At 39.8% G+C, this 72,089-nt stretch overlaps 1 protein-coding gene across 2 annotated transcripts; it reads right to left on the reverse strand.

Annotated features, from left to right (window-relative positions):
- Window positions 1–8,082: 8,082 nt before the first annotated feature.
- On the reverse strand, window positions 8,083–51,152 carry LOC122666281. 2 transcript variants are annotated; one of them, XM_043862464.1, is made up of 7 exons: window positions 50,726–51,148; window positions 50,522–50,623; window positions 50,312–50,426; window positions 48,166–48,281; window positions 15,935–16,123; window positions 15,091–15,233; window positions 8,083–8,472 (listed from the first exon to the last, which is right to left on the reverse strand). In XM_043862464.1, the coding sequence occupies exons 1-7, from the start codon at window positions 50,845–50,847 to the stop codon at window positions 8,291–8,293; spliced, it is 969 nt and encodes a 322-aa protein (XP_043718399.1). In that variant the 5' UTR covers window positions 50,848–51,148; the 3' UTR covers window positions 8,083–8,290. The 2 variants fall into 2 exon arrangements, with proteins under 2 accessions (XP_043718399.1, XP_043718400.1); XM_043862465.1 differs by lacking the exon at window positions 15,935–16,123 and having other exon boundaries at window positions 50,726–51,152.
- Between the last annotated feature and the right edge of the window lie 20,937 nt (window positions 51,153–72,089).

Here is a 72,089-nt window from a genome sequence, read left to right on the forward strand (position 1 = left end):
CTTGACACACATAATATTTTGAACACCAGGATAGCAACTAATCCGCGAACGACTATGATTAAAATATCATTTCTGATAACTATGAATGAATATCTTCCATTCTTTTGATCAATGTCATCATCTAATAACTAATTTAATGCCACAATTGTTGACTGCATCACACAACATCTTCGAAATTGCTCTATTCACAAATCCATGGTCAGAATTATCTACCCATTGTAAATTGTAATTGCTCTCATATATGTACCCTACAAATCGTTATGGAGATTTCGTTGATTGTGAGGTTAGCTGTTCGCATCACCTGCATATCCATTAACCTACATAAAAGTAACCAATTAGTTTATTAAAAAAGAATACTACGATGGCATCACAATCTTTTAAGAGTATAAAACACTTACGAGATAAATGACATTTCGCCGCGTTATGTCCTGTACTTTCACAACACGAGCAATGGTAAGGACGTCTATTCCTCAATTTTTTCAAGGCCGACATCAACCGACTACTATTAGGTCTCCCTTTATTTAAAGAGGACTCCCTTGGACAATAGACGGGGGTGGTGTTCAGATCTGATGGAAGTACAATGGAACATTGTGATCCCAAATTGGTAGTGGAAACCCCACTGGTTGATTCGAAATTCAACAACTCATTAAGACATTGGCTCATATGCTAATGCGCCAAACCATATCTCTCTGTGGAAAGGGATTCTTCACTAGATATCCGGTTAGCAATGTCTTGAAGTAACCACATAGGCTGCAGGGTCTACTGCTGAGATGAGCCCCCACGATGTTCTCCAACACTAGTATTAGCAACTTTGGTCCATCTACGCAAAATGTAGGTTTAGGGAATCTCGGATCTGTCCGTTATTACATACACCTTCAGTATGTGCCTGCACAGTAACCCTAACTGCTTGAACTTCTTACAGCTACAACTGCTCATTTCACCATCTTCATTGTCAATCACATAGTTCAAGTCAATTTCTCGACTGCCATCCATTGAAAATACCCTATACCTTCTCTCGTGGGTATCAAATTCTATAATCTTATCCACAAGTCCAAAGCATGCACACCATTCTTTTAAGAAAACCCCAAACACCTTCGCTGTATAAACAAGCCTGGCTTGCTTCTCAATTTTATGCTCTGTATGCAAACATGGTAAGGAGGTCATGCATTTGATGTCTGCATTCGCTTCCTTTTCTCTTCTTTTCTTAACAGCCTTATCATATTGTGTAATAAATTCACAAATTGGAGTAGATGGACTGAAGAAGCCTTTGAAGTACGTATTCATTGACTCACCTCTCTGGGTTGTGCTCATACCAGAAAAAAATATGTCAGGAAAGTAACATGGAACCCAATGCTTCCTTTATTTGAACTATCTCCTCAACCATTTATGGTCTTGTAAATTAAATCTCTCAATCATTCCATCCCATTTTTGCTCAAACTCTGTAATTGTTTTCGAATCATGTATGCAACTATAATATGCGTTCTTCAGATCGGGGTATTTCTTGTATAAGGGCCCCATGTGACTGGTCCTATGCTTCTCCAAATGCCAACCACAGAGACGATGTACAGAAGATGAAAAAACATATCTAATTGCTCTCACTATAGCCGGGTCCTCATCGGTTAATATAGACTTTGGTTGGACATTGTCCATTGCTTTAAGCCACGACTGAAACAACCATATGAATGATTCCTTGGTTTCATTGGCTATTAACCCACAACCAAAGAGTGTGCATTGCATGTGATGATTAACACCCGTAAATGGAGCGAATAGAAACTTGTATTTATTTTTCTTGTGGGTTGTGTCAAACACAATCACATCTCCAAAATTTTTATATTGTTCCCTTGAACTACCATCCACCCAAAAAAGCCCTGTCAATCGCTGCTCCGCGTCCATACTGATTGCATAAAAAAATTGTACATCCGAAATTCCTTTGCTCTTCAAATAGTTCACCGCTAACTGACAATCTACACCTAAGGTTTTCCTACGCTTCATTCTGAAAATATTCCAGCAACGCTCCTCGCTGACACTACCATTCTAATCGCCACCGGCAAACTCCGATACAATTGAAATGATGTCGCTCTGTTTAATCCCACATTTATGCAATTTGCTAATTAGTTGCATTGTAGCATCTGTCATTTTCTAGTGTGACCGAAGTCTAAAAGATTGGCTAGGATCCACCAATGGGTGGTTGGGTTCTTTTTTCAAAAGATCAACCACCCACTTCCCATTCCTAGACTTGATCCTCATTACTACACCACAATTGCATTTTTTTGTTGCACGAGGTTTGTAATCCATTCCCTTTCTCCTCTTATCATTACACCATTTCTCACCTTGAGCGCTCCACCCTGAATTCCCGAACTGAAAATCCCATCTCTTTTTCATAAGCATTATAAAAGTTATATGCATCATCCTCGGATTCAAATTCCATGCCAAGACATGGTTCCAATACTGGGATTGAACTTGTAACGTTGCTATTGTCATCTTCATTCAACTTCGTTTCTTGGGGATCCTTAGTCTTCAATACCTCAACACCACCAACATCAACATTACACCCAGAAGATGCACTGCTATCATCGCTCCCATCACTATCCATAAAATCAGACCCTTGCTCTCCAGAACTGATAGACCAATCATCCATATCCTTTTCATCTTCTTCGGATGAACTGTCAATCCCCATCCTTTTCTTGCCGCGTACAACTGTCTCTCCAGTTGCATTTTGATCTCTTGAACTATTTCCCCTTTCCATTATTGACTCATGAGGGTCCAAAACATTATGTTCTGAGACCGGAAGCACTATGGATAATTCGCCTTCAGATAAACTACTACCTTCCATTTCAAACCCCCCTGTAAACAATGATTACTATGCACTTCTATGTATCACTATTTTGACCTTTAATCAACTCAAATGAATCATTACAGTATACACAATAGATTGAAGCTGTGACTTATATAAGCTAAATTGAGTTTTAAGCCATTTCAACGACTTTATTGAACCAAAAAAAATGGATGAGTTCTGGTATAAACGTCTAAAAATGGGAAGAAGAAAATCAACTGCTGGAATAAAGCTCAAAATCAACTGAGTTTTAAGCCATTTCAATCTGGTATAAACATCTAAAAATGGGAAGAAGAAAATCAACTGCCGGAATAAAGCTCAAAATGAATTGACGGAATGAAGTTCATTAATATGCCAAACTAGCTAGGAGCAAGGGTACAACATACTAACCTCTGCAAATGTGTTGATTGAAAACCTTGTCGGTGGTGAAGGATGTCAAAATGGATAGCAAAGGAAATGCCAATGGTCAAGAATCTAAGGTGCAGGGTTATAACAACGAAAATATGGACAACAAATCAGATGCCCAGTGGTCTGCGCCTACAAACAAGATGCCAGAGTAGAACAATCGGTAAAAATGAAGAAGAAAGGAGATGTCGGGTCCATGCGTGAAGGTGAATAATGAAAAACTACGGGAAGATGAGGTAAAACCCTCTTTTACCCTTTCGCGCCATCACGTTATATGACGTTTTACAATGTCGTTCAGTTCCACTAAACAACTTAAACGGTGTAATTGACCAATTTGACCTCGTATACAAAAAATGGGAACTACAAATCAACTGCCAGCCTGTCAAACTAACGCATAAATGCTCAAGGCATAATCGACGGCTCTAAACTAACCATTTTAAATGGAAGGCTAGATTTCAACAACGCCTTTCCAGCTTATTTCCACGCACGTTCCGCTACTGGTCACGATAATATTTCACTTTCAATTTATTTTGAAAAGCTTTTATACTCTTATTTTAAAAATCTTTTGAGAAAAAGACAAACGGCATTTAAAAAAAGAATATGTCAGGTTCTAAATAGATGATGTGTCATTCAGACACTCCCATCTCTAAAACTCTTAAGTCTGTAAATATTAAAGTTAATTTCGAAAAGCCCCCAACCCAAGGGTTTCTATCCGCTGGAACATCCTTGTGTCGTCGACTCCGGTAAGCGCTTCATTTCTTTCCTTAGTCCTTTCATTCATTAGGGTTTTCAGTCTCTCTGTAAAATTGCTTCCTTTACTGTCTTCTAGTTCAATAAATGTATTCTTGTTCTTCTGGTTAGTAAACGATTCCTTGATAATAATTGATACCATGGGGTGTTAGAATTTTTGGGGTTCTCCGCCGTTTGTGTTAGGGTTTCCTGAATGGGCCAGCTGGTCCTGTAGATTGTCTTTGCTATTGCTAGGGTTTCTTCTTTTTCTCCGCCATTGTGCATGTAATACCTCCACCTTAGTGCGTGTAATCCATACTTCTCCTCTCCTTCTCTGCTCCTTCCGCCATGATCCTTGGAACCGCCACCGGAGACGACGCCGACGACGATAACGATGAAACTGCCTGGAAAAGCACCCCCTGTCATGGATCATCACCACCCCACCTTCCACCATCCTTCACCGCCCTCTGTGCCCACCCTCCTTCCGCCCTGCTTCACCGCCCTCTATGCCCGCCCCCATTCCGCCTTGCTCCACTGCCCGCACCCCTTTCGCCCTGCTCCACCGTCCTTCATGCCTACTTTGGTTCTCCGTCCTTTGCGCCCACCCCCCCTTCTGCCATACACCTACCCTTCCCCTTCCCCTTCTCCCTCCCCCTCCCCTCCCCTGTAGCTCCCCGTTCTGCCCTATCCAGCCTCAGTTCTATGGTTGGTTATGGTTTATAGCTATTGTGCCGAAGGACTTCCAAACAAGGGAGATTTTTCATTTTTCTTTGTTTGTGTGTTTGCAGGTGATGCTGACCCAGGTGCTGGTGGCATCGAGACTATCATCGGCTCCGAAGCTCCAGTGGTCATTCAATCTTCACCATCCCTCTCCTGTCGCCAGATGAAACCCCACTCGCCGATCCAGCAGATGCTTGCAGATTTGTCTGAAAGTAGGTTATGACAACTTTTCTGGTGGCCTTCTTGTCGTCGGTCAAAGCTCCACTCGACGATCCGGCAAGTCCATTTGAAAGTAGGTTGTGGTAGCGTGTCGGCACGCGAGGGCAGTTTGGCGTTGGACTATTCGGCATGTATGGGGCCCCCTCTATTGGCACACATGTGCATGGGCTTAATTTTAGCTGTCTACAGCTTTTTTTTCTTTCTAGGGAAGTGGTTGTGGCCCATCCCCTAGTCTGAATGACTCAGTCAATGGCATGTCAGACCGGGTCAATTTCCACTCCTTGGTTTTGGATACTGTATATCCATACCTTGTGTTTATCATGCTCTCTGTCTGATTTATGTATCTTGATTTCTTTTGCTTGGCGCTGGGCGGGCATGAATGAATAACCTTCTTTCTACCAAAAAAAATAATAATAATACTAATCTTTTTGTAATGATGGTAGGTAGTAGGTTACCTTAAGGGTGTCAAAATGGAACCGAAACCGATTGTCGAAATCAGAACCGACCGTTTACGATCGAACCGAATTGCATTGTATAAAAATGACGCGATTCTGCTTTCATATGTTCTATTACCGGTTCGGTTCGATTCAAAATCAAAAAACCATTGGTTAACCGAATAGAAACCGGGTAGAAAACCGAGATTAGGAATATTCTTATTTGTTTAAGAATGGGGTTAAACACTCTAAAATATAAGGATTCCTTATTGAGATTTTTTTGAATTTCACTTTGAGCGCCAAATTCATGAAGGGACGGAAGGTTTTAGTACGAGCATGTCTTAGTGGACTTTGTTAATAAATTGAGTGGGGTATGGATAGGTGATGTCCTCAGGTTGGTTTCCCTTGTGATACTTTGTGGTCTTGAGTAATTACTTAAAATTATCATTGCAACAATCTTGTCTAAGCTTTGTCTAGAGCTAGATGTGTATAAAACAATAAATTTTACCCACATTACAAGGATATGAAAAATAAAATTAAAGGGTACAAAGGTGAAATTGGTATTACAAACCGTATGTAAACCGGATAACGAAAATCGAATAGAAACCTCTAAAACCGCACCATATATAAAACGATTCTGATTTGGGTCATTCTTATCTAGTGCAGTTTTGATTTCTATCTTGCAAAATGTGCATCGAATTGAAAGCACATTGTATAATCAAAACCACACCGATTGACACTCTTAGATTACCTGAATATGGCGGTAATATAGAAGGTTTAGGGATCTTGTAAAGGACGTATCCATTTGAGTTTTTTTTTTTTATTCTTATGTTTTCTCCTCATAAAAACAAAAAATGATTTGACACGTCAGCCAATAAAAGGTTGGACAAAACAATAGCTGGAGATTTTGATTGACAAATCTCTCTAGGACTCTCTCATTTCGCATGCATACATAGCCTACTTTTCTTCAGCAACCTGTCCTAGTATACTTCCCACCCCTTGTTATCCCATTAAAAACTTCCTCCCATTGACTACCACCTTCGGACTGACTTCCTCTCAAGAATGTCAATGTGAAGCTTGTAGACTTGTGGGATCAAGTCATGTATTCACCTATAACAATTAGTAGCCGACTGGATATATCACTACAATTTTAAAATTCGGATTGAAATTGGTTGAATCAATCAATTCGACTCGAAATGGGTCCTTATCAGTGTTTAATTTATGAATCGGGAATCGGATCATTGAATCAGCCGATTCATTTCGGTAATGGCCATGACCGATCCCACTTCCGACCAATCCAACACGGCTGATTCACACCCGAAACCCTAAAAAATTCCCTGTTTTTGGATCTATGAACTGATTCTAGAGTTCTTTAAGGCTGATTCCGATCCAATCCGGATCTGAATTGTCACTGTCTGATTCTGTCACCAATTCTGCATTTTAAAAACGTTGTTTCTAATCCAATTCTACACATACTAAACTAAGTCCGATTATATTAGGCCGAGTCAGGATGAGCCCAGTCGGAGCTGAGTCCAATTGTTTCTCGGCCGAATCTGATGCAATTCAAATCAGAATCGACGGAGAGACATCCGCACCTGTTTCTGAGTTTTTACATCATGTATATCACATATCTCCAAAAAATGGGAAAATTAACCAAAAGAATCAGAAATTAAGGGAGTGGCAAATAGCTAATATTTAATTTTTGTGCTGGCGTTTTATAAAACTTTTTTCCTTAATTTTTCTTTTCATTTTGAATATTTGATTGATATAAATTCCATGAAAGGTATCGGAACCATATTTGGTAGAATAAATAATCCTTAGCTTTATTGCAGGTGTTTTAAAAATCATGAACCTTATTGTGGATGGATAAATACCGACCCAGGTGTGGATGGATAAATGCAAGTAAAAACAAGTATAGAGTTGTTGAAATGAAAGATTTCATTAACCTTTCTACCCTTTAAAAAAAAAAAAAAAAAGATTTCATTAACCCGCTTGTTTCCACTTAGAAAAAAGGACATCATTTTACTAGGATAAAAGGAGCAAGCATAAGAGCAAATTTTGCCAGAAAATTTGCACTTGTCGAAGATTTAAACCTCTATTGGTTTGAAACCTTTTGACATAGGTTTATTTATGGAAGAAATTGAGTCCGAGTCAACATCCACGGATAAGCCCGGGTGTAGACACTATAGTTTGACACATTGGGAGATCGTCCCAGCAATGACGATCCAGGCCTGTGGTAGCCGAGTAGCAGAAATTACCACTTTGCCTCTGCCCTACTATTTGCATCCAGGCTGTCCCAAATAGAGCCAACACCCTTAAGATAACCTTATTTAACCCTTTTAAATCCCTTGCATGAACTCACCCAAATCCAGACTAAACTCGAACATTATGTAATATTTTTAGTAGCATCTTCAGAACTGGACTTCTATAATTATGTGGACTTTTTGGACACAGAAACAACAGATGAAAGAATGATCATTCGAGTTTACACAAGTTCACATAATTATATATGGAGAAAAGAGAGCGGGGGCGGGGGGGGATGATCAAGAATGATCGCATTATGCTGGCATACCTAGACATCAAGAATAAATTCTCCCCCGTCGCCTCCGTTTGTCCAATATAAGAAAACAAGTGAAAGTGTGGACGTAGCAGCATCTCCAAAAGTTGGGTGAGTGTAGAGGCGAAGCCATAAGGCAGCAAAGAAAACATACTGAATATTTAGTTTTCTGAGCCAATAGAAAATCAAGTATTTGGCTTCATTTCGTCAAACTACTGTACTCCAAAGTATGCTCAGAAAACATAAGACAATGGCCGTTTAGTAATAACAGTAACTCAAATCCCTGGGAGATTAATATATGCAGAACCCAACAAAGGATAAAGTACAATACATGAATATACAGTTTTTATTTATTTTTTATTTTTTAAGAGAGGGGAGAGTGTTCACCATTATTTATGCACTTAGAGACACTGATACTACAGATGAAAGCTTGATCTTGCGGACTTTATCAGAACCCTGGGGCTGAAATAAGACCTCTGTATGTGATTTCACTGTCACTTCTTTCCACTCAGAAGCTGAGGCCCCCTCAAGTTGATAATCACGGGGAGAGTACAAAACTTGTAGTTTTGAATTACCTGCAAGGGGTGGAAAATTGATTAGAAATGTTTCGTCAAGAAGACAAGATAAACCAAGTATTTGGAATCAAGGCTGTGTTTGTTTGGCAAGGAAATGGAAGAAAAGAAAATTAAGGTTGAGGAGTATTACAGAGAAAAGTGAAATTTTCTTTGGTGTTTGTTTTGGCAAGAGAATAAAGAAGATACTGGCATTGGATTTTCAATGTCTTGGGATTCTCAAAATTCTCACTTGCCACCCTTTGATATTTCCTCACCAAAACCATGAGATCTGTGAACAATTCTTGCAAGAAGAGTTTACTTTCCTTTTGTATGCCAACAAAAATTAGCTTTTATGTTCTTCCTATAATACTTTTTTCCATCTTTTTTATTATTCCATTAATTAACCAAAAAAACAAACATAAAGCCCTTTCTTAAGAGCATACGAAGGGGGCTAGGGAAATTCATATCAATCAGTCTTGATAGTAATTCAGAGAGTGCGATAAAGATCCAAAGGTTAATAGCCGAAACAAATCCTATTACAAGGCTTTGGAAAGCACATGGGGAAAAAGGCATTTAAATGAGATACAGAAGCACAAAAGGTGCTGAAGACCACGTAAGTGAGGCCAAGCTAAGAGTTTTGAATGAGACCTGAAAATGGAATTGAATCAGAGAACAAGGCATTTGAGTACAGTTTGACTACCCTAGGCAAACAGTAAGTGAAAAGAAAAGCTTTGCCATACTTGGGGAAAGAAGGAAATTTTTTATAAGTAACATAACATCGCATATTGGTTCATAATCCAGAAAATGGAGTTGGATCTGCTCCTTAAATCAGAAGAGAACATGGCATATGAGTACAGTTTTGACTACCCTAGCCAAATAGTAAGTGAAAAAGAAAAGCCTTTCCATACTTGGGGAACGAAGGAAATTTTTTAAAAGTAACATGACATCCCATATTGATTCAAAATCCAGAAATCATATTTTTCTGGTTGACTAGCATATCAACAAGATTGTGAAGACAGAAAAAACCAAATGAATGAAATGTCACTGTTCCAGTATGCAGATGTGAAGCTGTGAAGGAGACAGTCTCAAAGAAGTATCATGAGATCAAACTTACAAACCATTTGATGAGATTGTGAGAGCACAAAAAAACAAGTTTCCTTCATGATAGAGGTCAAGCAAGTAAACCTTATAAGGAGTAAAAAATTGGAGAATACAAAAGAAAAAACTCCACATCTTGCCAAGGAGAGATTATGATTTAATGGAGTGAATATCTATGTGCAACACTGTAACTACATAAGTACATGCAAGCCATAAATTGATACCCAGAGGCACCAGATATTCACTCTATTAAATCAGATCAATTATCCAGGAGGGCAGGAACAATTTAAGTATGTTGCCCTGTAAAATTAGCTCTTTGTGACAGAAGTGGGAATGCATTTCATTTTGTATATGGTCAATAACACTAAAAATGAAAAGAAACTGTCACGAGGCAGACAGACCAGCAAGTTTATGCAGCTGAATGTCGGGATCAGCATGTAGATGACAACACATCCATGTATAGACATAGCTACATAGTCAATAATCCAGACTCTTCACCAGAAGGGCCACACATGGGCTGGCAATGAAACCCATTTATCCACCTTACCATCCCCATCTTTGGATAGCAAGGATGGGGATTCTCTACCCATAAGCTCAATGAGGAGGGTAAGGGTACAATAAGCTTACCTGCCGGGTTAAAAGGAAAGGTAACAAGGGGGATATACTCAACCTCATTTACCTGTATAGGTAGGAGAAGTCACAAAATTCCACACATATAAGTAAAATATGTTCCCAAGCACCAACATAATAGCACAAATAGGCATATCCATAACCCGATAAAGCATCCCATCTAAGCACATAGCCAGTTGCTCATTTCCCCAATCCAAAGATAGGCATATCCTTAATAGCCCAAATATGTTATATATGTTCCCAAGAACAAACCTAAAAATCCAAATAGGCATAACCATACCAGATAACCCATCCCATCCAAGACCTTTGCCAGTTGCCCATTTCCCCACAGCCCAAATACCAGTGATGATGCTTTACCATTGATAATTATAGGTTGAAATATCATTAATTATGTTTTAACTGCCTTACCCATTTACCCACCAGGTAATAGGAATTTTAATCCATGCCCTATAGGATAAGAGTGAGGCCATTACCCAACCCGACCCTACCCTACCAATTTCCACCCTACACACCAAGGGTAACCCCTTGCCCTGCAAGCACAATAAAACAAAGAAAGCTACCCAATAATTTCAATGCTCGAACAAGTGTAGGAATAAATACAGGGAAGTCCAAATGACAATAAGGATTATAAGATCTGGTTGATGTCTGGACTGAAGTTCCAGCCCAATAGCTTTCCTGACTCCTTTCAATGTGCTACAATCAGTCATTCCTCCTATTGAACAAAGCCTTCCAGTAATTGTTTTCATCGGAGATGTTCTCCAATAAAAATTCATCTGTGCTAAAGTCACTTGAAACTCCAGATGTAAAAGGTGTACCCAGTGCAGGAGGCTTCCGCCACTGCGGGATCTAGGGAGGGTCATAATGTATGCAACCTTACCCCTATTTCGCAGAGAGGTGTTTCCCAACTCGAACCCGCGACCACTAGGTCGCAATGGAGCAACCTTACCGTTGCGCCGAGGTCCGCCCTCGTTGCACCGAAATTGCATTAGACAGTATTCTGAAATGGATGAATTTCTCCATATTTAGGTTTAGTTACATCTGGAGTACATTTGGTAAAATCCAACTGTAGGATCATCTTCCTTTGTAGACCTACGTTTGGTAAAATCCAATTGTAAGGCCATCCCTTTTGTAGACCTACATTTGGTAAAATCCAACTGTAGGACCCTGTATTAGAAATGGATGAATTTCTCCATTTTTAGGTTGAGTTACATCTAGAGTTTAGTTACATATAGAGGGCGGACCTCCGCGCAACGATAAGGTTTCTCCATTGCAACCTAGTGGTTATGGGTTCGAGTCTGGAACAGCCTCTCTACAAAGCAGAGGTAAGGCTGTGTACATTATGACCCTCCCCAGACCCCACAGTGGTGGGAGCCTCCTGCACTGGGTATGCCCAGTAGTTTTGGTGCAACATTAGGGCCCATTTTGATAGTACTTGGTTATAGAATTTTGTTTTAAATGTTTTTATTTGTAATGAGCTCAATTATAAGACCCAAATTTTAGGTCAATAAAGGTACACAATTAGTATTTTAATTTGGTAGTTCGTATTAGTAGTGGGACCCATTAGCTATTAATTAGGAGGTTAACTTGTTAAATAAAGTTTATCTTATTTGTGGGACCCAAATTGGAGGAGATAAGGTTAGTTTAAGTTAGCTTAGAACTCTTTCCAAAGCATCTATGTATGGAAGAGTTTCCTGTTTAGTTGGGTTTTTTATTTCTTTTGTTATCAAGTATTTGGTTAGTTAGGGACGACTCCAACAGTGGCCAATGATTGGCACACGCGAGAGAGAGAGAGAATCCAACTTTGATTTTCTTTTATTTTTACAACTTTTGATTAATGGATCTCTTGGCACACCCAAGTTCTCTCCAATATGCATCGACTTGGTATCAGAGCCAAACCTGGTGATAGATACCATGATCCTACACTTCACACCCCCTTGTTTTATATCCGCCAACAACTTCAAGTCATTCAAGAGAACTTGCGGAAGTTGAAATGAATCTTGAATAAGCTCGACAATAATGCAAGGAATTTAGGAACCAATTGCTAGTCACAACCGATCGTATGGAATCTTCCTTGGACAAACTGATCTCACTTGTTGAGCAATGCATGGATGATCCAGAAAACGAGTTGATCAAGGAAGCCTTTGACAATGAAGACCCTCAAGAGGAGCCCATGATTGGAATCGAAGATAAATTGATCAATGATCTGATCGAAGATCAAAAGTCTCCTATGTAAGATTATGTCCAAGAGGAGCGAATCATGATCGACCCTATAGAGATCGAACATGTAGATTTGTTCTTTCACAACAGACCTTCAATGTGAAAATTCCTATGGTCACTAAGTATGTCTCTGTTATTCAAGAGAAGCGTTGGATCGTCAAATCAAGACAATTGATCGCCGATGTCAATCGAGTGGTGATGATTCTCTCATTCTACAAAACTTGAGGGAATAATGCAGTTTTGGTGCAACATTAGGGCTCGTTTTAATAGTAATTGGTAATGGGATTTTGTTTTAAATGTTGTATTCGTAATGGACTTAATTATACGGCCCAAATTTTAAGTCAATAGTGATACTCGAAATTAGTATTTTAATTCGATAGTTAGTATTAGTAGTGGGGCCCATTAGCTATTATTTAGGAAGTTATCTTATTAGATAAAGTTTTTATCTTATTAGATAAAGTTTATCTTATTTGTGGGACCAAATTTGAGAGGAAAAGATTAGTTTTGAGTTAGCTTAGGACCCATTCCAAAGTATATACGTGTGGAACAGTTTCCTGTTCAGTTGGCCCTTTTATATCTTCTGTCATGAAGTATTTGGTTGGTTAGGGACTCCCCCAAAAGTGGCCAACAATTGGAGAGAGAGAGAGAGAGAGAGTGTGTGTGTGTGTGTGTGTCTGTCCTCAATTTTCTTTTATTGTTACAGCTAATGCATGTAATGCTTAGCCCACACGACTTCATTAATGGACTGACTTAGTTTGTTTTGAAAGTGAGATTGTTGCCTCTCTTTTCTCTCCTCCCCCTCTCCCCTCTTTCTTTCCCTTGTTTTCTCTCTCCTCTCTCTTCTTCATACCTTGCGGCATATGTACCAGAAGGGTTATTTCTTTCTCTTATGCCCATCACTGACAGATCATTCTCTCCGATCTGCATCACTATCACACTAGCAATTAAAAAGTTTGACTCGCCAACACAAATAATATAATTATAATTACGTCTAATGGTGTATTACATATAAATATTTATTCAAGAACTGCAGAAGACCAAAGTAATGAATTCCCAATTACAATTGCGTCACATCAAGGATCAGCTCTAAGCCCTTATTTGTTTGCACTCATCATGGATGATTTAACCAGGCACATCCAAGATGAGTTCCCTTCGTGTATGCTTTTCACTAATGATATTATTTTGATAGACGAGACAGTGGAAGGGATTAACTCGAACCTGGAGTTATGGAGATCATATTTGGAATCAAGAGGTTTTAAGATAAGCAGAACAAAGACAGAATACATGATATGTAACTTCAGTCAAACCAGGAGAGGCGATGAAGCGGTGAAACTCGAGGAGCGAGAGCTACCACAAAATGAATGCTTTAGATACCTGGGGTCAACCATTAACAAAGAGGGTGACATAGAGGATGATGTTTCTCACAAAATTAAAGTAGGATGGATGAAATGGAGAGGTGCATCAGGAGTTTTACGTGACAAACGCATGCCTATTAAGCTTAAGGGAAAATTCTACAGGACAGTAATAAGACCAGCGATGATTTATGGGGCGTATTGTTGGGCCGTTAAGAAAAGTATTATAGATAAGATGAGTGTAGCAGAGATGAGGACGTTGAGGAGGATGTGTGGCAAGACCAGGAGAGATAGAGTAAGGAATGATTGTATTAGAACCGAATTGGGAGTTGCACCAATCCAGGACAAACTCCGAGAGAGCCGCTTGAAGTGGTATGGACATGTCCAACGGAGACCCATGGATGCACCAGTAAGGAAGAGTGACCAGATTCAGTTTGAAGGAGCTAAAAGATATAGGGGCAGGCCTAAAATGACTATTGGGGAAGTGGTAAGAAAGGATATGCATGTGGTAGGGCTCGATCCTACTATGACCGCGGATAAAGTTGTGTGGAGGACGAGGACCTATGTAGCCGACCCCTTGAAGGAGGATGTTCCTGGGATGCTGCTTTGACTACTGCTTAGACTTTTTCCCCCTAGTAATTTTATTTTAACTTTTTTAATTCTTTTTACTCCTTAATTTTATTACTTTTTTACTCCCTTCTACTTGTATTACTTCTATGTCATGACCTCTTCGGATCCATGTAGCCGACCCCATTTAGTTGGGATAAGGTTATGGTTGTTGTTTGTTGTATTTATTCAAGAAGAAAAAATCCAGACAAATATATAACACCTACAACTCAAGAGAAATGAAAACAAGAAAAATTTAAAGCATAATAAGTAAAAATTTAAGTGCTAGCATGAATTCAACGCAAGTAGAAAATGCCCTTCTTTGTTAGCTTTTAACTATTCACGATGGTATCAAAGCATGCACACTCCTTGCTTAGCAACAGTGTTTCATCCATCTGTGGATGGAAGTCCTGCCATTGACTACATACAGTAAAAAATTGTTCAATCCTATACAATGCCTTTCAGCTAGACAATTAAATTAATATTCTTGGTAGTTGAAATTTGTTTACCGTTCTCTAAAATGGATGATTAGGATTATCAATTGGATTTGACTTTCAAGCTGGGCCATCCTAAATATAGACATCTGATTTGGATAGGCCAGATTGATAAATAGTACAGCCATCTTCAAGGTATCGTTCTAGTGCTTCTTGTATTATTCATATAGCTATTCCTTCCATGAGATATATGCCTCATTGTCCTTTACTATCTAAAGGCAAATGAAAGGCTTTTTAATTACCTAAACCAAACATAGCTGACTTCTGGATAATTAGCCGACTAACTTTCGATCTCTTGATGTATTTCAGAGCTTGCATATCCTCTTGCTTTCCTTTGAACTGTAGAAATTCCCCAAGAAGGTTTTTATTATCTTTAAGCACCATCCTGCACAGTAATTGGAAATAAGTTCAATACTCTACCTATATAAGACAATTAATCAATGAAGCAAAGAAATGACAGAAAATACAATCCAAGCCCACAATTAGAGCTCATGTTACTTATATCAAATTGATTTTTATTTTCATTACTGATGAAAGGGATCAACATGGGGGGATAGTGAGTGGACAATGTCCCCTTTTTTTAATGGGGCACAAACCCGATTGGGAGAGAGGAGAAAGATGGCATTTAAATTCAAGATGCTCTCCACTTAATAGGGGGAGGAGAGAGAGATGGTCATTTCACATACATACTTTATTCTTTTAAGTTGGGGTATCTCCATTCACTTAAAGAAGGATAACTCCCTACTTCTTCCTCTTTTGCGATGTAGGAATACTGAACTAGGGAAAATAGGAGAAACACCATGCAATCTTTCTACCCGATATTCGACACAATTAGATGAATTAGAAATCTCTCAGCTATAAGCTCTAGCATACATCTGTTTCTCTGAAGGGGGTCAGCCAACACAATTTTGATGCAGAAAATATCTAAGAATAAGGATTATTTAATTAGATTCTACTCTTTGTGCACCAGAAGTAGCACATTATGGTTACCATCCAAACGGTATAAAATTACTTTCAGTAGAGATATCAAATATGCACATACGATAAGAACATATAAGTATGTTGAAGGCTTAGACAAGGACAAACCTATCCCACATTGGAGCAGTGCTAAGAATGAAATGAAGCTTCTCATTTATCCCATCTTGCGTCTCTTTCTTTCCTCCACGAAATGCATCCTTAATCCAACCGGAGAACATATTTCTTGGCTCTGGTTTAAGCTGTATCCATTGGTCAAACGGAATAACCTCTGATGAAAAATTTGTTGAATGAATCATCCTGTAACACAATAGCAAAATAGCTTAAGTTTCACAGAAGATGTACCAGATGTCACAGAGATGCAGTTAAGATTATCCAATTCGGCCTAAAAAAACTTTATTTTGGCCCATGGATGGGTTATATGGGCCTTGGGCTTTTTATTTTTTGATTTATTGATGTAGCGGGCCTCCTTTATAAGCCCATATTTGAGGTCTTAATTCTGTACACGGGATTTAATATATAGATGAGATTGTGTGGGTCCTATTTGCTATTTAGTTAGGTTAGTCTAGAAAGAGTCTTTTTTAGTTTAGTATTTGATGTCTTATTGTTAGTTAGTAGTTTATGTTTGTTTGGAGTCTTCTATAGCGAGTAGTAGTTAGTTATTGTTTAGGTAACTCGCGGGTTAGTTGTTTATTTGATTTAGAAGTCCTAAATTCAGTTTATTTAGTGAGCGAGCCTTGGCGCAACGGCTAAGTTGTGCTATTGCAACCTATTGGTTGCGGGTTCAAAACTTGGGAACAGCCTCTCCTGTGTAGTCACAGTGGAGGAAACAACCTGTTGATCATTCCTCTACTAGTTCTACCCCTGGAGGGTCAGCTGCTTCTGCCTCAGCTCTACAGGTTTCGTCTGGACCTTCTACTGCTCCCACTTGGATCATTAGCTCCGGAGCTTCCGACCACATGACTGGTATGTCACAGTATTATGATGCCTATTCCATTTGCTCTAGTCGGGACAAGGTAAAGGTTGCTAATGGTTCCCTTTCTTCTGTCACTGGTAAGGGTAATGTGAGGGTTACTCCCTCTATTTCTCGAGTCTGTTCTTCATGTCCCTAATTTTGCTACTAACTTATTATCAGTGAGTCACCTAACCAAATCCTTAAATTGTTGTGTCACTTTCTTTCCTTCCTATTGTCTTTTTCAGGATTTGGAGACAAAGAGGGTTATTGGCAGTGGGACTGAGAAAGGAGGACTCTACCTTCTTGAACCACGGTTACCGGATCTATCTACTGTTGCGGCTTATGTTTGTGGTCGGAGTAACCGTAGTACCTTAGAGTCTGTTATGCTTTGGCATTAACGTTCGAGTCATCTCTATTTTGCTGTTATGAGGAGACAGTTACCTCATTTGTTTACTTCTTTGCCTTCTTCTTATGTATTTCAGTGTGAATCATGTATTTATGCTAAACATTGTCGCACATCTTATCCTTATCATGGTAATAGATCCACTGTTCCTTTTTCTCTTGTTCATTCTGATGTTTGGGGGCCTTCTTCCACTACTTCTTTGTCTGGATTTCGTTATTTTGTTTCATTTGTTGATGACTATTCTAGGTCCACTTTGACTATTTTGTTGAAACAAAAAAGTGATGTTTGTGATGCTTTCAAGAATTTTTATCAATTTATCAATACTCAATATGGTATTAGAATTCAAATTGTTAGATCTGATAAGGGGGGTGAGTACATGTATGGGGGGCTCCAACAGTTCTTTACTGATAATGGAATTATTCATCAACTTGCATGTGTTGACACCCCTCAAAAAAATGGGGTAGCTGAGAGAAAAAACCGCCACTTGTTGAAAATCACCAAAAGCCTTCTCTTTGGTATGCATGTGCCTAAGACTTTTTGGTCGGATGCACTTCTTACTACTGCCTTCCTTATTAACCGGATGCCATCTCCACTCCTTGGCTCCAAATCTTCCCTGGCTCTTCTTTCTCCTCAATCCTTAGTCTTCTCATTACCTCCAAAACTCTTTGGTTGTGTTTGTTATGTTCATGTCAACAAATCAGCTCGCACCAAGCTTGATCCCAAAGCTCTTAAGTGCATCTTCTTGGGCTACTCTGATTCAACCAAAGGGTATAAGCACTACCATCCTCCTTCCTGAAGGCGACTTCTCTCAAAAGATGTCACCTTCTTTAAGTCTATTCCTTACTTTTCTTCCCCTCAACATCCTCTTCAGGGGGAGAGCAACACTAGATGTGAACAGGATGCTGATGTCATTCCTTTTCTACCTCCCTTGCCTACCTCCACTTCCCCATTCCTATTTGATATTGGAAAATACAAAGAAATGGATGGTGTTGATGATGTTGATGTTGATGTTGATGTTAATGGTGTTATTGTTATTGATGCTAGTAGTGGTGGTGATGCTAGCAGGAAAAAAGAACATAAGGGAAGATTCAAAGATGTTGTATTCAAAAGAGGTGAATGCTTGAAGGGACAAGGAAAGCAGCCCTGCCAAAACCCCTCTTTGGATCCACATCCTCAATCTCATCCTCCCCAGTTAGGTAACACTTCTCTTGAATTATATCTTCCCATTGCTATGAGAAAAGGGAAGAGAGTCTGTACTAATCCCATAGCCCAGTTTTTCTCCTGTGATTCTATATCTCCTACAGGTATTGCTTTTTCCACTTCCCTTGAGTCTTCTTCCAATCCCAAAAATGTCACAGAGGCCTTATCCGATCCAAAATGGATGCAAGCAATGTCTGAGGAAATGGTGGCTCAGGAGAAGAACAATACTTGGACACTGGTTGATCTTCCTAGGGGGAGGATTCCAATTAAATGCAGATGAGTTTATACCATCAAGTATAGATCCGATGGTACAGTGGAAAGATATAAAGCTCGGCTAGTTGCAAAAGGGCACAGTCAAGTGTATGGTATTGACTACCAAGAGACCTTTGCCCCTGTAGCCAAGCATAACTCAATCAGGGTTCTTCTTTCAGTAGCAGCCAATAAAGATTGGCCAATGTACCAATTGGATGTGAAGAATGCATTTCTTCATGAAGATTTAGCAGAAGCAGAAGAAGTGTACATGCAGCCTCCATCTGATTTTAAGTGTCCCTCAGCTAAAGGGAAAGTGTGTCTCTTGAGAAAGCTCTCTATGGCCTCAAGCAGTCTCCTAAGGCCTGGTTTGAGAGATTTAGACAAACCATCCTGAAGAATTGATACTACCAGAGTCAAGCTGATCACACTTTGTTTATCAAGAGAGGAAATGGTACAATTACAACTCTCATTGTCTATGTTGTTGACATTGTAGTAACTGGAAATGATGTTGCTGAGATAAACAGATTGAAATCTTATCGGGCTAAACAGATTGAGATCAAAGACCTTGGACTCTTGAAATACTTCTTGGGATGGAAGTATCTAGATCAAGGAAAGGAATCAACATATGCCAGAGAAAATTTGTCTAGGACCTTCTAAAAGAGACAGGAATGTTGGGGTGTAAACCAGCAACCTCTCCAATTGATCTGAATCATAAGCTTGGTGATGAATGTGGTTCTTCTCTCATAGATGCAAGCAAGTATCAAAGATTAGTTGGGAAACTAATCTCTCTCTTCTTGACTCGACCAGACATCACTTATGCAGTTGGGGTGGTACGTCAGTTCATGCATGCTCCCAGGAATAGACATCTGGATGCAGTGTATCGCATCATTAGGTACTTGAAATCCTGCCCAGGAAAGGTCTTCTATTTGCCAAGCATGACCATTTGTGGATAAAAGGTTACACAGATGTTGATTGGGCTGGTTCAGTCTCTGACAGGAGATCTACTTCTGGGTACTGCACTTTTGTGGGTGGTAATCTAGTTACCTGGAGGAGCAAGAAACAACCAGTTGTAGCTAGATCTAGCGCGGAAGCAGAGTTTAAAGCCATGGCTCATGGAGTGTGTGAACTTATATGGCTGAAGAGACTACTTCAAGACTTGAGTTTTGGCACTGAAGGACCAATAAGACTCTATTGTGACAACAAAACTACTATAAGTATTGCCCACAATCCGGTTCAACATGATCGAACCAAACATATTGAGGTTGATCGATACTTCATCAAAGAGAAGCTGGATTTTGGTTGCATTTGTACTCCTTTTGTGAAGACAGGTAATCAAGTAGCAGATATTTTCACCAAGGGTCTCATTCCTGGTCTATTTAGTACCTTATTGTGCAAGCAAGGAATGTATAACATTTATTCTCCAGCTTGAGGGGGAGTGTTAAGAGTTATGTATTAGGGGTACTTTAGTCCATGTCTTTATTATAAGTCACTAGAGTTGTAATTTCTTTTATTTCTGTTTATATCTTTTACCTCCCTAGGGAGGCCTTTGTAATTTCCTAAAGTGAATAAGTAATGAAGTAAATAGGTGCTAGGAGAACTCTCTCCTAACATACGATTCTCTCAATCTATCTATCTTCTTCTTCCTCTCTTCCCTTCTCTCCTTCTCCTCCTTGTTGTAAATCTCTCCTCTCTTACTAGAATCGATCCATCTTTAAATCTTAACTCATATTTCCTCTTCTATCCCTTTTAGCCCTTCGACCCTCTCTTCTGACCCATCTCGCTTGGCCAGTCCTTCTTTGGTCTCTTCCCCTATGCCCCATCTCTCTCCTCCCGCCCCTATTCAGCCACCTATTGCCCCTCGCTCCCCCTTTTGTGTTTACGTTCCGGCGCGACACAAGTTCCCCTCCTTATCCTAAGAAACAGCCCTACATAGACTACGGTGTGCCTTGCATCGAGAAGTTTTGCCTCTTAGTATGGATATCAGAGGTTATGCCCTCTATCATAGAATTTTGGATCCCACTGTTGGGTAGTGCGATTTGGTCATTTTTAGGTTTTATTTCCTTTTTGTGGTCAGGTTTTCCCCCTTCTAGTAGGTTTTGTTAGGTTGGGGTTCTGTTTTGGTAGGGCCTTGTAATTGGCTTGTTGATGCAGGTCCCAGTACACGAAAGAAGAAGAAGAGCAGCCTTTGAGTTTCGTTGGAGCCTTTATTTTACATATTTAGTTTTCTTTCTTATGTTAGGGGTAAAACAGTCTTTTTATTTATTTAAGTGTTGCTTAGTTTTCCCTCCACGATTTTAGAGGGATAGGTTGTTTTATTTATTTGTTAAAACTTGTATTCCTAGTTAGAGTACAAGTGTGTTAATTGTACTTAGAGTTCAGATTAGGCATCACTAGTCCTAGTCTGATTAGGATTGAGTCTAGGATTTAGAACTAGGATTCCTAGTTCAAATCCACATATTTGTGTAAGGCCTTTGGCCATCTTTTTTATTATAAATAGACAGATCGTGGGAGGCTCCCCCACAACTTTTTAGCTTAAAAAAATCTCTGTTTCAGATCTGAGTTGCTGCCTTCGAGCTGCTGCTTCTGCTTTTCTGCGAGCTGCATCCTTGTGGACTCAAGGTGGTGAAGGGTGGGTTCTCCTGCAACTCCTTGCACTGTGAAGGTCAGGAGGTCTCTTCAAAATATCAAACTGCTACTTCTGTTCTGCAATTCAGACCTGCAACACTTCTCCTGCAAACCCTAGTTCTTCTTTAAACCCTAAAGCTCCTAAACTTTGCCCAGCCCTAACCAGCCAACCAAATCATCCCAAACTTCAACTGAACCTTCTTCCCCGCCTCTGTGACACTCGGCCAGAATCCCTTGACCTGTTTTCCCCCTAGAAACCCTAGTTCCCTTCATTCCTAAAACCCAAAACCCTAACCCTAATAATTCTGAAATTTTATTTTCTATCCAAACCTAACCAAAACCTATACCAATCGACTCCTAAAAACCTGCATACCATTACCCAATAAAGCCCTAACTCAAACTCCAATTCCTAAACCTAACTTAACCCTAATTTTGCCCTAATCAACCTAATCTGCCCCATTCGGCCAACCCTATTACACAACCTGGTCCTAAGTGAGACTTATTCCACCTAGGCTACATTACTTGTGCTTATTGTTCTCTCCCCCCCCCCCCTTTTTCTTTCCTTCGGTAAATGAATTTTTTATTCATCCAAAAAAAGAAATTTCTTTAGGGGGAAAAAAAAGAAAGAAAAGATACACCTAGAAACAAAAACAATAACAATATAAACAATTTACAGTCGGGCTTTCTTATAGAAAGGGCATTAATGTTATAATGCTCAAATTGGCCATACAACAATTACATCGTTCAAGTTTGAATTATTTGCAGTGGGACCCAAACTTTGACTAAAATCTATTAACCCTACAAACAAAACGCAGGAAGACTTTTTGGATCCAAAATTTTCATTTACAAAGTTTTCAAGTTCTACATCTTCACATTGACAGTTGAAGAAACACACAGATGAAAAGAATATAGATCACTACTTGCTTATTTACCAAAGAATCAGTAGTTACAGAAGTCACACCTTTGATATTTTATTTTAATTTCAACATACTCGAAGATATACTACAACAACAACCATAACCCTATCCCAACTAAATGGGGTCGGCTACATTGATCCGATAGAGGCTATAAGAAGTAAAAGGAAGTAAGAGGAGTAAAGGAAAGTAAAAAAAAAAAAATAAGTAAAGGAAGCAGTCCAAGCAGTAGTTGAAGCAGCATCCCAGGAACATTCCCCTACAATGGGTCGGCTACACAAGTCTTTGTCCTCCAAACAACTCTATCTGTGGTCATACTAGGATCAAGCCCTACCACATGCATATCCTTTCTTACTACTTCTCCAATAGTCAATTTAGGCCTGCCCCTACCTCTTTTAGCTCCGTCGAACTGAATTTGGTCACTCTTCCTTACCGGTGCATCCATAGGTCTCCGTTGTACATGACCATACCACCTCAAGCGGCTCTCACGGAGCTTTTCCTGGATTGGTGCAACTCCTAGTTCTGTTCTAATACAACCATTCCTTACTCTATCTCTCATGGTCTTGCCACACATCCTTCTCAGCATCCTCATCTCCGCTACACTCATCTTATCAATATTACTCTTCTTAACTGCCCAACATTCCGCCCCATAAGTCATGGCCAGTCTTATTACTGTTCTGTAGAATTTACCCTTAAGCTTAACAGGCATGCGTTTGTCACATAATACTCCCAAAGCACCTTTCCACTTCAGCCATCCTACTTTAATTCTGTGGGAAACATCATCCTCTATATCGCCCTCTTGGTTAATGATTGATCCCAAGTATCTAAAGCATCCGCTTTGTAGTAGCTTTCGCTCCTCAAGTTTCACCACTTCATCACCTCTCCTGGTTTGACTGAAGTTACACATCATATATTCTGTCTTTGTCCTGCTTAACTTAAAACCTCGTGATTCCAAGCTTGATCTCCATAACTCCAACTTTGCATTAATCCCTTCCACTGTCTCATCTATCAAAACAATATCATCAACGAAAAGCATACACCAAGGGACCTCATCTTGGATGTGTCTAATTAAATCATCCATGACAAGTGCAAACAAATAAGGGCTTAGAGCTGATCCTTGGTGTAACCCAATGGTAATAGGGAATTCACTACTTTGGCCCTCTGCAGTTCTGACACTTGTCACCACGCCCTCATACATGTCCTTAATTATATCCACATAGTTTCTTGAGCTCCTTCTCTTCCCTAGGACATGCCAAATGAGCTCTCTAGGGACTCTATCATAGGCCTTTTCTAGGTTGATAAAGATCAAATGAAGGTTCTTTTGTACGCTCTAAATATTTCCATAAGCCTCCTTAAAAGGTAAATAGCTTCTATCGTGGATCTCCCTGGCATAAAACCAAATTGGTTCTCCGATATATCCGTTTCTCTTCTTAGGTGGGCTTCAATGATTTTTTCCCAAATTGGTTCTCCAATTGACTCGAAGATATACTAGATATTACAAATACATAAAGATGAGTTTTACCTCTCTCAAAAAGAAAAAAAAAAATTGAATGGATAACGGATCCACGTGAAAGATAGCTCAATAAGAAAGGAGCAAAGAAAACAAAATAGCTAGACACTTCAATACATCCTTCACTGTAAATCTAGGACTCATAACATGCAACAATTGCATGTTAACCCCCACACCAAATGGAAAAAGAAAAGACCTCAAGGGATCCTTAGGCACCAAAAAGATGAAAAAGAAACCCCAAGTGATCAGCCCCAAAAAACAAAAACTGATGTAGGACAAAACATGAAGAAAAAAGGCCAAAACACTGTTCACGTGAACAGTGTCACAGGCGAGGGGTGTAAATGAATGGCCGAAATCCGTTTCCGAATCCATGTCCGTATCCGTTTAGCACTATCCAAATCCGTCCGAAAGCTAAACGGATGCGGATATGGATAGGCTATAGCTATCCAAAAAGCTATATTTACATGTAAACGGATAAAATATCCGATCTGTATCTGTGTCCGTATCCGTTTAGCACTATCCGAATCCGTCCGAAAGCCATGGTACAAGATTTCGCGATATATCAACGATATATCGGAATATTTCGAGCCTACCGAGGCGAAATGGTAGCTCGAAATGAAAAAGTATCAAAACTCGACGATATTTCATGAGATTTCGACGATATTTCGTGAGTCCACAAATATCGTCGAAATACTGTTTTTTGACTTAAAGTGTCACGCGACACTTGTTTTAAATGCCATATTTCGCAAGTCTCAGTCAATATATCGACCGAGACCTGCTGAAAGCTCAAAGTTCTTTATTTTTTGCTCTTCTTCCTCTCTTTCAAGCATCATCCAAGCCTTGTTGAAGCTCATTTTTTACGGATTGTCGCCGGAAACACGTCGGAGCCTCATCTAAGGACATCCTCCAAGGGTTTTTCACTATTTAAGGTAAATCCCTTTTCTTTAAAACTAACCAACCTCACGGTGGATATGGATATGGATATGGATATGGGCAGTTTAGTGGAGTAGGGGACTATGACTCCCAGTCCCAGTCCCAGGGACATACTGGATCATCTTTTGTGGATGACATCTTTGCATACCCTAGCTACCAACCTCACCAGCCATACATGTTGCCAGTGCCAGTGCCAGCGCCAAGTCCGCTGACATCATATCATACTGGATCATCTTCTTCCCGGGCTGGACCGATTGGTAACCCTGTCCCTAACCCATATCCTAGGATAGGTTACCTTCAGTATGTTGATGACTCCATTTACATGGCAATTTTGGATGACTACACTCATTTCTTCTCCCAAACTATACCGTGGTCCACATATGTCCTTCAAACAGAGAGCAATGGACGTCGACTCCAGCGAAGCATGAGTGGGGTCAATCCAGGAAGGCATAGCAATTATTACTAGGATTAGTTTTAAACTTTTATACTTGTATGCCAGTTGTGACTTGTGAGTCTTGTGAGTCTTGTGAGTCTTGCACTCTTGTAAGTTATAAGTTGTAACTTGTAAGTTGTGATTTGTGAACTTGTGACTTTGTGTATTGAGTTATTAACTATTGAGTCTTTAACTATTATGGAGTTTATGAGTTATGATTTATGACTTATGTCTTATGAGTTTTCATTAGTTTGTTTAAATTTCTTTTACGTCTTTTACTGCCTAATCAATGTCTATTTAACTATTTATACATTAGGGTCGGCGACCGTCTACTGTCAATCAAGGGTGCAACCCAAAACACCACTTTGAGTTCTTTTATTTTGCAATATGAAGGTTTAAATGTGTTTATTTAGCTTAAATAAGGGTGTCCATGAAGTATCAGCCCTTTATATGGCCAAAAACCCACCGAGATGGACTGCCAAAATATGACAGAAAAAATGCAGTATTTCGGCGAAATTTCGGGATATTTCGGATATCTCGGTAGGCCCGACATACCGATATATCGCGAAATCTTATACTATGCCAAAAGCTAATCAGATGCGAATGGGGATATAGCACTATCCGAGCCGAATCCGATCCGTTTACATCCCTAGTCACAGCCCCTTATTTTGCCTTGGTGTGAATGCTACTAGAAGATCTTGTGGGGTCCAAGACCAGATCATGTGAAGACTTTATTAGAAGATTAAATTTTGTCTATATGTGGGGGAATTAGGAGTTTAGTTAGTTTCTATTTTTAGAATTATTCTCTTAGATATTTTGTGGTTGTCTATTAAGCAATCTTAGCTCTTTAGTTTCTAATTCCAGATTTTGAAAGTAGGCTTAGCTTTTATTTAGAAGTTACTATTTTCCTTAACTATTTTTAGTTTGTTTCCATTTCTTGCAAGTTTCTAATTTTCTCTTACTTGTAAGGCAAGCATAGCTGTCCATAAATATGTAATACCCTTAGGAGCCCCCCAACCAACGATTAATGACTTGATTTGAAATTGCTGATGCCAGTTTTATTGTCCCAACTGTATGGATGAAGGGCTGAGACAGCCTAGTTGGTGAGAGCCGAAACCCGAAGGGCTGAGAGAGCCATCTCCTTATCCCCCTTTTTCTATTTCTCCTACCTTTCATTTTCCTATTCTCTTCTTTTCATTGCCTTCTACACCCAATCGAGCCACTCCCTGCTGTGATTTGTGATTGCAACTATTGTAATCAACTGCTGCTGAAGTCCAGAAGATATTCTCCAATCAAGCCCTTGACTGCTGTTGCTGATCATCACCAGAGAAGGATCAAAGCACACTCCTGCAGACCTGTTTTCTGTCCTGCTGCCTGCAAAAATCGAACCAGCTTTTCTCTAAAGCCTGAGCGCTGATCCAGTAGAATCTTGGAGGGCTGAATCAACCCCACAAGAGGCCCACTCAATCCCAATTCTAGCCCAGTCTGCTGGCTAGTTTGGCCTACAGGGCTTAACTTTCTAATTTGGTGTTGCTTCCATATCTCCCACTTCCTCCATCTTGATTGAAACTTTCAGCAATGTTTCTCTGCCATACAAGCAGCTTTCGATCCAAGTTTGGTTGCTTTCTGGCTGGTTTGGTTTGATTTACTAAACCTTCTAATTCTGCCCTTGTTTCTAATTTGGTTTTGTGGGGTTATTTGGGAGTAATTTTCTAGTCTTACATTATTTGATATCAAAGCCTAGCCTATCACTTCTAGGGTTGATGTTAATGCAAGGAAGATGAAGTCAAAAGTTCCTTCCTTTGCTGGGCAGAGGTATCTAGTCTTTTTCTTTGATTATCTGTGAGCCACCAACCAAATCCTTAAATTGTTGTGTTACTTTTTTTTCCATCTCATTGTGTTTTTCAAGATTCGGAGACAAAGAAGAATATTGGCAGAGGATGTGAGGAAAAGGGACTCTTACCTTCTTGATCCAGGAACATGCCCCCTACCTATTGCTCCATTCTACGGATGTGGACGTAGTGACAATAGTACCGTTGACTCTGTAATGTTGAGGCATCAAAGTTTGGGCCACCCTTCCTTTAGTGTTATGAGACAAAAAGTACCACATTTGTTTTCTTCCATTCCTTCTTCCCATGTATTTCAGTGTGAACAATGTCTATTTGCTAAACATTGTCGTTCTTCTTATCCTTACAATGGCAATAAATCCATCTTTCCCTTTCATATTGTACATATTGATGTTTGGGAACCCTCTCCTACTACTTCTTTACTTGGCTATCGCTACGTTGTTTCATTTGTTGATGATTTTTCCCACACTACTTTGACTATTCTGATGAAGTATAAGAGTAATAAGAGTAATGTCTATGATGCCTTTAAAAAATTTTATTAGAAGATTCTTACTCAATTTGACACTCGAATCAAAATTGTTCGTTCTGATAAAGGGGAAAGTACATGTTTGGTGGCCCCCAAACCTTCTTTACTAACAATGGCATTATCCATCAGCTAGCGTGTGTTGACACACCCCAACAAAATGGGGTAGTTAAGGAAAAATCACCATTTATTAGAGCTCACTCGGAGTCTTCTATTTGGTATGCATGTTCCTAAAACTTTTTGGTCTGATGCCCTTCTTACTGCTTCCTTTCTCATCAACCACGTGCTTACAAAGCTTCTTGGTTTCAAATCTCCTTTGGAAACCGTGTCTCCTCAGGCTTCTGCTTTCTTTCTTCCTCCCAAGGTTTTTAAATGTGTTTGTTATGTTCATGTTAACAAATCCTCTTGGACTAAACTTGACCCCAAGGCTCTCAAATGCCTCTTTCTTAGGTATTCTTCTAATACCAAAGGCTACAAGTGTTATCATCCCTCCTTCCGTCGACGTCTCATCTTTAAAGATGTCACCTTCCTTGAATCCATACCCTTCTTTGCTCCTCATCAACATCCTCTTCAGAGGAAGAATTGTGGGAGTGAAAAGGTTGCTGATGATATTCCCTTTCTTTCTCCCCTACCTATTTCTTCTTTTATGCTCGACATTGGGAAACACAAAAAAGTGGATGTTGTTGACATTGATACTCATTCAGGTGTTGATGATAACAATGAAAAAGAGTTAGTTGTGTACAAAAGAGGTGAATGCTTGAAGGGAAAGATATAGAAGACCTACCAAGAATCCTCTTTGGATCCACATCCTGAGCTCCACCATCCTCAGTCAAGTGACAACCCTTCCCTTCCTTCTGATTTAGACCTTCATATTGCTATTAAAAAAGAAAAGAGAGTTTGTACTAATCCTATAACCTAATTTGTTTCCTATTATGTTCTCTCACCTATGGGTCTTGCCTTTACTATTGCCCTCTCTTCTGGTTCCATTCCTAAGAATGTCACTGAAGCTATGTCTGATCCAAAGTGGAAGCAAGCCATGTCAGAAAAAATGATGGCTCTTGAAAAAAATGGTACTTGGACATTGGTAGATCTTCCCAGGGGGAGAGTTCCAGTTGGATGCAAGTGGGTCTACACAATCAAGTATCGGTCTGATGGTGCAGTTGAGAGGTACAAGGCAAGGTTGGTTGCCAAAGGGTATGGTAAAGTATATGGAATTGATTACCAAGAGACATTTTCTCCTATGGCCAAACACAACTCGATCAGAGTCCTCCTATCAGTGGCAGCCAATAGGAACTAACCCTTGTATCAGTTGGATGTGAAAAATGCCTTCCTCCATGGTGACCTGGGAGAGGAAGTATATATGCAACCTCCACCTGGTTTAAAGTTTCCCTCTGCTGAAGGGAAAGTTTGCCTCCTAAAAAAGGCACTTTATGGTCTCAAGCAGTCTCCTAACGCGTGGTTTAAGCGATTTAGACAGACCATCCAAAGGAATGGGCATTCCCAGAGTCGGGCTGATCACACTTTGTGTATCTGGCGAGGTAATGGCACTGTCACAACACTTAATGTTTATGTTGATGACATTGTGGTAACTAGTAATGATCAAGCTGAGATAAGCAGATTGAAGTCATACTTGGTCCAACAGTTTGAGATTAAAGATCATAGACTGTTGAAGTACTTCTTGGGATTTGAAGTGTCAAGATCAAAGGAAGGAATCAATATTTGCCAAAAAAAATTTGTGCTGGACTTGTTGAAAGAAACAGGAATGTTGTGTTGCAAACCAACAAACTCTCCTCAAGGTTCGAGAACTCGCGAGATCTCGCCGAGATCTCGCCGAGTTTCTCGGTTTTGGGCAAAACCGAGTCGAGTTCCTAGTCGGTACTCAAAAGTGCACTTTCTCGACCGAGATCTCGCCGAGATCTCGATGATATCTCGAAGGTGAAAATCAAGTTTTTTTAAGTACAAAAAAAACGATATCTCGGCGAGATCTCGGCGATATCTCGGTTGGGCCCAAATGTGCTATTTACTTGTATTCAGCCCAATTTTCACCCAAAAACCCATTTCCAACATAAGAGAGAGCAGGAACAGAAGTTCTTAGGCTCTAAACCAAGGGGAAAAACACCTCTCCTTCAAATTTCTTTTTCTTTCTTTCGATTGTTGGATGGAATGCACTGTTTGGAGTTAGATTGAAGTGCCAAAATGAAGATTCAAGTGCCAATTTGGAGCATCATCACCTATTTGCAAGATTTCAAAGGTGTTTTCTATTTCTTCCCCAAATCTATTTTTTCCAAAAAAAATTTTTGTAATCTTTGTTAGATTCATGTGGTTTTAATATATGTTGAACATCTTTGCCCGATCTATCACTTCATGGAGTCGGATTTTTTTCAGTTAATAAATTATTTATTATAATTTCTGAAAAAATAAATGATTTATTTGAAAAAGAAAATGAAAAAAATAGGATGAATAGTGATTGTTTGAAAATGATTTTGATATATGTTAAACTACTTGGGATGCTCTACAGCCCCATGGATTAATTTTTATTTTCACCCATTAAAAAAATTATTTTATTTTTCAGATTTAATAAATATATTATAAAAATTAAAAATATATATATAATATTAAGGAAAAATACTTATTGCTTATGGAAAATTATGTACAACATATGTACATAATATTCAACTTCAAATGGTGTCAAATTCATCATTACATTATATTTTTCTTATACTTTAAGGTATAAATAGTTTTAAAAAAATTCAAAATATTATTTTTAATTAACAAATAAATACTAGGGTTAGGGGATAAATAAGAGATAGTTATTTCATAGTTCTAGTAGCTTGACATTACGTTTAAGAGTTATGAATAGCATACTTTAAGTCTTGAATACCTTACTTTAAGTGATCCATGGTTATTAATACATGCTTTTTTATGTAATGAGTGTAAAACATAAGACATTTTGTATACAATGTACGATATAGCATGGCAACATGGAGTTCCCATGTCCTGAGACAAAAAGAAGTCCAAATGCAATTATTGTGGGAAGTTGCTATCCTGGAGGAGCCACCAGGTTAAAGCAACACTTATGCAGTACAGGCAAGGATGTTTCATCATGCCCAAATGTTCCTATCCAAGTGAAAGTGGCAATGACACAACATTTGAAAGGAGGAAGATTAAAAAAATCTGAGAGGAAAAGAATGCAACAAGAGTTTAATGAGGCAATACTAGAGAGGGCTGGTGCGAGAGGTTTGTGGCGAAGATGATACTCGACATTGGGCCTCCACCTGGTGAGTTTCAATCAAAGGCTGAATGGAGAATTTACCACAGACTTTGGTGAGAGTAGACAAAGTTTTCATTTTGATAATATAAGAGCATATGAGCAAGCAAGAGGAGCTGGTGGATCTGGCTCAGCTGCACCAGTGCAAGAAGATGAGAGGAGGAGAAGCACTGGGACAAGAAATATACCACGACCCCAAACCCGACCACGAGTACAAGGTCCAGAACCCATTTTTGAGCGGGATCCCACCACTTTTAGGCAACAAGATGCCTACCACCAACCATCCCACAAGTATTTGGTGGTAAACAAGAGAAAGCACGAAAAGTCTTCACAAATTCATGTTTTACCATGGCATTCCAGCCAATGTAGCACAAGGAACATACTATAATGCATTCCTTGACGCTGCAGGGAGGGCTGGTGCAGGATGGAAGGGACCTTCACCATTTGAATTATACAATGTATATTTGCCTCAGGAGGTAGAGGAGCTAAAAGAATACATTGATGGTTTGAAGCCAATGTGGGAGACATATGGGGTTACTCTTATGGCTGATGGACTGACTGGACCTACTAGGCTGTCCATCATAAATTTCATGGTGAGTTGCAATGGAAAGACTATATTCTTGAAGTCTATCGATGAATCAAAGCATATAAAGGATGCATCATACTTGTATAAGGAGTTGAAGCAAGTGGTGGAGGAGGTAGGACCAAGGAACGTTATCCAAATTGTGACGAATAACGGTTCCAACTATAAAAAGGCTGGAGAGAAGTTGATGAATAAGAAGAGTAAGAGGATCCGGCTCTTTTGGACCCCATGTGCAGCCCATTCTATTGATTTAATGAAGGACATGGGGAAAAAGACTTTGGTGGCGGGTGTGGTAAATAGGGCAAGACAAGTGACAACTTTTGTGTACAACCATTCTTATGCTTTAGCCTTAATGAGGGAGAAATGCAATGGAGATTTAGTGAGGCCTGGTGTCACTCGATTTGCCACCAATTACATTGCATTGAAGAGCTTTCGAGTAAGGCGATAGGTCTAAGGTGTATGTTTGCAAGTCATGAATGGTTTGGTTGGCAAGGTTCTAAGTCGAAGAAGCAAAGGTAGCACAATGACCATTGCAAATGATGGATTTTGGAAGGACTTGGGGAAAGTGGTTGGCATATTAGAGCCGGTGGTGCGATCGAGGATGGTTGATACAGAGAAGAAGCCTACTTTGGGCCACATTTATGCCGCCATCCAAAAATGAAGGAAATGGTTAGAGCTGCTATAACTCGAAGTGCAAAGTCCTACACTAACATCATTGATGAGCGGTGGGAGAAGTACTTGAGTCATCCATCGCATAAGGCTGGTGAGTTCAACATACTTTATACTTTAAATGTTATAACTTTTTTACATTTACATATTCAAAACCCTAAAGGCATTAAAGCGATTAAGTCGCTAACAAATCATATTTGTGGTGTTTACTTTACCAAAGATACTATTTGAATCCAAAGTATCACTACTCCCATGATCTTGGGCTAGACATAGAATTGTTAGAGGCAGTTCAGCTTACTCGGAAGTTGGAGCCCCATCCAAAGACACAAGTGCTTGCAACGATGAGGTGAGAGTATGGGACTTTGGCACTTTGGTTTTATGAATGTAATTACTAAATAGGAAATACTAATGCCTCATATTGAAAATAGATCAAATACTTGAGAGAGGCCTCAGAAGTTTCGGTCGACTAGGCTGCGGTGGAGGGTAGACAAAAGTCGACCCTGGTAGGTGGCATGATATTACATTTATGAATTATACTTTTATCTCTTTAGAATGTACATATTCTTACTATTCTATATTTGCAATGCAGCCGATGGTGGGTGCTTTATGGTACAAGTTCACCCAACCGAGGAAGGTAGCGTGAGAGTGCTCTCACAAACTTGTTCATCCTCCGGATGTAAGCGCAATCGGAGTACATTCTCATTGATACATTCAAAGAGGCGGAATAGGTTGGGTAGCGAACGACGGGCAGCTTGTGTATGTGCACTACAATATGAGATTAAGGATGAGGCACATACGTGAAGGAATTGAGGCCAATGATAAAGAACCCATTGAATCTTCCAACATTTTTCAAGAGGACTCGATGACGATGAGGATCCCCTATTCCGGTGGGTGAGGGATCGTGGTACACTGATATGGATCAATCTAGGGGTAGGCCCGACCCCACAGCGTCTCTGTAACGCTCGATGTTGATGAATATATGTCGACGCAAGAGGGCGTGCACATGCGAGTCACCGAAACCTTTTGAGCTCTTAGGAAATCCTGCGATGATGATGATGGTGGTGGTGATGAACCTGGTGATGCTAGTGATGGTGATGGTGATGGTGATGGTGATGGTGATGGTGGTGGAAGCCGCTGCGCCGCTAGTAGCATGGAGCGTGGCGGTTATTATGATGATCGTCTGAGGGGATGCACGAGCAAGACGAGCAAGAAGTCGAACGCAAGAGGACCCTGTGCGTTTACCTGGTGAGTCTCGTTACGCATGCCACTCAAGATCAAGACCATGGTGGCTACCCTAAAACATACAAAAGTAAAGAAGGGTCGCAAACACTCACATCCTCATATGCTCAGGGAGGAGGACAACAAGCATAGCATGAACACCATGCTTACAAGTTTTTGAAGCATGAGTATAGATACTACTAGTGAGCATCGTCCATGGCAATCATCTCAAGATCATCATGGCTATGACTATGGCCAGCAGAGCACCGGCTCCGATTATAGTGCCTATGGTCGAGATGGGCAACAAGAAATGAGTATGACAACAAAAGCTCTAGGTCGTGTTGGATATACATTCCTAGTCCCAAACCATCATACATGCCTCAAACTCAATACGACAAGAGTAAAGTGGATCTTACACCTCATACCAACAAACAGCCCTCCCATGTACCCTAAGATAGGGAGATTGGTATATGTTGATCGAAGACTTATATGGAAGTTGTGTCACACTATTTGCAACACTATAGCAATTCCATGACATGGGAATTCTATGTGGATCGATATAGGGATGAATTTCTTGTTCAATCTCATTTTATGTAACAAATTAAGTGAACATTGATGTAATGTACATTTTATTTGAATGTTTTGATTGATGTGTGCTAATTAGAATGTTTTGATTGCTAATTTGCTATGTTTTACTAAATTATATATAGATTATGTTGTTTTAGTACGACTCGTCCGCTACCAACCTATGGTCCAAAGTGAAACTCATATTTGGACTTGTTTTTTAAAACGGGCATGCCATTGTGTTTAAATGGCCCGAAATAGGCTGGATACCAAGTTTCGGACCCAAAATATGTGTACAACCCACCGAGTTAGGAGTCCGAGTCCAAAAAAAAAAAATGCATCAACTCGCCGAGATCTCGGCGAGATCTCGGCTCGACTCGGTTTCTGGCCTGGCCGAGATGCCACCGAGACCCGAGTTCTCGAACCTTGACTCTCCTATTGATCAAAATCACAAACTAGGAGAAGATTGTGGACCTCACCTTATAGATGCAAGAAAGTATCAGAGATTGATTGGAAAACAAATTTACCTCTCTTTGACTCGTCCGAACATTACTTAGCAGTTGGAGTGGTGAGCCAATTTATACATGCCCCCAAGAGTGGGTACATGGATGTTGTATATCGCATCATCTGATACTTGAAGTCTTCTCTAAGAAAAGGTCTTCTCTATTCTAGGCACAACCATTTGATGATAGAAGGCTACACTAATGTCGATTGGGTTGGTTCAGTTTCAGACAAACGATCTACATCAAGTTATTGTACATTTGTGGGTGGTAATTTATTCAGTGGAGGAGCAAAAGCAACTGTGGTGGCCAGATCTAGTGCGAGGCTGAGTTTAGGGCTATGACTCATGGAGTTTGTGAACTCCTATGGTTAAAGAGGCTAGTCCAAGAGTTGGGGTTCGATATTGAAGCACCCATGAGGCTTTATTGTGATAACAAGGCTGGATCTAATGCGTTATAGTGAAGCACCTACTTGGATGTTGTATATCGCATCATCAGATACTTGAAGTCTTCTCCAGGAAAAGGTCTTCCCTATGCTAAGCACAACCATTTGAGGATAGAAGGCACACTGATGCTGATTGGGCTGATTCAATTTCAGAGAGACGATCTACATCAAATTATTGTACATTTGTGGATGGTAATTTAAGTCACTTAGAGGAGCAAGAAGCAACCTGTGGTGGCCAGATCTAGTGCAGAAGCTAGGTTTAAGGCTATAGCTCATGGAATTTGTGAACTCCTATGGTTGAAGAGGTTAGACCAAGAGTTGGGGTTCGATACTGAAGCACCTATGAGGCTTTATTATGATAACAAGGCTGCCATAAGCATAGCTCACAATCCTATGCAACATGACAGAACAAAGCACATTGAAGTAGACCAACATTTCATCAAGGAAAAGATAGAATCTGATTACATTTGCACCCCTTCTGTGAAAACTTGATGATCAACTGGCGGACATCTTCACCAAAGGACTTACTTCTCTGATTCTCTCCAGTTTGGTACCCTAGTATGCAAGCTGGGAATGCATGAGTGCATGATAGAACAAAGCACATTGAAGTAGACCAGCACTTCATCAAGGAAAAGATACTCTGGTTACATTTGCATCCCTTCTGTGAAGACTGATGATCAACTGGCGGACATTTTCACCAAAGGATTGACTTCTCTGATTCTCTCCAGTTTGGTACCCTAGTATGCAAGCTGGGAATGCATGACATTTATTCTTCAGCTTGAGGGGGAGTTTTAGAGTTTATGTAATAGGGGTACTTTAGGAACTAGTCTGTTGACTAGTGGCCATATATTGTAATTTTTCTTTTTACCTTTTACCTCCCTAGGGAGGTGTATGTAATTCCTTTCATATTATTAGTGAAGTAATATAGGTGTGTTGGAGACAATACTCCAACACACAACATTGCAGCATTTTCTCTTCTTTCCTTCTTCTTCTCCAACCTCCTACTTCCATCTTTTCCCTTGTTCCCTTGCACTCTTTAACCTCCAACTCATACCCACTACCAACGATTTGAACAATTTGTTAAGCTTCTGCTCGCTGATTTCTGTGAGATTCAGAACTCCTTTGTTCTGAGATGCAGTGAAGCCTTTGGTGAGATGCCAAGATAGCTTGATGGGATGCATAGTTGGACTGGTGAGATGCTAGTCAAGGTCTACGTGTGAAGCCTAGTTCATATTCTTCCATCTTCTATCTTCTTGACTTCTTGTTTTTCATTCCATCAAGATTAGTTCTTTGTTTTCTCTCCATTCCTACACAGGTTAGTTCTCTATTTTCTGTTTTTTGCTTTTTGTTAACTAACTTCTATCAGTCTTCTTCTCAGTTTTCCAGTCAGAAACTAGTGTTGATAGTGCCATGTTCTTCCCCCCATTGATTCTACTACCTGTTGGCAGCACACAACCAACTCTAGAGTCCTGCGGCAGTAACTTACATGCCTTAGTTTCTATTTTTCTAATTTCCTTCTAGTTTCTATTTCCTTCTTCTTACTTTGTTTAGTTTCTATTTTTTCTATTTTCCTTCTAGTTTCTATTTCTATTCCTTCTTCTTACTTTGTTTCCTTGCCTCTTATTCCCCATTTTCTATTTTTGTTTTCACTTGCGATTCTTCACCTCTGTTGCAGGAAATTATACCCTACAGTCCTACTTGTGGGTTGGGTTCAATACTTCATGTTTTAGTGACTCTAGCTGATCATTTGGTACCAAAGCTATGGAAGGATAGCAGAGCCACCATGTTGACGGACGATATTGAGGGTTGCAAAATTCTACCCTCGATTGAAGAATGATCGAGTGGATCTTATTCAGCATCACTACAAAACTTGTGAACAAGGTTTTTTTTTTTTATGACGGGGAGAGTTGATGCAGTTCAGAAGAACAGGAAGGTCAGAAGCAAACCAGGCCATTGGACTGGACCAATATGTTTAATTTTGAGTGTCCAATGGGTTATATAGACCATGGGCTTAGCATTTTTGGGTTTACTGTTGTAATGGGTCAATTCAAAAAACCCAAATATGAAGGATTTAAGGCCTATACAGTATTAGTGTTAGTTTCTATTTTAGTTGAGTTGTATACTTTATTTTAGTACTGTTTCTAGAAAAGTTGGATAGATATGCTACAATACCAGCCATTGTTTATTTTGTTAAAGTCCTAGAAAAGTTTTTATTTTGAAGAAACACTTAAGTTGTTCTGGATTCTCCCTACCAAACATAGGGGGTTTCCTATTTTGCTTATTTTCATGAAGTTATAAATAAAGAGTAGGGGATCATACCAACTACCAATGATTTGAACAATTGTTAAGCTTATGCTTGCTGATTTCTGTGAGATTCAAAACTCCTTTGTCATGAGATGCCAAGGTTGCTCGATGGGATGCCAAGTTGGACTGTTGAGATGCTAGTCAAGTTCTAGGTGAGAAGCCTAGTTCAAATTCTTCTATCTTCTAGTTTTTCATTACATCAAGGTCAGTCCTGTGTTTTCTCTCCACTCCTACGCAGGTTAGTTCTCAATTTTCTGTTTTTGCTTGTTGTTGCTAACTAATATCAGACTTCATCTCAGTTTTCCAGATCAGGAACAAGTGTTGATACTGCATGTTCTTCCCATTGATCCTACTACCTGTTGGCAGCACACAACCAACTTCAGAGTCCTGTGTCAGAAACTTACATGCCCTAGTTTCTATTTCTATTCCTTCTTCTTAATTTGTTTCCTTAGCTGCTAATTTCACTCCCCACTTTCTATTTTTGTTGTCACTTATTATTCTTCACTTTGTAGCTTGAAATTATACCCTACAGTCCTACTTGTGTGTTGGGTTTAGTTAATTGCTGTTTTAGTGAGTAGCCCTGTCACACCCTACCCAATCCACGGCATAATGTTAGACGCTAGGATTGGTTTTGTTTGGTACAGATTTGAACTTTTATGGTTCAGAATATAGTTCAATTAATTGGGTGACCAGGTTCAATGAACCAGTGCAGCTTTATCCAATCTAATTGATTAGGACTTTATTCTCTTTCTTTATTTAATATTCATTCATATAACAAATTAGGATGAGTCCAGTCAAATGTCGATATTTTAGTGGTTACTTATTTCAGTTATTGGGTCTATTTAGGAAACCCAACCATTGTTTGCCAAGAAAGGAAGTTTCCTTTATTGTTTGGTTTTCTTTATTATTTCTTTAAGTGTTATTTTTGGTTAGTTAACGATTCTCCAAAACAGCTTATGCATGGGGAAATTTTATAGTTTATCTTTTCATTTATTTATTTCCTTTTTTTAGATAAAGTTTGATTCTATAAATTATAGAGTAAATTACTCAGACCTCCCCTACTTTTCAATCTTGACTTCACTTAACTCCAGTCCATTAACGGTGTTAGTAAAAAATCTGCTGTGACCAAAATGCCCTTACTAATAAAGACCAACATCATCGCCCTTTCCCTTTCTTCTTCCTCTTCTTCTTCCTCCTCCTCCAAACCCACCTGCCCCCACCCCTCTGCAACCCCATCCACGCAGGTCACAACCTCCATTCTCTTATTTTTCGTCTTTCTTTCCTGAAACCTCACCCACCCTCACCCCCCTGCAACCCCGCAATCTAAACCCTAACCAACACATGAAGACATCCACCTTGTCATGTAGCAAAACAAAGGGACTGCTGTACCCAGTGAGAAATAGGGCTTGAAGTCAAAATCAAAATCACAGAACAGCTAAATCTGCTAACAAAATCAAAGATTGAAAAAACCTGAACCAACAAACAAACAAAAATTCAACTTTTTAAACCAACAAAAAAACAAAATCAAAGATTGAAAAAACCTAACTGCTCACCATGAACCTACATTGTTCCTAGAAACTCTTCCCATCTGCGTTGGGGCTGGTTTCCGCATAGAACACTCATCAAACTCAGCTTGAAGAAACATGAAAATGAGGGAGACCAAGAATGACTCATCACTCAAGATTGGGCAATTTAGCTTCAAACTGTGATGGATGGAGAAGCCCCTAAAATTCTCTTCTGACTTTAGAGGTCCAGTTGGTTACAAGTACCCAAATAAAAATCATCTATAGTTGATTGAATCTAGTCATGAAACAGCTAAGAATTTTCCACCTTTCATAATCTCCATTCCATGGGTACATTCACACCATGGCGAATACTTCTTTGTAATTGTGCATGCTGTATATGGTTATTGGTGAGAGTTTCCCATTTTAAAGGAGGATGCTGAGGAAATGGGAAGTCTTTTCGGTGGGTGATGCAGGAGCAGGACAACTAACCTAATTCAACCCACTAAGAAAGACTCAGGGAAATGGGTTGATAAAATAAGTTATATGGTTGGGTTGGCAGAGTGTTTGCGAAATAGGGTAGAAAAGGTGTAATATGTGATGAATGAAATCTCATGGATTTCTCGTAACTCTTTGGAGGTGCAATAGGATAAATGAAAAGCAGTGATCAGAACAGAGCAAGGTAATGAAATGGGTTGGAACAAGAGCTTTCTGGTAGGATTTATGAGTATGTTCAAGCAGAGATCCTCTCCAAATCCTAACGAAGCCAAGGTGATTAGGTGGGAGATAGACAGTGATTCCTTTTTATTTTTATTTTTTGTAGATTTTTTATGTATTAAGGTTTTTTTTTCCCCTTGATTTCTGGTTACCCAAAACATGAAATTACACTGAAGCTGAGAAGGATTCAAACTTGTATAAATGAAAGGGCTCCAAACATCATCTTGTGGGACTCTGATTTAGTTTTCAAACTTGTATAAATGGTCACAGCATCTAACGTAGAGCTCAGAAGCTTGTGCAGATGCATCATAGGTTTGAGAACTTGAACAAAGTGCCGAAAAACGGAAGCCACACAATTTGCGGCCTGCGTGGATGGGGTTGCAGAGGGGTGGGAGCAGGTGGGTTTGCAGGAGGAAGAAGAAGAGGAAGAAAAGAGGAACAAGAAGAAGGGTGTAAGGGCAATAGGGTAACTTCCTAAAGGGAAAATAGGTATAATTGTCAGGTTTCTTAGGTTTTTCAAATTTATCCATTAACTAGCGTTAAAATACTAACAGACTGGCGCTAAGTGAACCCAAGTTTGAAAAGTAGGGGAGGTCTGAGTAATTGTTAGAAACGCAAGGGAGGTTCCCTGAATTGTCAGAAAGGTCAGGGGAGGTCTGAGTAATTTTCTCTAAATTAAATGTAAGGATATTCCAGCCATCCACGATTTGATAATGGATTGAATTAGTTATTTGAAAGAGATTGTTCTCTCTCCCCTCTCTCTTCCCCCTTGATTTGGGGTTTGTCTCTCTCCTGTCTCCTCTTCCCTATCTTATTGTTGAATAATGTAAACCAGAATACCGTGGGGGTATTCTGGTCTTTTGGGTACTTTATTTTTATGTTTTATATCTGTTTATGTACTGCCTAGCTGTATCGGCTAGGCAGGGGTATTTTAGTCATGTAATTTTATGTTTCAGCATTATAAATAAAGGTGCCTGGGTGATCACATTCGGTCATTCAAGCTTTCTCAATTCTGTTTTTGATATTCTGGTTCTGAACATGGTATCAGAGCTAGGGTTTTAAGACCTACTCGATTGTCAAAAAACCCTTTCCTCTCTTCTATCGATTCCCCTCTTCTATCCCTTTCTTCGATTTCTTCTCTCTCTCTTCTTCCTCTTTCTTTGGTCCATTCAACTCTTCTAGGGCAGCACCCATGAGGTGATCCAACTATGGTTCGAGTGCTGCCCTCCATCTCACCTCAATTTTAAAACCCTAATTCAGATCGATAGCTGCTGTCATTATCCATCTCTGCGATTTAGGATTGCTTCAGCTTTTGTGGAGATCGATTTCATAACAGTTGGGAGATCGATTGTTTTCTTTGGAGCATCACTGCAGGCCTACAGACAGCATCTATCCTCTCTGATTTCACATTGATTGAAGACCTCCAAGCTGCAGCCTATTTCCCCTTCTTATCGATCTCAACTGTCAGGGTTTTACAAAACCCTGACACTTTATCGACTTGGTTATTCTAGGCTGCTGTTTGGGAAGATTTTTTGAGGGATTATTCCCTGGTTACCTTGCTGCAGCCGACACTGTTTCAACACCAAATTCCTGCTGTTTTTTGAAGATCAGAATTTTGTCCAATTCCAGATCGACTTCTGCAGAATTTTGGAAAATCAGTTTTTTTTTTTTTTTTTTCTCAAGGATCGAACTCTGCCTTGCTGACTTATGAGTGACTCAGAGGTTACATCAGCTACTTCTGGAGGAGCCAGACCAGGAATGATTTCCTGCCCTATGCTGCCGCCATCAAACTTGATGGTACCAATTATCTGATTTGGGCCAGATCATTATCCTTGACTGTGGCTGGCAGGGGACTCACTGGCCACCTTACTGGTACCACCAAACAGCCCCCTCCCGCACTAAATGGGCTGCCAATGATGCAATGGTGATGTCTTTTGTTCTGAATTCTATGACCACTGACCTCTCTAGTCAATACCTCCTCCTTGACACTGCTACTCAGATATGGACTGCTGCCAAGGGTACTTATGGTCGTTCAGGGAGTGGTGCTCAGGTTTATGAGATCCGGAAGACTCTTCAAAACACTACTCAGAAAGAGATGATAGTCACTAAGTACAATGCTGCCCTCAAGTGCTTATGGCAGCAACTGGATCACAATGCTTGATGCCAGCCTACCACTGCTGCAGATGTTACAGCCTACCACACCTATGTGGATCAGTTTCGGGTATATGACTTCCTGGCTGGACTTAATGATGATTATGACCCTATTTGGGTGCAGGTTCTTGGTCGGATTCCTTTTCCCACTTTGGAGGAAACTTTTTCATTTGTTCACAATGAAGAGACAAGGAGGGCTGCTATGATGATTACTCCTAAGGTTGACAGATCAGCTTTACAGACTACTGGTTCCATCACTACTGACACTTCTGCTGATAATGTTGCTGCTACTGCTGCTACTAAAGAGCCTGTGAAGTGTGATCATTGCCACAAACCATATCACACTAAGGCTCAGTGTTGGAAACTTCATGGGAAACCTGTTGATTTTGAGAGCAAACGTGGTCATGCTAAATCTAAAAACAAGGCCAATCACACTGAAAGTGTAACTCTAGCTCCCACTACTGACATTGGTTTCTCCCAAGAAGATCTTCAAGCTCTTCGGCGTCTGTTGAACACATCTGCTGCCCCCACTACATCTGCTGCCAATTCAGGTTCTTTCATTGCCCGTACAGGTATTTCCTTTGCTGGTCATTGTGCATCAGTAGTTTCAACTCCTTGGATCATAGACTCTGGAGCTACTGATCAAATGACAGGTTCCTCCAATCTTTTTAATACATACTTCCCTGCTTCTGGTAAGGACAAAATAAAAATTGCTGATGGGTCCCTCTCCTCCATATCTGGGAAGGGCTCCATTGGTTGTTCCCCTTCCTTGACTTTATCTTCTATGTTACATATTCCCAAGTTTACTACTAACCTTCTCTCCATTAGTAGTATCATTAAATCTTTAAACTGCAAAGTGACATTCTTTCCTACTCATTGTGTTTTTCAGGAACTGGACTCGGGGAAGACGATTGGATCAGGTAAAGTGCATGGCGGATTGTACCTGCTTGATGGAGATCCTGCATCTACACAAGCTTTACCTTCTAGGCTTTGTTCCCCAGCATCTTTCTCTTCTGAATTACACATATGGCATTCTAGACTAGGACATCCACCTTTAGGTACCTTATCTACTTTATTTCCTGCATTAGGCAAAACTTGTAATAAAGAAGACTTTTTTTGTGAGCCTTGTGTCTTGGCCAAACAGACACATTCCAATTATCCTATTTCTAATAAAAGGTCATCTTCTTTATTTCATGTTGTTCATTCTGATGTGTGGGGTCCTAGTAGAAAAGTTGCTCTTTCAGGTCATCGGTGGTATGTCACCTTTATTGATTGCTATTCTAGGTTTACTTGGGTTTATCTCATGCACAACAAAAGTGAGGTTTTCTCATGTTTTCAGCACTTACATCAGCTGGTTCAAACTCAATTTCATACCACTATTCAAATTTTACGGAGTGATAATGGGCGAGAGTATATGGAAGGTCAGTTCCAAAAATACCTGGCTGCCCATGGGATCCTCCATCAAACCAGCTGTGTTGATACTCCAGCCCAAAATGGTGTGGCTGAGAGGAAGAACCGCCACCTCTTAGAGGTAGCTCGTGCCCTTTTGTTTGCCCGGAACGTCCCCTCAGTTTATTGGGGGGTTGCTGTCCTCACTGCAGCCTATTTAATTAATAGGCTGCCCAGTCGGGTCCTTAACGCTAGACCCCCTGTTGAGCTACTACTTGGCTCTTCCTCCTTTGTTGTTCCTCCTAAAGTGTTTGGCTGTGTCTGCTATGCCCGGGATACCAGGTCCCCGGGCAAACTTGAACCCCGTAGTCTTCGGGGCATTTTCTTGGGTTACTCTACTACTCAGAAGGGGTATAAATGCTATCACCCTCCATCTCGCCGGACTTTTGTCAGCATGGATGTTGTGTTTCATGAGAATGTCTCCCACTATGTGTCCCCACCTCTTCAGGGGGAGAATGTTAGCGAAGATGTGTCGACTGTTGAGCATCCTCCTCCCCTCCAGTCTGTTTATAATGAGTCTGTTCAGCCTACTTCTAGTCCTTTCCCCAAGTCAGGGGGAGCAGAGCACTCCAGCCCAGACTCCTGTCCAGAAGACCATTAGTGAGTTTCAGGGGATAATTGATGCTAGCACTATGAAGACCTATGGAAGGAAACATAAGCAGGTTCAATCCACTGTTGCTCCCGTACCCATCCAATTGCCGAACCTGGATCCAGAACCTGCCTCTCCATCTGGTAATGTTCCTTCTCCTGATTTGCCTATTGCCCTTCGCAAAGGTGTCAGGACTTGCACTCAGCATCCTATATCTCATGTTGTCTCTTATGACTCCCTTTCCCCATCATTTCGTGCTTTTGTTACTTCTCTTTCTTCTGTTCATGTTCCTAATAATTGGCAGGAAGCTTTATCAGATGGAAAGTGGAAGGCAGCCATGATGGATGAAATGGAAGCCTTGAAAAAAAATAACACATGGGAGCTTGTGGTTCTTTCACCTGGGAAGAAAACCGTTGGATGTAAATGGGTGTTTGTGGTGAAATAGAAGGTGGATGGCACCATGGATAGATATAAGGCACAGCTCGTTGCCAAGGGTTTTACTCAGACATATGGCATAGACTACCAGGAGACCTTTGCATCTGTTGCAAAGTTGAATACAGGCCGCGTGTTGTTATCATGTGCAGTCAACCTTGGTTGGGAGTTGCAACAGCTAGATGTTAAAAATGCCTTCCTAAATGGAGCACTGGAAGAGGAGGTATACATGGACATTCCACCAGGGTTCTCTTGTGACAGAAATAGAGGAAAAGTGTGCAGGCTGAAGCGTGCATTGTATGGGCTGAAATAGTCACCCCGGGCTTGGTTTGGTCGATTCCACAAGGCCATGATTTCTGTGGGCTATAAGCAGAATAATGCTGATCACACACTCTTCATCAAGAGGATTGGTGAAAAACTCACTGTTCTTATAGTCTACGTTGATGATATAGTGGTTACTGGCAATGATGGTGATGAGATCAGACAGTTGAAGACCTTCCTTAGCCAGGAAGTTGAGATTAAAGATCTAGGCAAATTAAGATACTTTCTTGGGATTGAAGTGGCCAGATCTATAAAAGGCATATTTCTCTCCCAAAGAAAGTATGTCCTAGACTTGTTGGCTGAAACCAGTTTGCTAGGCTGCCACCCTTCAGACACTCCTATGGATCCTACTGTTCGACTCAAGGAAAATGGTGGTGAGCCTGTTGATAAAGGCCGGTACCAAAGACTTGTAGGGAAGCTGATTTACCTTTCACACACTCGTCCAGACATTGTTGTTGCTGTGAGTGCAGTGAGTCAATTTATGCATGATCCCTACACTTCTCATATGGAGGCTGTTCTTCGTATTCTACATTATTTGAAGTCAGTTCCTGGAAAAGGCATTCTTTTGTCTTCACATGGTCACCTACGGGTAGAAGCATACACCGATGCTGATTGGGCTAGTTCTACAGATCGGAAGTCTATTTCTGGGTATTGTTCTTTTGTAGGTAGAAATCTTGTTACCTGGCGTAGCAAGAAGCAGAATGTAGTTGCTCGTTCTAGTGCCGAAGCTGAATTCAGAACTATGGCACAAGGAATTTGTGAGTTTTTTTTTTGGGTGAATAAAGAATATAATTACTAAAGAAAAAGAAGAGGGCCCCCAAAGGGAAAATACAAGAGCCCAAGGCTATGAGAGCATTAGCTAACAGGAGCTAGAAGAGAGAGAAACATTAGAGAGACCCCAGGAGACAACAATAAGCATGTTCCTTGGGGTGTCCTTACAAAAAGAGGGAGGGGCAGACAGCAACTTTGAGGAGATTTCACAGGAAATGGAATCCCAAATCTGCTGAAAGGTACGCGATTTGGAGGTCCATTTCCTAATATTCCTCTCCATCTAAATGTGACTAAGAGCAACACAGAAAGCCATCTTTCCCACAGAATCACACAAAGAAGTTCCTCCATAGGTCATGTCAACCCAAATCCATTCTCTAGAGAAACTGAGAATCCTTCTTTGGGCAGGCCAACATTTGGAGAGGATGCCTTTCCATATGGCCTTGGAGACAGGACAATCAAAGAACAGATGAGCCAAGTCTTCCCAGTTGCTCCAACAAAGGCAGTAAGAACTGGACACCTGGATGTGCCGCCTGCGAAGGAAGGCTTGCGTAGGAAGACATTCAGTGAAGACCCTCCAAGCAGTGAAGCAGTGCCTAGGGATGTGATGCCTGAACCACAGAAGCTTCCTCCAAATAGCCATCGGACCTTTCTGCCAGATAAAGTTCCAAGCTCCTTTAGAGGAGAATGTAGTAGAGCTGTTTGCATTCCAAGAGACACTATCTCCCCTAGATGTCAACCTTCTGCTGATAGACTGAAGCTCACCCCAGATAAGAGCTAACTGCAGAGAGGAGGTTGGGGGGGGAGCCCAACCATCAAGATGGAGAATATCAACCACCCGAGCCTTCCTATGAAGACCCGAAGCATAAATAACCCTAGGGGTGACAAGGTGGAGTAATATTCTTTTAGGGTGCCAATTGTCCAGCCAAAGAGAGGTGGAGAGCCCATCACCTATGTGATTGTGGATGTGACTTTGAACAAGATGACGAGCTTCCAGGATCTTGCGCCAAACCTAAGAAGCCTCAGAGGAGACATTAATAGTCCAAATAGAGTCTTGCCGGAGGAGTCTCGAGTAAACCCAGTCAACCCCAATGCTCTTTTTCTTAGAGGCTATCTTCCAAATGAGCTTGATAATACCAGCCCGGTTGGCTTCTTTGATCCTTCTGATACCCAGACCACCCTCCTTTTTTGGGAGGCAGACTGAAGCCCATTTGAGAGGGTGGAGAAACCTAGGCATGTCAGAGCCTTACCAGAGGTAAGCAGCTAACAAGGATTCCAGGGACTTGATGGGTGCTTGCGGCAACCCATAGATGCTGGACCATTAGATGTAGGAAGCTTCTAGGACAGATCTGATGAGGACCAGTCTACCAGCATAGGAAAGGAGCTTGGCTTTCCATAACTGAAGCCTTTTCCTGATGAGATCCAACATGGGAGTGCAGTGATGAGCAGAGAGCCTAACTGGGATCAAAGGGAGACCCAGATACTTGACTGGCAGATGGCCTTCAAGGAACCCTGAGCTGTCTAGAAACTCCCTTTTGTCCAATTCTGGAATACCAGCAAAGAAGATGAGGGATTTGTTAGGATTGATGCGGAGCCCTGAAATGGCATGGAATTGACGAAGACAAAGCAATATACACTCGAGCGAGGCTATAGAGGCTTTGGAGAAAATCATCAAGTCATCTGCAAAAGCAAGGTGGGTAAGCTTTAAAGCTTTGCACTTGGGCATAGGTGTAATGAGCTGCTGATCAGTACAGGACTGCAAATGTCTAGAGAGGACTTCCAGAGCCAAGGTGAACAAGTATGGAGATAAAGGGCACCCCTGCCGAATGCCTACAGTAGCACCAAAGTAACCTGTCGGGCTGCCATTGAGGAGAACAGAGAACTTGGGAGAGGAGATGCAGTGACTAATCCAGTTGACAAAAGGCATAGGGAACCCCATCTTGAGCATAACTTGAGAAATGAAATCCCATCTGAGGAATTTGTGAGTTACTTTGGCTTAAAGGGCTACTATAGGATTTGGGTCTTCCTATTCGCCTTCCTATAATGCTGTACTATGATAACAAAGCTGCAATCAGCATAGCACACAACCTGGTACAGCATGACCGTACCAAACATGTTGAGGTGGATAGGCATTTCATCAAGGAGAAATTAGAGGATGGGCAGATTTGTATTCCCTTTGTGACTTCTTCTAATCAGCTTGCTGATGTCTTCACCAAGGGTCTGCCTGGAAAGTTATTTCACCCTAATCTAATCAAGTTGGGCATGATCGACATATTTGCTCCAACTTGAGGGGGAGTGTTGAATAATGTAAACCAGAATACCGTGGGGGTATTCTGGTCTTTTGGGTACTTTATTTTTATGTTTTATATCTGTTTATGTACTGCCTAGCTGTATCGGCTAGGCAGGGGTATTTTAGTCATGTAATTTTATGTTTCAGCATTATAAATAAAGGTGCCTAGGTGATCAAATTCGATCATTCAAGCTTTCTCAATTCTGGTTTTGATATTCTGGTTCTGAACACTTATCTTTCTATTCCCCCAACGATTGTCTTTTTTTCATCCTTGCGACACTATTGCTAACATATCTGAAAACCACCACCAGCAGATCATCTTCCATTGACTTGATCTGCATCACGACACCTAATTAAAATACTGGACAATAGTACTTACTCTTCCCCATTCACCCCTTCCTTTACCTATAAATCTAGTAGATCAAGCTTCACCAAACATCTCCTTACAGTATTCCAGTTAACTGTCACCTTCAAAAGCCATTGTCCTAGCAAAAGAGGACATCAAACAATTCAATACCTGAAGTGCTAGCTGTGCTAGCCTCCAACCGAATTTAAGTATTTAACAGTTTTGACTTGATTTTGATCTCTTGCTTCTTACTTCTTTAAGTAGCTATTTGCAAATTCTCATCCAAAAATGCATATGGCCTAATTTTTAGATCATATTGTAAACATGCCCGACAATCTCCTCTTCATCAACACCAAAATCAGATACATCCTTGACTACATCCATTTCCGGTTCCTCGTACTTTTGGAGTATAAAATCCTCTTTTATTAAACAGAAACTTTAACCAATTTCCGATTATAGAATCAAATTCCACAGGGATTGAATATATGTATTTATCCACGAAATTGGTTATTAAAACTAATTGTAGTTAATATTTACAGATATATTACTGATTTTGGCAGGGTTCACGAGAGATCCTACCCAAACTGATGGTCACAAACATAGAGGATAAAAAGGAAGTTGTTATACAAACCTGAAGTTTGGATTTGGGAGTATGACTCTGCCAGACAAATATCCTTCAGGGAAGGTTACTCCCCTTTGCTCCAAGTATGCTTCAAGAATTGAAATTTGTCTTTTAGTTTCTGCAACCTGAAGTACAGAAATTGCAACTGCAGTTAAAGTTCAAATATTTGAAAAGAACAAAAGAAAAAGAAGAATCTCTTGTTTGAAAAGAAAAGGAAAAGGCTTACATAAAAAGTAGAGAAGCAACACAAATATACATTTTAAAAAAAATAAAAAAACCTTCACCTTAGACCAGGCTAACTTGTTCTCACTCCTATTCACATGCCAAACGAGATGGTCAAGGCATGTGCCAAGAAATGAATCTTTCAAAGGGTATGGGAGGGGTGTTTCCATTCCTATTTTGCTTCTGCCTTCTATTGCTGCTGTTTTCATGCAATCTTCTCATTTGTCTTTTACTTCAGCTACTTTTATGTGATTTAAGCATTCAATTTTCAAGTTAATGTCTAAATCCTATTATCTTGTATCTGAAAAGCTTCTTTTTTCTTATAGATTTGGTTCTGAAAAGCTATTACTAAATTAAACAACTTCTATACTTCTAGTTGAGGCCATTATCCATAGGGTTTTAGGGTTCTCTAAACCTCTTCCACATCAGCCACCCATACCCCCAGCCCTAACCCTTACTATCATTCTACATTCAGAACATAACATGACGGCCCTAATAAAGATCCCAGTATGAGAACAAAGAGAATATGTGAAAGAGGATAGCCACACATAATCCCCAAAAATGCTAGACACTCTTTACCCAGAACCTTGACTGTGATTGAACAAGAATCGATTGAAATACTTAATAATTTATAAATGCTCGAATATTTTCGTTGTTTTTTTAATATAATATTTAATATTCAACTGACAAAAGAAGATGAATTTAATAAGGCCCCATTTGGTTAGTTGAGAACTAAAGTATAATAAAATTCCATTCGTAAAAGTAAAATGAGATAAGTGAACATAAGTGAGTGAAAATAGCCAAATGTGGAAGAAAAACATTACATTTCACACTGAAAATCAGTCCATGTGTTAGGTTATAATGCTGCAGCACTACTCTTGTGAACTTTTTTCAATTCAAACTTTCTATAAGCTTAGGTTCCCAACATGTTTCATATACCACCTTACATCAACTTTACTTCCAACAGAACCCACCACTAAAGATTTTCTTTTGTAGTTACTTTTTCATTTCACTTTACTTCACTTACAAATGGATATTTCATCGTACTTCACATTACTTGCTGTTATCTTTTTGTAGTTCAGTGGACTCATCAATCAAAGGTGAACCAATATTTTGGCAGAGTTGCTAACAAAAAGAGATATTTTCAGATAGTAGTGAATGGATAGAAGTTGTATTATGAGCCTATTCTCACAGGTGTAATCCCCGCAGTTATTGTTCTACAGTAGTCATCCCTCCACCCCCACCTTTGCACTTCCCTTTATTTCATTACTAATAAAACAGAGGTAAAAAGTAATGTTCCCTATAGGAACAACTGAAAATGCACAACTATCAATATAACAAACCATAACCCTTCTTCAAACTGCTTCCTTCATACCTAATTGAAAGTTTATGAATTTGCAAGTCAACTAAAAATTCAATTTTTAACTCAATGTAATAAGTTTCATCACTAGATTGAACTTTATTGTATCAATTCAATTAGAGTTAGACATAATTTTGGGGTTACATTTACAAAGTTGATTAGTGTTTCTTGTCATCCAACCACATTAATTTAGAGTTATTAGAAGTAGTATTCAGAAGTCCGGAATGAGACAGATACAAGATGAATCAGGCACCTGCAGTATCAGAAGTTGCTTCTACCACCAAAACAATCAACGGCATTAAATTTTCTTGAATTTATCAGCTCAATAGATGGGTGATTAACTCAAATATGCAATTCATTTTGTTTTTGTGATTGGTAACTGGGGTCACAAATAGTAGCATAGCAGGTGAGAAAGGGTTACACAACCAGGCCTACGGTACAAGCAAAATTAAATGTGTATCCTTACTTATCTATTTATATATTAGTTGAGTGATACCATTACACAGTGAATTGGTGTTACAGACTATGCTGAATCTATCAGAAAATCAGGGAAGAACCGAAATTGAGACTTACAGGATCAGGATACCTCTCTGTTTTGCGGGTGCGATCACCTGTGCAAACCCAGGTTCCATCGGCATCAATTCCCACAAAGCCCGAGTAATTCTTGACTGAGATCACTACCACCTCCCTGCAAACAATAGAAATTATACTAACTCAAATACCCATAAAAAAAGGTACTAATTTCAACACAGTATTCAACCAGGAGAGGAAAAAAAAACCAACCTTTTAGTGACAAGAACCATATCGATATTTTGACGAGTACCCGAATCGGCATCTGGAATTCTAAGACCGAGATATACCTTCCCACCATAGACCTTCTCAAGTCTATAGAAAGCCAAAGCAACTAACATTACAGAAAAAACTCAAATACGAAAAATTCTCGCATTTCATAAAGACACCAGCATCAAATTCAGAATATAGACTGACCTATTGGCAACGATGAACTTGGCATCCGTGTCTGAGGACTCGATTTCGTAGGTGTCATCGTCGTAGAAAAACCGTTTGATCAACCGGTAGAACACTAACCCACAAAGAATCTGTATCCACATGGTCTTGTCGAATTGCAGGGAATGCCTGAAAAAAGAGCGTGGAATAATTGTAGATGTAACCAAGGTAGAGAGTAGAGGAATGAACCAACGTAATCTACTTTTGTCCGCTCTGAGTGTTTCCTCTTTATCTTCTTTAAGCGCTACAGTGGCATTATATGCCCTTGAAGCTTTTGTGCCTTTCGTTCGTTAAGAACTTTGACACTGAGATACCCATGTTGGCCACACGGTTCAATTCCTTAACATCGAAGTACCCGAGCGAGTTGACTGACCCATCAGCCACCATGCGAGAAGATCAGAGGAAAGAAGTAAAGATGCTACATTGCAACGGCTGAGGGGCTGGTGACATTTCGAATCGTTCTTTTTTGTATCATTTTTATTTTGTATTTTAAAATATATATATATATATATATATATATATATATATATATATATATATATATATATATATTTACAAATGTTTGGTATCATTTATGAATTCTATATTTATTTAAAATAAATCAAAATAATAAAAACAACATAATAGAGTCAAGACTTTTGTTTTTGAGGTGAATAATAAAATCAAGACTTTTATAGCTAAAAATCATTTTTTGATTATTTTTGCGGATATTGTAATGAGCATGTGCTCATAAGTCCAAAAATTGAGAGGTAAAATAGTAAATTTGTTTTGGGGATGTTAGGGTTGAGGAGGGGGGACCCAGATCTCTCCAACGCGCATCTGATGGCTGAAAACACCCAAGCACGCACCTGATTGCCTTCAGCTGTCGGATGCACGCTAGAGAAGATCTTTTTCAAGGGAAGGATAGGGATGTAAACAGATCGGATTCGGCTCGGATAGTGCTATATCCGCATCAGCATCCGTATCCGATTAGCTTTCAAACGGATTTGGATAGTGCTAAACGGATACGGACACGGATACGGATCAAATATTTTATCCGTTTACATGTAAATATAGCTTTTCGGATAGCTATAGCCTATCCGTATCCGTATCCGTATCCGTTTAGCTTTCGGACGGATTCGGATAGTGCTAAACAGATACGGACATGGACATGGAAATGGATTTTGGCTATTCATTTACATCCCTAGGGAAGGGGAGGAAGTTTCATCTTTTAAGTTGGTTCTTAACATAGTTCATTTTCAAAGTACTTTTTTTTTAAAGAGGGTGGGGGCTGGTTATCTAGGCCGTCGAGTAGCTGCTTCACCGAGGAAATTGAAAATATACCAGTGAGGTGGGTGTGGAGTCTTCTACAACGTTGATCCCCACCCATGTCATCCATGGTAGGTGGTGAGAAGTCTAAATGACAGTAAAAAATGAGGAAATCAAGAAAGAGTTTCATCTATGGTGCCATGGCTCTACTGATGGTGAACATTGAGAGAAGAGAGAGTTAAGAACAAGTGTGAGGCTTGAGGATTTCTTGACACTCCAAATATTACCATTGTAGTTTTTGTTTTCTCCCAAATCACTTGAAAAGCTTTTCTTGTTTTGTTAATTGGTTGTGAGAGGAAGTTCTTTGGGGTCTTTTATGGAGTCCTCAAGAGATGCCTCCACTCAAGATCCGACTCTTGCTTCATGGAATGTGTGTGCCTCTCTTTTCTTTAGCTATGCTCAATTGGCCGTAGAGTTTTTGTATAAACTTGTTCTATTGCAAAAACCTGTGGCTCTTTTTTTTTTGGGGGGATAAGTAGCTCTTGTTTATAATAAACAAAGCTAACGTTGTCAATGCAAAGCCGCTGTTGCATTATTTTTAATTTTATTTTTCCAATAGTAGGCTAAGAGGTCTTGGGAGGGTCTTAAGTACGCAGCCTTACTCCTACTTCCCGGAGAGGCTGTTTTCAGACTCAAATCCACAACCACTTGATCATAATGAAACAACCTTACCGTTGCACTAAGGTCCACCCTCTATATTTTATCATGCATGCCACTCTAAAATCTAAATAGATCACAACAGATGAGTTTCATATGGTAATTGAAACCAAAGAAAGATATTTTTGTCCAAGTTCTCCAATTCTAGTGACATGCATGCATTCATGTTGTCCTTTTCATGCAACTATGGCTTTACAATGGACAGTTCTTCTCCAAACCTTGGAATCCAAATATTTTTGTAGAAAAACTTCATTGATATTGTTCAAAGATTACGCTGTCTTAGAGTCAATCTACTTACGATTGGGTACTTGGCTTTATATCGAATATGCAAAAGATTGATCTGATCATCCCTTTGGCTCAAGAAATTAATGCTCTCTATTTCGGTGGACTTTGGGTCAGTGCTGATGATGCTAGTCTTATTTGGTTACGAATGTGATTCGTTGCTTATGTATTCTAACTGCATAAAGAGTTGGATAAGACTTGATTGTCCCCATGGTTCAAGATCTTGGTTTTCCAAGTTTCCAAGACGAAACCAATATGTAAATACTATAAATTAGGTTTCAAGTTTCAACCATGTTTCAACAATATTTCGGAATTTCGATAATTCTAACCAATTTCAACCAGTTCAGTATCGACCAGTCCATGAAATGTCAAGTTTTGTTATAAAAATATCAGGTTTCAATCGAAACCTAGAAAATCCTGGTTTCAATCCTGGTCGAAACCAGCCTCGAAACCAAGATTTAGAACCTTGAGTGTCCCTGTCAACTGAGAATAGAGTTTCTTGAAGCTTTTGACTACTGGAAGAATAATTTATACATTCATCTAGCTGGCAAACATCAATGAGCTGAAGTTGCCAAAATCAAATCCAACATATGACACAGCCATGCAAAAAACTCTGCTTAAAATGATCTTGCCAATGGTTAATTGGCCATTGCTTTGAGTCTTTGACTCAACTAATTGGTCCATTCTATCAAGTAGCATGGGTAGGGGGAGACGACTTCCAGAGCCACCGGACCTTTTTTTATGGCAAGGATGAGGAGATTGTTGTGGAGGACGAGAGGAGATCATGTTTTCTGAGAACAATGCTCTGGTTGGATTTGTTCTGCCGGGGAAGCCGTTCCGTAAGCAAGCAGTTTCTGAGGCCTTACCCGCCGCTTGGAATCCAAAATACCCAGTGTCAGTTTCACCGATGACTGATAACAGGTTTTTATTCCACTTCCAGCATCCTCAAGATCTATTGAACATTTTGGGGGAAGATCCCTGAAGTGTTGCCAACAACCTGGTGTGACTGGAAAGATGGAGAGATGATTATTAGTATGTCTTTCAATCCATAGATTTTTGGGCGCAGTTGCATATGATCCCAACGAACTTATTCAATCTCTAATTAGCCTTTCAGCTGGCGATTAAGATTGGAAAGCCTAAAATGGCAATGGAAATCAGAGGACAACAATTTGGGCAGAGGATCCAATATCTCCGGTGTCGAGTGTCAGTGAGTATTTTTAAACCCATAAAGAAATTTATCCCATTCCATTGGAAGTCAGGTGCTAAAGTGGAGGTTGAGGTAAGATATGAACGACTGCCTTTGTTTTGCTTCATCCGTGGGTTACTCGGACATGATGAAACAAGGTGTGAACGATTGTTCGAGCAGCAACAGAGTGGGAACTGGGGAGCTTTTGGAGTTGTAGAACTGAGGGAGTTTAGCTCCAAGTTACGAGGCCTGACCCCAGATCTGAGACTTACAGAGCAGGTTCCTTCCCTAGTATTTGAGGATTCCCAGACCTACACCCATTTCCTGGAGAATACAGATGCACCACCGCCACAAAAGAGCCGGAAGCACGAGAGCTAACATCGCCGGAGAAGAGGACGATGGGCCTAGAAGCCGAGCTCCTGGTATGGATCTTTCTGCGGTTCCATTCCCACGTGTCCTCACCCAAATACGGAATACCCTACAGCGTATCCCCCCCCCCCCCCCCCGATACCCTACCAATGTCCTAGATACCCCAATACCGACAAAACCAACAAAACACCCCTCACAGACTTCCTTCTCCACCTTTTCAATTACGGCGAGAGATTTGCCTCGTAACCCAACATGTCTTGACACCATATCATTCCCTGACGATCCTACTCACTCCATCCTCTCCATTTTGTCTCAGATCACTGCCACAAGCAACCATACCCTTCTTTGAAATTCATATGCGCCCCTCTCCACCCTGACCTTTCATAGTTGTTGCTCTCCATTATTCTCCACCTAAGCATGTCACTATCTGATGGGAGTAGAGACCACCCACTACAAGTTAATTCAGGCCCATCTTCTCCTTTAAACCAAGCCCATTCACTACAAGCAAATTTATTCAACCATCTTCAACTTAACCAGAGCCCAGCCATGTCTAGCCCACCCAACACTGAGCAAAACCCAACACTTATACAAGATATGGGATATATGACAGAACCGAACCAGAGCAGTGTTGAACCACATTTCCCTAGTCCAAACCGATAAAGCAAAGCTTTCCAAACCCTATCCATTTAAGGACCGTTGCCCCACCCCCTTCCCATGGAGTGGAATTCAAATGGTGAAATGGCCCTGGTGTCGTGCAAGCTTTGGTCGGCGTCTAGAGCCAAAGCGGTTGCTAAAGCAGAGAAAAGCAATTCATCGAATCAAAGGCTGGCTAGCTCATCGTTTCAAATGAAGGCTAAAGCCAAGAAACTAAGGAGTATTGAGAAGTTTAGGAATTCTTTGGAGAATGAGGAGGAGCGATCGTTTTTTAATGATTCCATCTATAGATGTTGCAGACTCGCGGATCCACGAGCAAAAATGAAGCTGGTAAGTTGGAACTGCAGGGGAATTGGGGGGAACCCTGTTAGTTCACTATTTGAAAAAACTCTCAAGAATGGAAAGCCCGGAGGTAATATTCTTGATGGAAACCAAGTGTGTAAAGGAAAGTATAGAGAAGCTGACCAAGAAGCTAAGATTTGGGGATAACTTTGTTGTTCCTACGGTGGGCCAATCTGGTGGCCTTGCAATGTTATGGAAAGAATCTTGTCAGATTCAGTTTCTTCATTCGACCCAAATTTTATTGATTGCCTGTTGTCCGCTTCGAATGGCAATAATTTTTTTTTAACCTGTGTCTATGGGAGCCCCAGTAAAGTTAATCGTCAACAAGTATGGGATGAAATTAGAACAATTGGTCAAGGAAGGTCTTCTCGTTGGTTAGTCTGTGGTGATTTTAACTTTTTCCTCCATGAAAGTAAAAAAGTGGGGGGGAATGCACAGGGAGTAAAGACCTGGGAAAATTCAAGGAAATGGTGGAAGAGTGTCAGCTTATTGACCTGGGTTCTCAAGGCCCCCAATTTACTTGGAGCAACAAGAGGTTAGGAGCTACAAATGTTCATGTTCAGCTTGATAGAGCCTTTGCAAATATGGCTTGGAGAGTGGCATTTTCGGAGGCAGTTGTGATTGTGACATCCGCAGTGGGTTCAGATCATTGTCCTCTGGTAATTGATACGGAGAAGAAACCCCTCAAAGGCACTAGGCCTTTTCGGTTCCAATCTATGTGGCTTAGGCACAAGGATTGTGACAAGGTTATTTCAGATGCTTGGTCTGCCCAACCAATTGGATCTGTCACTCCAGTCCTAAACGGTAAGCTTTCAAAATGTAAGAACAAATTAGAAATGGAATGTTGAAGCCTTTGTCCATCTCCAGTCTTCTATTCGCAAGACTCAAAAGGAATTGGCATATCTTCAGGACCTTCCCATTTCAGCAACATCTCAGAAAAAGGAAAATGAAGTAGCTGCTATCTTGGAGAATCTATTGATGTGTGAAGAGGAATTATGACGCCAAATTCTTGGGTGGACTGGCTTCGAGGAGGAGACAAAAATACGGCTTTTTAAAATGCCACAACCATTCAACGCAGACAACAGAACCGCATCATTAAGTTATAGTTGCCATTGGGTGAGTGGTCTTCCTTCGAATCTGAGATTTACAAAGCTTTTGAAAACCATTACAACTCATTGTTTTCTTCTGAGAATATCTGTGAGGATGCTTTGCATGATGTTCTTAATTCTATAAGGCCTTCTGTAGATGATGGTGATAATGCTCTGATGTCCGCCATCCCTTTGGTTGAGGAGATAAAGGCACTCCCTTTTCAAATGGGTGCTCTTAAATCCCCTGGAGTCTATGGTTTTCCCCCTATATTCTTTTAGAAGTGCTAAGAATTAGTCTATGTGGATTTGTGTGCTTTTTTTGTCGATGTTTTTCCTCAGGTGTTCTCCCTCCTCAATGTAATGATACCTTGATCTGTCTAATACCAAAGACAACCCAACCAAAGGAAATCGATAACTTCAGGCCTATAAGCCTTTGTGCGGTGGCGGTGAAAATGATTACAAAGATCTTGGCAAATCGGGTGAAAGGGATCCTTCCCCAAATCGTTTCCCCCTCTCAGTCTACTTTTGTTCCGAGAAGAGTAATTTCAGATAATATTTTCTCAGCTCATGAGGCTTTCCACTATGTGAAAAGGAAGAAAAAGGGGAAGAAAAAGCTGGTTATTTTGAAACTAGACATGAGAAGGGCATATGATAGGGGGGAGTGGTCGTTTCTTGAGGAGATTTTGACCTGTTTTGGTTTTAACAAAAAATCAATTCCCTTATCATGTCTTGCATCACCTCAGTCTGGTACTCTTTGATGATCAATGGAGTTGTGCAGTGTTCGGTGAAGCCTTCAAGAGGCTTGATGTTACACCCGTACCCAAAATACACCGTAACACCCCATGTCAAATTGAACTTTTACTAACGGGTGATGCCACGATGCCAATAGTCAACACCTGTCACCTTGGGTTGTAACAGTCAAGGAGGAGACTCGGATAAGGAATAGTGTTCACACCTTGATGGCCGGTTGGACCACACCTTGGGTAAAACCCGGAACCCTAAAATTTAGGTATATGTATCCCCTCGAAGCCCTGGAAGTGTGGGTCAAAGCCTCGTAACTTTCCTTGTATTTTGGGCCCTTACAGAAGCCACGAAATCACAAACGGACTCACAAGACTGGTTCCGTTCGTGGATCGGTCCGTACTGTTTCTTGCCCTTTTATCATATTTTCATGTGGGACCCACGTCCCCATGTTTCGGACACAGTGACTAAGTCCTCGGACAAGATAGACCCCCACCCCCACCTCTTATTAGTCGTTGGGCCATGAATGTGGACCCATAAGATTTCACTTAAATGAATAATGGGTTCTTTTATTTAGCTTGAGCCAAACAAATCCTAAAACTAAAATGCTTTTATAGGACCTTAGGCTAAGCCAAATGTGCCCTAACGAATTGAACCTAATAGGGTTTGTAACCTTAGCCAAACAGACCTTAAAACCCACTTGAACATAAAAGATTCTTAACCTTGGGGGCACCTAGGCAAACAAGCCCTAAGGCCCATTTTATCTTTTAAAAGGGGGGTCTCAGCTCTAAACTCTCCTATCTCTCCCCCTCCAAGCCAAACCGTGGAGGAGAAGAAGAAAGGAAGAGGAATGGGAGGGGAAGGAAGAAAATGGAAGGGGAAGCAAGAGGAGTCTTGCTGCCCTACCTCCTCTCCTCTTGCTGTCCGGACAAGGATTGAAGAAAAGTTGAAAAAGGGAAGAAGGAGAAGGTGGATCTTCAAGGCTGATTGGAGTTGGGGTTTGAGCTCCACTCACCAAGGTATGTTTCCATCTCATGGGATCTCCCTCTTCTCCATTTATTATTGGGTTTGTGTAGGTTTATTAGAGGAGGAGCTGACCTAAGGTTCCATTTAGGACTCAAGGTGGAGCTTAGCCCTTAATAAGACTCTATTCATGAAGACCAATCCCTAATGTAAGCTTCAATCAGCCAATTGACACCCATTGCTGATGTTCTATGGTTTTCAAACCCCAAGCCCTATATTGGGCCAAAAGGAGTTAGATCCTTGTGTGATCTTGGATCCATGAGGTAGGACTAGGTTCTAGTGACCCTAGGAAGGCCTATGACTCCCCTCCATGACCCTGAGGGTCATGTGAACTCCAGGTTCCAAGATGGAGAAAAAAATCTTAAGAAATCTTGGAAAGAACCTCGACAGATACACGAACGGATCTAGTGTTGTGGTTCCGTCCGTAAATCCATCCAGTGTATGTTGGTGACTGGTTTGAGCGGAGCTAGGAACGGATTCACCATGTTACCTCCATCCGTGGTTCTGTTCCCTCTTAGGAATGTCTCAGGAACCAAACAGATGCACGAACGGATTCAGGTGGAGGTTCCATCCGTGGATCCGTCCTTCGTATTTTGACTTGTTGGCCTGAACGGAGCTAGGGATGGACTCACCCTTTTGCTTCCGTTTGTGAGTCCATTTATGCTGTCTTGTTTGAAATCCAATTTTAACTTGGGGGCATAACATAGGACCCCTCTATACATCTTTTAACTCTTGCTCTCGCATCTTTAGGCTATCCAACTCGTTGGAAAGAACGTGCACCGATGAGATTCATGTTAATCACATCGGGTGATACCCGAATAAGGTGAGTGGGTTTTGGGTGATTGTTTGGGTTTGCTATGCATTGAATATTCATTATGATGCTATTATATGATTTATAAGCATCCTGCACATTTTCTTTATTTATCTTGATTGTGAACTAGTACGAATGTGGATGTGTTAATTATTTCATTATTGTATCAGGTCACGGTGCCAAGTGTACCGGTACCAAAACCCTAGAAATATTTATAAAATATGTTGACTGTCATCTACCATGTATGTGCCGTGTCGTGCTGGTACCCGGGTACTAGGTGGAATGGGACGTTGATGCACCCGGAATACCACTCGGGACTATAGGACTGCATATATGTGGTTAGGATTCTTGTTCCCTTATGCTACGACCCTTACCAATAGGGGTATATGTGTTGGATAGTCTAAGCACCTGTTGCCTGTGGGGGAGAGAGGCCAGGTCAGGGGTAGTAATGGCTATCGGGGTCTGCCACTGGGTGGTCCGATGGCTTCGACCGACGTAGGCTCCCTTGTGATAACTGAGGTTTCATTGTGGCTATAAGTTAAGTGACCCACAATGTCTCCCGAGTTATCAAAGTAGCATACACTTGACTTAGAATTGTGTGCTAGGTGGAAAATAAATCTAATATGTGTATGCATCATGGATTGACATCAAATTGATCATTTGTGTGTATGTGCATTCCCCTTTGCTCTCTCACTAGCTTGTAGAGCTAACCCGATTGCACAACCTCTTTTAGTTAATATGCAGGTAATCTCTTGATGAGCTCCTATGGATGCGAATTGAGTGGAGCCAGTGATTGGGACTTGGATGTCAATGTACATCCACGAATGGTGTCCTTGTGGCGTGACTTAAATCTTTACTCTTGTATTCATCTTTAGTCATGTACGAACTTCATATATAATTTTATGAAATTTACTGGATGGATACGAGATATAGTAACTGTAATATATACTATCATTAGTGAACCGACATCTTATATTATTCAATTTTAAAATGATTTACGCTTCTGCTGATTTCGATCTCTTTATTGTGGAATGATTTACTCCATTGATTTACCCACCCTGACAATATCATGCCTTGATATTAGGTAGGCTGTGGATCGGGACACTGTATCTGTGTTCCTGCTAGTATTGGGATGACACCTGTCGTCCCAGTCACCCCTTTTCTTGTAATATATCCTTTATTGGGATGGGGGCGTGACAACTTGGTATCAGAGCGTGATGCCTGCACCGATCACAGTTTGGCGTAACCATTTGATTTACTCCCAATAATTAGGTTCAAATTTAAAAGTCTCAAGATCATAAATAAGTGTATGTAAACATAGGGAGAAGACTAGTTATGGTGCAACTGAGAACTCTAGAAAATAATAGACAATTATGGAATTTAGGACTTGAAGGGCATGATATTTGGGTGATAACTGTTAAGTTGCATTGTTAGAACCCTAAGGGAATAATATATGGATACCGCAATAATAATCCATAATAATCCATGAAATCCAAAATTTAAAGGAAATGAGTATATATATATACTGAGTTAAAGATCCAACTTCCATATGTTCAAACCCTCCCTTGGAGGATACATCTCGTCCAACCCAAAATATACACTATAACCACCACTAAAGCCTCTAAAATTAACTGATAAAAAAAAAAGAAAAAAAACAGAGAAAAGTAAAAGTAAAAAGAGTTTCAATAGGTCTAAGACAAGTAAAGAAAAGTTTGAATTGAACAACTTTCAAGTTCTGAAATGAATGACTGGGCTAGCTCTCCATGCCATCATGATCATCTGTCCTCTTGCTGTCGCCATAGTAGAGGAAAGTGTTGATGTCATTCAATTCTTTTTCTATCCTCTCGAGGCGCTGACCATGAGAAGAGAACTGCCCTTTGATTTCTTCAAATCCCTCTGTCATCCACAGATTCATACGCCTGATGGCCAGGAGAATGGCATTTGTACCAGCATCCGCTGCACTGGAAGCCCCTTAGGTGTGCTGTATAGACCCCATTACTTCTACATCATCATCATCAATCTCTCGAGCCCCTCCACTCTCTCCATAATTGACCGGTTCCCCAAAGCTGTAGGAATCACAATATATGCCCATTCTCTACAACCCATTAAACCCAAATGGTCCTTCAGAGCTTGTTTCTTTGGGTTCATCATCGAGGTCTATTCCAAAATGGAGGAAGGTCCGGGTGAGCAGCCTACCATAGGGCAAGGTGTTCTTGCAGCGAGGATTAACCACTACATGAGCCATGTGCTGGATGATAACATAAAGGAGACATGTTTGTTGGCTAGTGTAGAGGGAGTATGCCAGTGCTGCTACCATCAAAGGAGGCTGGGTGCTATGTCCTTTAGAAGGAGCCAAGTTTATCTTGACAATGAAAGTAAGGACCCGCTGGGAAGGACCGAATCTCGAGAAGTCATCACTATCATCAGTCAAATCATTTGTAAGTGTTTGATACAGCAGCTGATGATCTGTAGGGGACAAACATCTGTTAGGGTCGCTCCTAGGATAATAGTACACTCTGTCCCCTTCAGCAGAGATGCTCAGAAGTATTCCCAACTCCACCTCATTAAAAGCAATAGGCACCCCCTTTACGAAAGAAGTCAACCTGATGCCCTCTGCATCCTCATGAACTAGTACCAAGTTGGAGTAAAACTCTCTGACTAGTGTGGGGTAGTAGAATTTGGGGTTGGTCAGCATGCTACTCCACCTTAAATTGCTGAATTTGATACCCGCTTTAAATGCAATCAATTCCTCAACCACGACGTCTCTCTCCACTAAAATCTTCCTATCATGGAGATGCTCTCGGTAAATGCCCTCAGTCTCTGCAGATATAAATCTCCCAGCATTGAAGGCTGGGGGAGGAGCTAGCACAATGGCTAGATCATTTCTCCTGCGTGGAGCCATGGATAAATTCCTACACACAAGAGACCAACAAAGGACAACCATGATTGAGCCAAATTCAAATAAATAAGATAAAATCGATATATACATATATAGATGCAAACACATGTATTATGTAGGAGTCACTTGGATAAGAGAAGTTACCCAACATTTAGACAAGCCATAACTGCACAATAGGGAGTATGATTACCTTGGAGAAAGAAATAAAATAATATAAATTCCCTAGAGCATGGATATGGAAGGATGCGATCTTATAGAAACAAACTTATGCCCTTGGTTACCCCATGTTCCCAATCAAAATACCAAACTCGTGTTTTGATTAAATAAAAAACTTCAACAAACAACAAAGTTTGAATGTGGGAGGATCAACACAAAAGGGGAATGGACTTCAAATTTCCATCCTAAGAATCTCACAAATAAATACATATGCTTGAAGAGGTGTTAATGAGTTATTTTTCCATGGAGATTTTAGCACATACAATGAAATTAGTCATGCCTTGGATATTTTTCCCAAAACAGTGAGAATTCGAGAGTTTATCCCAACCGTTACCTAGAAACAATTGGAATAGTCAACTAATCATAGTATACTTGACAAAAAATCTCAAGTGTTTTCTTGAAAGAAATTAAAAACACATTCAAAACACATAATACACACCAAAAATTAAATCAAACCAATAGCATTAATCGGTTGGGGGGCTTAACCCAACAAAACCCTAGCCTTGGTCAAAATTCCAACATAGTTGGTATTTACATGGATGTGAAATGCAAATCAAAGCAATAATATATACAAATTCTATGAACTATTTCCTTGTTCAATGGAGATAAACCTTGATGCCTTGAGTCTCAAAACCACCAAAAAGGGGGCGAAGGAAGCATGAACGGAAGTCCCTTGAAGGTCCCCTGCTCTGTGGTTCCGTCCTCACCCTTTGGAGCCCAAATAAGTTTGAAAAACTCGTGGTTGTGTTTTTATAAAATTTAGCGACAAACGCACGAACGGAGCCACCATCGTGATTCCATCCGTAAATCCATCTAGCGTAAAATTCTAATTTTTCGTTTCTAGAACTGCACAGAACATCGAACGAAACCATGACTAAGGATTCGTCCGTAGTTCTGTTCGTTTCTGTATTTTTACCAAACCAAGTTCTCTGAGAACGGATGAACGAACGAATTCACGTTACATAATCCGTTCGTTAATCCGTCCTGCTTATTTTGCTATGAAGCCATGAATGGACTCACAACATTGATTCCGTCCGTGTGAAATCTACTGTAAATTTGAATTTTGGAATTTATGTGATTTCAGGTTCTAGTTCAGTATCTATGGATGCCTTGATGTTGTGGGCTGTATCAGTAGAAGATGCAAATCAACTCCTCGACTCACCTATAGAGGATTCCAGGGAGTCATCACAGCTAGCTGTTATTGAATCTGAAAATCCTACTGGCTCCCTACACCAGAGTTACTTGTATCAGATTTGCTGGCTCGAACATATGTAGAATCTCTCGATTTCCTAAACTAATTTGTAAGTTATAATCTATTCTTATGTGTATATTACATAAATTATTGCTTAATTAATATATAGGGGAAGAATGGTAAGTATTATTTATGGGACCCACATCCTAGTGAGGGATTTAGCTTCCCATAGTCTACCTCAGTTGGATCACTAATTGTGTCACATGACATAGTCTGTATGACTTAGATATAGGCTGAATATGTAATTAATTCTATGAAAATCAGATTAGAAAAGTGTTTCTTTAAAACTAATTCTAAGTTGACTAAGACAAACATGCCTTAGTTAGACTCTACTAAATAAACTATACTTAGTCTTATATTTCATTCCTACCAAAACTAAAGTCAAAATCGTTTAAGCATTGAGAGCTTTAGAGAAAAAGAAGAGAAAAGAAAGAAAAGAGAAGGAAGAAGGGAACGGGAAGAAAAAGACTTAGAGATCAAGCTTAGAGAATTATCTTGGAATAGATAGGATGGGCTACCATCACCAATTATACCTTCAAATTCAGGTAGGCTTTAAGTCTAATTGCTGTAATGATTCTTATTCTCCCTTCCTCCTTCAATTTTTCCTTTAGGGTTTAGGGTTATAGTACCCTAGCATAGAATTCAATCAATTCTTGGTTAATCCCCAAATTAATGAATGATTTTGAGTTTAATAAACACAATACAAAACCTAAAAACCTGAAATTGGATCCATGTATGTAAGGATCCATGTATTTGGAGCAAAAACCCCAATTCTGATTGAGCAGCCACATGGAGTTGCAGGCTCCAGGGCGGACGTTCGGCCCTCTGGCAGTTTGCATCCGGTGCCCTTTTTGATGTGTTTGTTGGATTGACTCCTTAGGGTTTGACCTAGACTATTACCCTAACTGATATATGATGTTTTGATGTCTAATTAGGGCTGTTTTACTCCCTTTTTTTATGAGGATTACTTATACATTTGGGTTTCTATTTGGCTAAGATTATCAACTATCTCAAGTAAGGGAAATTGACCTTAATTTTGGTGTGTTTGTGCAATTAATTACTATTTTGTTAAGTATGTCATATCATGCATCATTCCTACAACTCTGTTCATATAGTTTATTAGCTTTTACTTCTTTGCATTAGATGTGCATAATTTAGGATGCATTTGCATATTGCATTGTACTTATTATTATTCTTGGAATTGTATGATTTATGATGATATTACTGGTCATCCTATTATTACTCTTACTGAAATATATGTCATCATATTAGACTGCATATGGTTAGGATTAACATAACCCAGTACTACATCCCTTACCAACAGGGGAGAGGTATTGGAAAACCCGTGGTAGGTCCGAAGGGATGATTCCGGAATGACATTCACTGTCCCATTTCTGAAGAACATTACAGGAGTAGGATTAAACAGTAGGGTTAGTCACTAGGGGTCCGTTAGGGTCAGATGTTTGATGCCTGAGCTGTCGGGTCTCCACCGTAATAGAATGGTTTCGATCGGGTGACCGACGTCTGGTTATGTGTTTCCGGGACCGAGGCTATCATTCTATTACAGTAGTACTTATACCTCATGAGACCTAGTATCCATGTTAGGAACATGTTTAATTTAGGTCATTCATCATGGACTATCTGCATATGCTTTTATGCTTTTCCTTGCTGGGCTCAGTGGAGCTCACCCCCGTGGATATCCTTATTTTTTAGATGATACTACTTCTGCTGTGGCTGTTTTTTGTGGGAGTTTCTTCTACTCAGGACCTTCCTACAGCTCATGAAGTTGATACTCCACTTCTTGTGGAGCACGATGTCTCGTGCTCGTATGATAACTATGCCTTCTCTTGAACTGCTTGACAGACCATGCTATCTCCTCTCTTTTTGTTTATAAACACTTTTGTATACTGAGTTTTATGTAAATATGTCATTTTGGTTTTGGGTTACTGTGTGGGATTGCCTTGTAACTCAAATTTCATTTATATATATATGATAGCATTATCACTAGATTCCTTTATTACTGTCTTATTCTCTAATATTTAAATTGCTTCTACTGCGTTTAAATTCTATATATTGTGGCAATTATTGAAAATAGGGTAATGCACTTGCAATCCTGGTGGATTGATTGGATGATAGAGACATCCAGTAACACTTAGCCCTTATGAACCACGCCGGGGTGTGACATTTAAGTGGTATCAGAGCAACCTTGCTCTACTCCTATTTGCAATCGATTCACAGTATAGCAGCTCTTGGACTCATTGATCTGAAGGTGAGTCCAGTTTAGGGTAAAATAAAAACTTCAACTAAAAGTTACTAAGTAAATGAAAATTGATTGTAAAACTCAAGTAAAGATGAAATAAAAGTAAAAGTTTTATATATATAGATCAAGTTGTTAGTTACAAAAGTTTTCAGCACCTAGTGTTGAAATGGTTACAACTTCTTACAGACCTTAAGAAAGTACAAGTTCCTACAATAAACAACTGCAAATTAAAGACTAAACTAAGAAGCACATGTCATCTCTACTGTTGTGGTGGTGGTGGTGGTCCCTATCCAGAGAAGAAGGATCTCCACTGACCCAACTCCGTCTCCACTATCTGGACACGACTACTAACATGAGTGAAGTCCCTCCTCATGCCCTCTAATCCTTATGCCATGGTTCTCTCTAAGCCCTCGAACTAGCTAAAGAGTTGTCCCCAGGGAGTACCGTCTGTAGGAATAGCTGGGACAGTAGAGGAAGAAGCACCCACATGACCATATGATGTTGTATGCCGAGGAGGTATAGGTAGATCTCTGTGTACTCCTACATGCTCTCTCTCTCTCTCTACAGCATCCTCTACATCAATGGTCTATCCCATATCAGTGTAGTCGGGATGACTAAGCTCTAGAGAAAACAGTGGAAGCTCTATGCTCATCTTCACCAGAGTAATCCAATTAATGCTCACTGTCTTCCCTGTCGGGGTTTCTTCATTTCTTAGGTTAACCCCAAACCTAGGAAATATCTTCGAAAGCAGCCTTCCAAACAATAGGTTCCTACTCCCAGGGTTATCATGCAAGTGTGCCATAGTGCGCATGATGGCGTATGACAGGCAGATCTGGTATCTTGTGTAGAGACAGTAAGTAGCAAGGATCTGCATAGTAGATAACTCTGTGCGGTGTCCGACTTTTGGGACAACATTGTGCCCACAAATCCTAGATAATACTCGAGCTGAGGAAATCAAATCTAATTCGGATTTCATCCGATCATAGAACTTTTCGTCGGTGAGAACAGAGTATAGCCATTCCTGCTCAATGTCAGCTAGGAACTCAGAGGCATCAACATTCGGGGTACAATACCTCCATTCTCCCTCATTTGATATCTCCAGTATGTTAGCCAATTGAGCAGTGTTGAAGGAAATGGGCATGTCTTTCACATAAGAACTGATGATAAACTCTTCTCCTCATAACGGTAGGAGAGGTTGCTAAAAAATAGTCGGACCAATCGAAGGTAGCAATATCTCTCCGGTTGAAGCATAAATAGCCACCCTAGTCTCTCAAATCTCTCCTGGACCTTGAATGGGATAAGGTCAACCAAGACTACATTTCTTTCTTCTTCCACTTTCTGATCCATAAACCATATGCCATACCTCTCCTCTTCTTCCACATTCAGGAAGAACCTTGGGTTGAATTCAGCTGGAGCTACAGCTGCACCTCTTCCCCTTTAACCTCTACCTCTTCCTCTTCCCCCACAGCCTTAAGCTGCAGCCATTTAAGATGGTACTGCAAATTTTAACAATAAAAGGTTAGTTAAAATACACTAGGACAGTAACAACATTTGGAAGAAGACAAACAAACCTATTTGGTACTAAGGTAAGAAACTTACTAATTTATCCATACAAGTAATATAGATAAATTTAAGTAGATTAGCATAATACTAGGTAGAAGATGTGTAAAGTATATAGCAAACATTAGGGTAGAAACCTTAGTAAGAAGAAAAACAATAGGATTAGATAATGAATAAGGATAGAAGGAAATGAAATGGAAATCAAAGTACATTATTATAATATTAGACTTAAAATGAAACCCCAATAATAATCCCTAGAACAATCTACAAGGGTTTGACATGTACATTTGGTAAAAATGACAAGAATACAAATATAAGACAAGATTATAACTAAAGAGAAAGAGAAAAGATGAAGAAAATACATAAACTAAACAAAGAACACATGTGCAGAAAGTAAAAGAACATACGTTAACTTAAAAACCTAAGAAGAAAGTAGAACTTTAGATAGGTTTTTGTAGGAAAAAAGAAAATAGAAAAAAAAAATTATAAGTTTAGAACACTTACTTGAGAATTTGAGGTGAAGATCTAGTGATTCAACCTCTCAATTGTGTTTAAGAACCCTAGAATAGATTTAGAAGGAGTTAGAAAGGAATAGGGAAGAGAAAGAAAAGAGTTTTGAGCCATTTGGAGTGGGACCCGAATGGGTTTATATAACCCAGTTCCGTCGGGCGGACGTCTGGCTTGTTTAGACCCTAAATCCGGCTCGTGAATCCAGCTGCTTCAAATTCCTTAGCTAGCCACTGGTTTAATGGGCGGAGGCGGCCCATTTTTTACCGTGAATCCGGCTTACTTTGGGTCTGCATCCGGCTGGTTCAAAACTTAATAAAAAATTTAAAATAAATTATAATAAAATATATACATATTCTATAACATATATACACATACTAACACAGTATAATATATATATAATTAAGTTTTAAAAATAAGTTTATGTATACATTAAAATTAATTTAATGCATTTAGAGGATATATATTACTATTTAGATTTGTATACTATATATATTAAAAACATAACATAAGTAGACTACTAGCATTAATGAATATATATACATGTATATACATAATAAATTTATATGTTGTATACATTAATGATATTAAGTATTTTATTAATATATAAGTACTATATTATTATTTATTGTTTAATATTGATGCATGAATTATTATACTTATTAATTATATTATATATGTAGTATATATGTATAATGTATTATATAATGTTGTATTTCTTTTAGGGACTCAAACTAATGATATGTTATCTAATAGTGACTCAAGATAAGTTATATGTTGAGACCAATTGGAGAATACAACTACAATGCTGAAAACCTTGATGAGTTGAATCGAAAGCTCAAATTACTCATTAGTGATAGGTTATATCTTCAGTTTGTGTTACGTAATGGTAGCTTCTTGATGACCAGGAACTTCTATATCATTGATCGAATGGTGGAATACCTTCAATTTCACACCACTCGCATCGAAAATATCCTATAGATGGACAGATAAACTTTAAGGTCTTCCTTGAGTTATTTCATGTATGATGAAGCATACTATATTGTTAGTTGTTGTATTCATACTTATTGTACACTTCACTATATCAAACTAAATGCATATACTAATAGTTTGATGTTTTTTTATCTTAGCTGATCAGTATGGTAGGACAACATCCTAACACATATAGGAGGTTGAATGCCAGAGGGTGTGCAAATGCAGCCTCTTCCTCTAATCCTGCTAATAATGATCCTCCAGTTGAAGGTGCACAAGGAAACCCTCCAGATGTTAATATGTATGATGTCACTAGTCTAGTGGATAATATCATGGATAGGCAGCAACAACAAATGCAGCAGTTCATAACTAGTATGGTTGATCAGTTTCAAACAGCCATAAGAACCTTGCAACCTCCACAGGCAGCCCCTGTTGTTCTTGTCCCTCCAGTAGTACAAACAGCCCCTCCTACATAACATAATGATGTGAAAAACCGCTTACTAGAAAGGTTTATGAAAATTCAGCCACTCACATTTGCTGGAATTACCAAGGATACTTTGTAGCCCATGAGATGGGTTAAGGAAATGGAGAAGGCATTCAAGTTCCTAGGTTATTCTGAGGAGCAGAAGCTTACATGTGCTGGATATAACCTTCAGTATGAAGCAGAAGCATGGTGGAAAATAATTGTAGGATCAAACACTTGCCAATCCCCCAAAAGATGCCTTATGAGGGAAGGTGCAACTTTAATTCATTATTGTATACCAGTCAGCGCGCATCGCTCTGCCCGAGCTTGGATTTGGGCAGGGCATTTTGGGTCACTCCCAACAATCTCCCCCCCCAATGTATGCCCAATAACAGGGCACCCATGGCACCGAGGAGACTAGAACTTCCGACCACCTGCTCTGATACCAATTGTGAATTCACCTAGAGGGGGGTGAATAGATGAATGTAGTGGAATATGATAAATAATGCGAAAATAAAAATATTATCAATAAGAGACAATTAAATTACACAGATAACACACGATTTATAGTGGTTTGACCAAAATTTATCTACATCCACTCCTCTCACCTTAGAGAGAATTCCACTAAAAAGAATCTTGAGAATGAGCAAGAGAACTCGTACAAATCTTGATTGAGAGCAAGAGGACTCAACTAATCTTGATTGAGAGCAAGATGACTCACATAACCAACTACTCTTGATTTCGAGTAAGAGGACTCAAACTACTCTTGATTCTGAGCAAGAGGACTCAAACAACCATTTAAAATGAAGGGTACTAAAGATAAAGTTACCTCAACCTTAGTAGTGTTTGCTACCTTTCAACTTGAAGCTTAATGCTAAGTGAATTAAAGGAGCTTGTAAGGGAATGTGCTTGAATGAATGCTTGATGAAGAATGCACACTTCAATGCTTTGAATGGTCAAGTAGTAATATCTTTTGCTGTCTTTGATTAGCTTTGATTAATTGTATTTAGCTTAATTAAGCTTACCTATTTATAGGCAAAGGTGCTCAAGGCATCTAACAATCATTGCTAATTTTGGACACAAGTCTGTCTTGATCTTGTATGTCGTTTTCCAATTCGATATGCCGGATCACAGAATATATCCGTTGACCAACGGCTAATTCATAGCAGTCATAACACAATTCGGTATGCTAGATCATGATTCGACATGCTGGATTGTGATTCGGTACGTCGGATCAGATTCGACACATTTCGTTTACTCTTTGTGAGCAAACCCTGAGATTGTGTTAAGCAGGCCAAAAGGGATTCAGCATGCCAGATCTGGATTCAATATGTCGGATCAGCTGTTTTTGCTAAAAATGACTAATTCCTTATAGTTGGACAAGTCCAGGCCATTTTCTTTGGTTTTAGTCCATGTGGGAAGTGTCTAAAATAACCTCCTAGGGTCACACTACATGTATGTATGCGTGAGTATGTGCATTATATTTGAATATGGACTTTAACTTAAATACAACTTGATACAATATTAAACAAGTTCTTTGAGGTCTTGTATCCTAAGAAATTGTTTGAAGATAAGTCTTGAGTTGTTATCTTCTCTTCAAATATCTTGAAAGCTTTGACTTGACGCATCAATCTTTTAAGTGCTCCCCCTTACTTAATGCTCCGCTCTTATCTATACATCTTTTAGACAAGAGTTAGTACAATTCGATTTATTTGTTATTATCAAAACATTTATATCATCATGACAGATGATTGGAGTTTATGTATGAGGACATTTCCTCAACAATCTCTCTCTTTTTGATGATGACAAATATTAATCGAAAATAATGCAATATTCAAGAAATGTATAACATTAATTGCATAATAAGTTCAAATAACAACTTTTTCTCCCTATTTCTCTCCTCCTTTGGCATTATCAAAAAGCGGGGATAGAGAAAAAAAAACTTAATAAAATTTTGGTCTCCATTGTGTGTTGGGTCCATCAATGTTAGTATCATACATTTCTCTTGGTTTCCAAATCATTTGGTTACCATATCAATTTGGGTATGATTGGGGGTTCTAAGGTCTTTGGTTTTAGGGTACCTTATGTGGTCTTTGAATTTTGGGAGGGTCTCTCCGATATTGACCATAATAAGGTCTTCTAGATTTGTAATATGCTTGATACGTATTCTTTGATCCCATATACTGATTTTTTCATCGAGTATCATGACAATCTCAAATTGAATGCCCTTTTTTGTTGCAATTATTGCATATAACAATTTGAGGGGTATTTGAATTTTGAGTCTTCCCTTTGGGATTGAGTTTCTTAGCTTGAGGACTTTTCTTCTTGGAATAGCATTCCTCAAGAGAATGTCCATTCTTTCTGCAGTAGTTGCAATATTTATTTTTCTTTGCTCCCTTGCTTGCTATTTTACTTGAACTTGGCTTTTGGGTTTGATTTGAACTCTTGTTCACATCATAGCCTAGCCCTTCCTTGTTGAAAGGTGCTTTGGATGAAAATCCATGTAAAATATCAAGATTTTTTTAACCATTAGTAAAAGATTCTAAGTCTTTATACAACTTTTCTTTTTCTTCTTCCAAGTTGTTAACTTGAGAAGTTAAAGTCATGTTTTGGTCTTTAAGGGTGTTTATCTCTTTTAAGAGATTCTTTTTAGTAGTAGTTAATTCCATACTACTTTGATAGAGGTTTTCAAAGGCTTCTTTTAATTCTAAAAAAACTTTATCCTTATGAGATGGAGAAGTGGGGGTTATCTCATT

This window comes from Telopea speciosissima, chromosome 6 (genome assembly GCF_018873765.1).
Source record: "Telopea speciosissima isolate NSW1024214 ecotype Mountain lineage chromosome 6, Tspe_v1, whole genome shotgun sequence".
In the NCBI taxonomy this organism is placed as follows: domain Eukaryota; kingdom Viridiplantae; phylum Streptophyta; class Magnoliopsida; order Proteales; family Proteaceae; genus Telopea; species Telopea speciosissima.

Bases quoted from the DNA above. Each gene is read 5' to 3' on its own strand.
- LOC122666281 (XM_043862464.1), bottom strand. From the start codon at position 50,847: ATGTGGATACAGATTCTTTGTGGGTTAGTGTTCTACCGGTTGATCAAA. The intron at 50,427-50,521 runs GTTGGTTTTTTT...TATTGTTTGCAG, and splicing joins ATGGTTCTTGTCACTAAAAG to GGAGGTGGTAGTGATCTCAG. The intron at 48,282-50,311 runs GTAAGTCTCAAT...TCTGTACTTCAG, and splicing joins CAGAGAGGTATCCTGATCCT to GTTGCAGAAACTAAAAGACA.